The 66,996-nt window shown below is 35.0% G+C and overlaps 2 protein-coding genes across 2 annotated transcripts; one reads left to right on the forward strand and one right to left on the reverse strand.

The window, feature by feature from the left end:
• The first annotated feature begins 36,192 nt into the window (after positions 1-36,192).
• On the forward strand, positions 36,193-36,960 carry LOC120182717 (dirigent protein 9-like). The gene has a single exon (XM_039187605.1). The coding sequence runs from the start codon at positions 36,193-36,195 to the stop codon at positions 36,958-36,960; it is 768 nt and encodes a 255-aa protein (XP_039043536.1).
• Positions 36,961-37,368: 408 nt separating this feature from the next.
• LOC120182699 (glutelin type-B 5-like) lies at positions 37,369-39,286 on the reverse strand. The gene is made up of 3 exons (XM_039187591.1): positions 39,018-39,286; positions 37,784-38,504; positions 37,369-37,686 (listed from the first exon to the last, which is right to left on the reverse strand). The coding sequence occupies exons 1-3, from the start codon at positions 39,211-39,213 to the stop codon at positions 37,533-37,535; spliced, it is 1,071 nt and encodes a 356-aa protein (XP_039043522.1). The 5' UTR covers positions 39,214-39,286; the 3' UTR covers positions 37,369-37,532.
• Between the last annotated feature and the right edge of the window lie 27,710 nt (positions 39,287-66,996).

The following is a 66,996-nucleotide window of genomic DNA, read 5'->3' on the forward strand; positions in this document are numbered from 1 at the left end:
AAATGATAATAATACAAATTAAATTGTAATTAAATAGGGACTAAAACATATTAAAATAAATAGAAATATTAAAAATTAAAATTTACAGCCCTTATTTATAGTATTATAAAAATATAATTACTAATGATTTAATTAACCCTAATTATTAATAGGTGATTAAAATAATGATCATTAAAATTAAAGGTTCCAACTCGAATGATAAAAAGATCTAAGTGCTAATAATATAATTTAGCCTTATTTAATTAATTCGGATTAAAATGATATTTACTAAACTGTAAAGGACTAAATTAGGTATTTACCCTAAATAAATATATATGCAGATAAGGACTAAAATAAAACAAAATGAAATATAAAGACTAAATTTTAAATAATTAGAAATTGATTGTAGTGACTAATTTGTAAATAATACAAACTCGAAGTGACCGCGGACGAGGTTTTCCCGTGAAGGAAATTACGCACATACCCTCGTCAAAACGGTGTCGTTTTGATGAGGGTATATAAACCCTATAACTGGCCCCTAAGGCCAGAAGTTTCTCATTTGCCTCTTTCCTTTCTCTCTCTAAAATGAGAGAACCAGAGTTCTCTCTGGCTTCTCTCTAGTTTCCCTCGCCGTAGGGAAACCGGCAGCCATAGGCCACCGTACTCCGTCGCCGGCCACCGCCGCCGACCACCGTGAACGGTGGCCAGAATTTACAAAATACCCCCAAAGTGTAGATCTAAACGTCCTAATGCCCGATCTAAAGTTATTTTAACCTAAAACCCCATAATATATCGTAAATCTACGATTTTCACTTTTGGCGTTTTGATTTTCCGGCGACGTTTAGGGCTCTCCGATGATAGAGTAAGTTCCTCTCATCTCTTCTCTTTTATTTTTTTACTGGTTTGGTATTGTTGATTGGGATCGTTGGTAGCTTTCTATCTTCCTCGGTTTCTTCCTCTCTATTTGGTTTCTGGTCTCCGTTGCTTGCTGTCCGTGCTCTCTCCTTTTTTTTCTCTCTTCCTCTGTTTTTTTTCTCTGTCTCGCAGGTGTCGTGGCTTTTATAGCCACCTCCAGTGCTTGTCTTGGACCAGTCCAAAGGGGAAAGCTTCGGTGAGTCACCATAGCTATGGTGGTGACTCACCATAGAGTTCAATGTGGGTGGCTTCATGGCACTCCTGGAGGATTCTTTGAGGCAGAGTCGTGGAAGCAAGGCGTCGGCAGCATCTGGATGTGGGGGTGGCGCCGCGTGGATGTTCTGGAAGCTTGGAGGCGGTGGCTGGGATGTTGGACCGTTGGTTGGGACGGCTGGCTGATGATGAAAGAAACCCTAGTAGTGTTTTAGGGTTGTTGTTGGGCTAGCTCGTGTTGGGCTTTTGGAAATTGGCTCCGAGATTTTGGGCTTGTAATAATATATTTAATAATAATATAATATATAATATAATAATAATATTTATAATAATAATAATAATAATTTAAGTAAAATGAAAAATTAGTATTTACAGCTGCCCCTCTTTGCTCATTCTTGGGTTAACAAGAATAGAGCAAAGACGAAAAAAAACAATAATTTTTCATTTGACTTCTTTTGAGTAAGACTGAAATGTTGAAAGCATCATTCCAGAGGTCTTAAAAACATCATGCATTGAAGGGTTTTGAAAACATCAAAAAGCTCCCGAAGGCTTTTTTGGAAACATCATGCACTGCAGGACTTACAGATGACCCGAAGGCTTTGAAAACATCAAAAAGCTCCCGAAGGCTTTTTGGAAACATCATGCACTGCAGGACTTACAGATGACCCGAAGGCTTTGAAAACATCAAAAAGCTCCCGAAGGCTTTTTGGAAACATCATGCACTGCAGGACTTACAGATGACCCGAAGGCTTAAAAACATCAAAAAGCTTCCGAAGGCTTTTTGGAAACATCATGCACTGCAGGACTTACAGATGACCCGAAGGCTTTGAAAACATCAAAAAGCTCCCGAAGGCTTTTTGGAAACATCATGCACTGCAGGACTTACAGATGACCCGAAGGCTTTGAAAACATCAAAAAGCTCCCGAAGGCTTTTTGGAAACATCATGCACTGCAGGACTTACAGATGACCCGAAGGCTTGAAAACATCAAAAATCTCCCGAAGGCTTTTTGGAAACATCATGCACTGCAGGACTTATAGATGACCCGAAGGCTTTGAAAACATCAAAAAGCTCCCGAAGGCTTTTTGGAAACATCATGCACTGCAGGACTTACAGATGACCCGAAGGCTTGAAAACATCAAAAAGCTATCGAAGGCTTTTTGGAAACATCATGCACTGTAGGACTTACATATGTGGGAAATAGTTTATTAAAAAACTAAGGAAATCGTTTTCTTACTTTTCAACAATTTTATTTTTAGAAAAGATTGAATGAGAAACTATGAAAATCGTTTTCTCATTATTTTTGAAAATAACATGTTGATTGGGTAACATGCCCCAATCTCAAGATAAGGCTGTTGGAAATAGTTTACTAAGTAAAAACTAAGAAAATCGTTTTCTTACTTTTCAACAATTTCATTTTAGAAAAGATAAAATGAGACACTATGAAAATCGTTTTCTCATTATGTTTTTTGAAATAACATGTTGATTGGGTAACATGCCCCAATCTCAAGATAATGTTCATTTTTGTGGATTACGTCCATATATTCTTCAGATGTTTGCGTGATTCCTATATTTACGGTTTTGAATACCTTCTTCTTGTAAGGTATTTCTTACCATGAATCTTCTTGTTCTTCCGAAGATCTGTAAAACTTCATGTTTGAATGCACTCAGATGTATCAATGTAATGCATTGTCTATTGTGCAAATGATGTTCTTATGAATGCATGAATGTTGATGCAATCTTCATTTGACTTCAAAGTGGTGAACTTGGTCTTCCGTCACTTCATCATTTATTGCCAGGGTTACCTCTAGATATCAATGTAGAAACTTATGCTATCAAGCTTGCATTTCTGCAGAATCATCTGATCAACTTGTATCGTGGTGCCTTCTTTGCTTCATTTAAGTCTTAGAAGAAATGTTTCACTTGTGGAACTCTTGTCGTAGTCAAAATTATGACCCTGGTGCCCCATTTTGTCTTGGATAAAACCAACTTTATTTGCTTGGACTTGTGTAGAAATCCCATAAAGCTTTCATCTTTGAAAAGAGAATCTATCATCTTTAAAAAGAGAATCTATCATCTTTGAAGAGTGTATATGTAGATATGTGACTCAGCGGGGATTAATTAGGGGAGTAGAGTCTGTTCTGATTTGACTCTTGAAACACATCATAAGGAAGATTTATTCCAATTCCTTTCATGTCTCCACATTTAATTGGTTCTCGAACAAGGCAACTTGAACCATATCATGTCGAGATGCTTAACCACAAACTGTCGTTCAACTAGTTTCTTGTTGTTAAAATTTCAGCTCTCCCTCTGCGGAAAGAAATCTTCATCATATCTAAACTTATAATCTTGAAGTTGAAGAAGACAAACTTCATCTTGAATAAAAAATGAAAACCATATGATCACAACATTGGTTCAACATCAGAATAACTAGTTCGTAAAACATTATGACAACACATTCTTCATCTCATGTGGTTTTAGCTCAAATGTTCGTAAAGCATTTGACAACACATTCATCCTTTTTTGTGGCTTATGCCAAGATTTTTCAATCATTGAATCTCTTTGCATGATATTTAAAGTTTTTGTATGATGTCACAAGACCATTAGAGAACAAAACTCAATGGGGATTCAAGTGTGATGTTGGTATGACCAAAAAGTTGGTCAAATTCACAAGATATGCTGGTGTCGAATTGAATAGAAGACACTAATTACTCTTGATATCATCTCGGGCAAAGGCAAATGTAATACTGATCACTTTTTCTTCTGTAATGAGCATTGTAGAAAGTATAAACACTTCAGCTATAGGATCTATATACAGAAAGATATTCATGGATTTCTTGCTGCTGGGGATGAAATGCACATGATAAACCCCAAAAAATTTAGTTCAGCCTGGCTGGCAATGATAACCTCAGTAACATCGGGAAAGAGCAATATACATGAGCTTCTCTCTTCAATGTCATCAAGTAAACAAAAATGATGTGAAAAACAGCTTCGTAACCTTAACAGTATGGTTGAAACTAACTGACAGGAATCTCAAAGAAATATTTTCAATTATCACCGACACACAAAAGGCTAAATTCAGAGTTTGAGGTCTCGATGAACTGATCCTTGGATCGAATGGTCTACAAAGGGACCATCTTTATTCATGATGTAGTTTAACACACTGTCATGTGATATATGGTTTAAGAAGATTGGGTATTTGAAACCATACTTGATGAGTATATATTTGTTCAACAACAAGATTCTGATGCAACTGTCTGATGAACGAAGCAATTATGTATAGTCAACTCGACTGTCACTGTTTTATCATTTTTATTTTTCATATCTTTCTTTCTCATTGGAAATATTTGTTCAAGTCAATGATGATGTGGGCCTTCAGTATGCCCCATTATTTGCTGATACGATCGTTTAAAAAATGCATCAACAGTCCTAATTTTGATTGAAATGGGCTTTCAGCATGCCCCGACATTTGCTTCTTGTTAATCTGAGCCTTCAAAATGCCCCACATGGATCTGTCTGAAGGAACCTTTAAAATGCCCCAACATTTGCTGATACAGATGTTAAAAGTGTGCTCAACATTACTTCTTGTTGAGATGAGCCTCTAAGAATGCCCAAATATTCATATTGTTGTGAGCCTTCAAAATGCCCCAATATTCTATTTCTGGTTGAAAATGGGCCCTCAAGATATCCCTCTAGATCTGTCTGATTCACTCTCAATGTCTATTTGACTGAAATGTTATGATCCCCACAACGTTCAATTTTGACAATGCACTGTGGTGGATACTTGTGGCTTTATTCGTGCTCCAAATCTGTTTATCTTGAATACTCTCATTATGGTGTCACTAAACAGCAGTGTTGTCAGGTAACTGGAAGAATTTTCTTCATGTTGTCATAAACTTAAGAAGTACTCAATCATTCTGACAGAAATGTCTGAGATATGTGTCTTCTGAATGAGGTGATTATTTTCTGTATCTGGAGGGATTTAGTCAGACAGAGCAATATAAATAGCTTGATAATTCGTTCCAGGCTGACACAGTGGCTTATCATATTTCAGTGAAGACCATCTCTGAATTATGCTTTTCTGTGGGAGAGAAACCAATTTATGCAAATAGTAATCTGATGCTATAGCAAGACTACATATACAGTGATACAGGCTCATCAAAAATCCACACCCATGCAACATGTTGATTCTGATAACAACTCATCTGATTATGAAGCGATCTTTCAGGATGATTTCACAGATATTGATAGTTCTTCTGATATTGAGGAAATCCTGAATTCTTATTTTGATGAGGAGAATAAACTGTTATACTTGACAAAAACAGGATATTCAGAGGTTGAGGCTTCAATAGCCATGAAGAAATGTGGTTCAGATTCATCAATTGCAGAATTGACAGATTTTATATATGTTGATCAACTGGTTAAGACTACTGACACACTTCTTCCGGTAGAAGATAGGAAGCCATTATACAATGATCCCAATTACAAGAAAAGGCAAAACTCGAGCTATGATTTTTGGGAAAGGAATAAGCAGAAGAAGCTTGAAAATAAGCTTCTTAATGAAGACGATCATGCATCTCATCTTTTAATTCCAATGATTGGTTCTGTGGTTCCTACCGAACCAGATCAGATAACTCAAAGAATACTTCTAGAAGATGCTATTGGGCCTCCTTATTTCTACCATGAGCAAATTCATCTTTCAAATCCAATGATTGGTTTTGGGGTTCATACCAAACCAGATCAGATAACTCAAAGAACACTTCCAGAAGATGCTATTGGGTATTCTTATTTCTACTATGAGCAAATTCATCTTTCAAATCCAATGATTGGTTTTGGGGTTCATACCAAACCAGATCAGATAACTTAAAGAACACTTCTAGAAGATGCTATTGGGTCTTCTTATTTCTACTATGAGCAAATTCATCTTTTAAATCCAATGATTGGTTTTGGGGTTCATACCAAACCAGATCAGATAACTCAAAGAACACTTCCAGAAGATACTATTGGGTCTCTTTATTTCTACTACGAGAACATGGCACTTGCTCCAGTTAATGTTTGGATTGGAATATCACAGTACTTATTCGATGTAGAGCCAGAATTTGTAGATTCGAAGCATTTTCATGCTACTATACTGAAAAATGGCTATATTCATAATCTGCCAATTGAGAACATATTTTCTCTTATCTTGTTTTCTCCACGCACTATACATGATTTTTCTATTGACAAAGAAATGATGGCCTTCCTAGGATCCAAGAACAAAGTTGAACTGTTTACAAACATGTACAGGAAGTGCCAAATTGACAGAAAGGATCCGCAAGGTTCTTGAAGCTTGTGATAATGAGCCACCTTCGAGTGTCCAGAAGTATGTTCTTGATGAGTGCTGAAAATGGAATCTGGTATGGGTTGGAAGGAATAAAGTTACTCCATTTGAACTTGATGAGGTGGAAATGCTTCTAGGTTTCCCTAAAAACTATACACGAGGAGGAGGATCTGCTAGAGATATGTTCCCCAGTGATATCAATGTCCTGTTTCTTTTTGCTGGAATCAGTGCTGCAGAGGTCGCCTTCTACTGTCTTGGCATATCTTTGAAAACAGATGTGCAAGAACTGAATGATGATCTGTTGGAGCAATTGATGAGTAGATTTTTCGAATTCGACCTTGTTGTCAGTGGCATCCAATGTAACAACCTTACTGGAAGAAATAAATGTCATCAAGATGGACTCGAGGATTTTTGTTGGTGCATTTTCTTGCAATGACTGCTATAACGACTGTCTTTCTATTGCTCCAAATATGTTCCACTCTTTTCGAATCATGAAACAGTTTAGTTGACAGTAAAACTGGTCATCTTCAACTTTTGGAATCCTGTAACCAATGTTACCCTATATAAAAGGCCTATAAGGATAGATTCTGTTCCAATGTCTTATTCTGTGCCATAAGTCCTCAAATTCAAATTCAGAAATCTTTTGAAGGACATAATGGATATCATCACAAAGAAAATGATTGGCATAGAAGAAGTAGCAATGATGTATCAAGACTTGAGCCAGCATCATAGTATAACCAGAGCGCAGATAGTGACTTGTTCATTCCCATAATACATCTTACTGGGACCTATATCTCTGTGATGTAATCTGCCAGAAACATGGATTAATGGCTGGGGAAAGTAATTTGTCTGGTGATGTTTATCGATCTCGGCATGAGATAAACGATAATCTTTCTTGATGAGCTGATAATAATGTCATAGGGGAGTGTCAAAAGTTCAATTCTCCAGACTTTCTGGCTTTTTGGACCATTTGATTTCAAGAAAGTGAAATGCTTCATCATTCTGGCTTCGTTCATTCTTCTTCTACAACAGAGGTAGAATAAGCAACAATTGCTTCAAGGACCTTTCTCATTTGAGACTGTCCTGTTTGAAAATGTTTTTTCTCCTTTCTTTATTGAAGAATGAAAGAATTTTGTAAAGTGTTGCCTATTATAGGTTCACAATAGAATCAAATCATAAACATGAATTCAAAGAATATCAAAAGAATCAATAATTCTTTAATGTTTGAGAATTATAGCTCTTTGACAAGTATCAAAATTTGGGTTGGTTTCAGGATGGCTTTCCTATTTTCTATGGTTACATCTTATTTAAGATGTCACTCCTCTCTCTCTTTGTGAATTTTGTCATATGCCTCACTTTAAGGACTTGGTATTTTAACCGGATGTGTACAAAATGACGCAACTAGGATTGCCAATCATTATACCTTCCAGAATGCTTTCATTTCAATTCTCTGAAATTCTTCATTTAGACTCATCTAACCAAAGTAGTGCGAAAATATCGGTCTAAAAATGAATTTTCTGAGTGCTTGTGTGAAGTTGACTATAACAGGTGTTTCGTAACTCCCTTATTCCATTTGTTAACACATTTGCCATTTTGGCTAGCTGAATTCAGCTTTATTGTATATAATAATATAATCACCTTTATCAGGCTAATTGAAACTTATCCATAAAGCCGGGGCTATTAACCAATTGCTCTAGAGGGACAGTTTTATTGCATATAATAGTATAATAGACTAGCTGAATATTATCCATAAAGCCAGGGCGATTAACCAATTGCTCTAGAGGGACAATTTTATTGTATAATAATATAACATGGGTGTTCAAATCCAATTTCTTAAGCTTGTTAAGAAAAACCTGTTATAGTCTATGTGTTTTGGTGGAATTCAGAAAATCTCTTTGTTAGAATTCAATTCTCAAGCAACTGACTTAAACTAGATTTACCTATTTGAAAAAATTATGTTCATCATCGAATGTCATCAATAGAAAAATACTCTAGTCAGTTTTGTAATGTAATACACCAATGATGCCCCATGTTGTATGCTCCTATATATAAATACCAAGCCTTTTTGTAATTCCTTCCAATTGGAGAAGGCTATCTCATATTTGTAATAGGATATTGTTTGGGTGTATTTCTTCTGGGGTAAGGTCAAGGGTCCTTGTTTTTCTGGTTTTCAATCTTGATATTTTGTCAAAGATTACAACTCTAATCATGCAGAATTTTTAATCCAGTTAATATTCAAAGAACTGCAAGATTACAAAATTGATTCAATGCTCATAACCTTAATAAGCAACACAAATTTATTTATTGCACAAAAGGCGGAGAAAGGAACAAAAAACAAGTTCAAACAGGATGCTGAAAATAGAAAGGTATTACAGTGGTAGATAACACTTCCACTTGTTTATGTATTATGCCTCATTATTCCTATAATGTTGGGTATATAATAGGATCAGGGTTCTTTTCTTCATTCCCCCCCCCATTTCTTGATCATTTCTTTTGTCAAAACCCCTTTGTCAATAAGCATCTCAATTTCTTTCAACAGTGGCCTACAATTGCCAGTAGAATGCCCCTTTACCCCCAAGTGGAAATTACAAACATTATCTTGATCATAGCTATGAGCAGAAGGGTTTGGTTTTACTTTAGTTGGTCTTGGTGTGATGTATTGACCTTTAACCAAATGAGGATACAAGTCTGAAATGGAAGTTTGGAACACTTCCAAAGTTTTTCTTGATCGCATGACTTTCTTTGGTCGATCCGAACAGTTACTTGCTCTTTTTCTTTTGCAAATGCGAAAACTCTGGATACGACACTCATCAACTTTTGCTTTTTGATCCGTAGGGTTCTTGGATGTGACTTTTGAATTTTCTTCACTGATTACATTCTCAATTAAATCTCCACTTGTCATAAGATTCTTGAATTCCTTCGTCGGATTTGCCTGCATTAACTCGCAGAAAGGAGCGGGAATAGAATCCCGAAACATATGTGATATCTCTTCTTCTAACATGGGAGGTTGAACTTGTGCTTCCACTCCTCTCCATCTTAAGGCATATTCTTGAAATCTTTCATTGGTTTTCTTCTTTACTCTTCGAAGATCCATACGTGTTGGAGATATGCCTTTAACATACCGATATTGTCCCAAAAATGCATCAGCTAGATCTACCCATCTCTTGATCTGTTCTTGGGTCAACTGATTGTACCAGACTACTGTTGGGCCAACAAGACTATCATGGAAAAAGTGAATTAATAGATCATCATAACTCAAATATCCTTCCATTTTTCTGCAAAACATTCTCAAATGGATTACGGGACAACTGGTGCCATCATATTTCTCAAAATCAGGCATTTTGAATTCATGGGGAATAATCAAATCTGGAACCAAGATGAGCTCTCTTGCTTCTAATTCTTTGTGGTGGGCACTAACATCTTTCATGTTTCTAATTGCTTTCTCTGTCCTCTTGACTCTCTCCTCATATTGTGAATAATTAATGAGGCTATTCTTTGGGTTTGAGAGGGATGCCCCAGGGTATGTTATCTTTCTCGACTCTTCAATCTGATAGCACGATTTCTCTTTAGCAGATATCTCTTCTTTATCAGATTCCATTCCCTGAATAATTTGATCTGATCCATATGGTACTGAATCTGACGCTTCTTTCCTTGTATCCCGAGGTAACCCTGTCAATTGTTCTGGCCACTGGTCTTGTAGTCTCTTATAAGATTGCTCCATTATTTTCATGATGATGGTACAGTATGAATGAATAGTCTCGATTTTACTGTTACAGAACCTTTCATGAATTATTTATGTTTTTATAATTAATGTATATACCAATACTTTAACAAATAAAAAATGTAAATGCAAAATGCATAAATGCAAAAATGTAAATTATTTAAAATACCATAATAGGACATCCAGTTATATTAAGACTGCCCCTTTTTTTATATTTAAATATGTTTTAATGCATGATGTAAATGTAAATATAAACGGAAAAAAATGCAAAATACAAATGCATGTATGAAAAGGTGTTACTCAAGAGTGATCATCTTAGAACAGATTTCATTGAACACAAAAGTTTCCATGCATTAAACAAAATTTTTACATGTAGGGGACAACTTTCAGTCCTAACTTCAACAAAACTTTACATATAGGGAATAACTTTCCCATTTTCTTCTCTAAAACCAAGTTAGTTTATCAGCTTAGGGGCCATATTGCTTGTCTGGACTACAGCTTCTTCCATGAAATTCTGGTGTTCTTTCATCTCCTGTGTCAATTCCCGGCGTTGTAGGCAATGTTGCTCATTTTCCCTTGTAATGGAATCTTTATGGTTACAGAGTTCTCATACAAGATCTCCATAATCATCTAAACATTTCTTCAATGTTTTGTTCTTGTCGATAGTGGCTTTTAATTCAGTATCGATCTCAAACTGATGAATCTGATATGATGCTTCCATGTTGGTCATAGCACTATTCAACCTTTGATTGTCGACTTGATATTTTCTCGATTTCATGAAAGTTGTATTGTGTATTTCTTCTGCAACTCGTAAATCATAAGAAAACTTATTGGCTCGTCCTTCATTTATATTGCAATTCTTTTTCAGTTTGGTGACCCCTGTTATCCACTCTTCTGTGGTGTTTCCAATGCCAGCATTTTGAAAGGCTTGGCTGACTTTCTGGAAATCTTCATGTATGGTTTCTATTTTGGTGCTCAATTTATCGTTTTCAATCTTTAAATGACGTATTTGAGCTTCAAACCTCAGCAAATCTTCTTCTCTCTGGGCTCCCCTACTGATACTCTTACCTTTGAAGACTTTTGGTATTAATCTAGCAGGACCTTTGGTTACCAAACTAGGTCGATCATCTACCATAAATTGTAAGGTTCCATGATCCAAAAGACTTTGGACTCGACGTTTGAAGACAAGACAATTCTCGATGGTATGTCCTTGAGCTCCAGCATGATATTCACAATGAACGTTGATGTCATACCAATTTGGATACGGAGGTTGGAATGGTTTTATGTAATATGGAGCTATTTCTCGTGCTTCAAGTAACTTTTCATACAACTCTTTATATGATATAGGTATAGCATCAACATGAGAACCGCCTTTTGTCTTGGATTGAACCTGAGTTTTAGATTCCAGGAGCAGACTAAACTTTGATAATTTCAGGTTACATGATTTCTTCTCATCTCTGGGAGCTTTTACAGTGTTCACCATTTCTTTGGTATCTCCAGACGGTTTGTGAATACAAATGATGATTGTCTGCAACTTCTCAAATTGGTTAGGATCAGAAGTCCCTTGCATATCTGAAATTGCAGGATTATCTTCATTAAGCTTTATCGCTTTCTGTGTAGGAATCTCTTCTCTTTTGGCCAAAACAGATATTCTATCCATCATCTTGGACATCTTCTCTCTTATTTCTCGTATCTCCTTTTTCTCCTTAATGGACACATGATCTCTAGGTGTATAGCTCTCTTCTATCCTTGGAGTTCCCTCGGGATGTCTTTTCTTGGCCGCATCATATTTTGTTTGATCATAAAACTTTTTGTCCATTTATGATTTCTTTCCAATATGATGAACAGTCTTTCAAGTAAACACCTTTTGGTTATGCCATGATCATGCAATGTAAACAAAAGAAATCAATATGAACAGATTAGAGCAATGTAACATGCATGAAAAAAAATAAAATAAATAGAATACTTAGTACCAACTAATGGAAAAAAATCTATCTATCAAGGTATAAATCTTAACCTCATGCTTTCTAGTTCGCATGTATTGTTTGGAAAAAATTAACCTAACCGTAAGATTTCTAGTTCGCATATTTATTCAGAGAGAAAAAAAATAATAAATTAAAAACTAAAACTTATTTCTCCTTTGTGTATACCTATGGAAATGGTTTCAGTATTGTCTTAGATTAGGAGAATTTCTAGGGTTTATTATATGCAGGTTTTTAGTTCTAGGAGTAAAGGTACTCGAACTGTCCCTGTTGATGCCCCCTTGGGCTGTTAACCCTCAATCCTAGTCCATCACAGACTAAAGTGGATCGAGTTCAATTCGAGGGGATACACTTCTCTATGCCTGACACGGAGAATAAATTCTCACGAAGACATAGAGCATATGAACCCCCGAAAGTTACTTGCTAGGTCTAACACGGAGAATAAATTCTCACGAAGACGTCGCTTTCACTCTCACTTAAAAGGGACAAACTCAATTATAGAGCTTTATGTTATGCAAGTGTTGTGTGTGAGGAGAAATGTTAAAACCTCTAATAAACAAATAAAATAATTAATTCTTGAATATAATAAATAAATAAAATAAAAAAAATATATAAAAATAATAAGTAATAAAAAAATTTGAAAGAAAAGAATTAAAAATTATATATATGAATTTTTAATTTCTAATTGATAGAGACAATTTACAATTGATTTTAAAGTTTGACATGGTCCCCAGCGGAGTCGCCAAGCTGTCGTAACCGGTTTTCGTCCGGGCACGAAATTTTAAATACTTGGCGGAAAAAGTGATGTTAATAAATGGTTTTTTTTAAAAATAATTTTAGGAGTCGCCATCGGCCTTTTGGGTCAGGTAGGTCGATTACCTAAAAATTATCTTTTAAAAGAGTTTTTAAGAAAACATCAGTTAAAAGATGAACTGATCTGCGTTTTAACCAAAAAATTCGTTCTTTTTAATAATAAAAAGGGATTCGTGGTTGGTTACGTTTAGGGAAGGATTAGCACCCCTACAACGCCCAAAATTGGTACTTTTTAATTATAAATTGTCTCTATTATTAGAAAATAAAAAATTCAAATATATTTAATTCATAATCCTTTTATTTCAAATTTATAATTTTAAGAAAATATATTAATATATATAAATAAGATATTTATTTATTTAGAAATATCAGAAAAGAGCTTCTAGGTGCTTTAAGACAGCTCTTTTTTTCGATATAAATAAATAACTAAAATAAAAAATTTATTTTAATATAGTAAGATATTTATTTATTTAAAAATATTAGAAAAGAGCTTCTTGTTACTTTAAGACAGCTCTTTTCTTCAATATTAAAAAATAAATAAATATCTAAATCATTTTCTTAATAAAAAAAATTAAACATATATAGTTCATAAATAGGATTTTTATTTCATAGAAAACAAAGAAAATAAATAAATAAATATCATTTATTATATATATTTATATGACTAAAATAATAATAAAATAATAATTAAAGTAATCATTTAAACATATTGGATTTGAAATGATAATAATACAAATTAAATTGTAATTAAATAGGGACTAAAACATATTAAAATAAATAGAAATATTAAAAATTAAAATTTACAGCCCTTATTTATAGTATTATAAAAATATAATTACTAATGATGTAATTAACCCTAATTATTAATAGGTGATTAAAATAATGATCATTAAAATTAAAGGTTCCAACTCGAATGATAAAAAGATCTAAGTGCTAATAATATAATTTAGCCTTATTTAATTAATTCGGATTAAAATGATATTTACTACACTGTAAAAGACTAAATTAGGTATTTACCCTAAATAAATATATATGCAGATAAGGACTAAAATAAAATAAAATGAAATGTAAAGACTAAATTTTAAATAATTAGAAGTTGATTGTAGTGACTAATTTGTAAATAATACAAACTCGAAGTGACCGCGGACGAGGTTTTCCCGTGAAGGAAATTACGCACATACCCTCGTCAAAACGGTGTCGTTTTGATGAGGGTATATAAACCCTATAACTGGCCCCTAAGGGCCGAAGTTTCTCATTTGCCTCTTTCCTTTCTCTCTCTAAAATGAGAGAACCAGAGTTCTCTCTGGCTTCTCTCTAGTTTCCCTCGCCGGAGGGAAACCGGCAGCCATAGGCCACCGTACTCCGCCGTCGGCCACCGCCGGCCACCGTGAACGGTTGCCGAAATTTACAAAATACCCCCAAAGCGTAAATCTAAACGTCCTAATGCCCGATCTAAAGTTATTTTAACCTAAAACCCCATAATATATCATAAATCTACGATTTTCACCTTCGGCGTTTTGATTTTCCGGCGACGTTTAGGGCTCTCCGATGATAGAGTAAGTTCCTCTCTTCTCTTCTCTTTTATTTTTTTACTGGTTTGTTGTTGTTGATTGGGATCGTTGGTAGCTTTCTGTCTTCCTCGGTTTCTTCCTCTCTATTTGGTTTCTGGTCTCCGTTGCTTGCTGTCCGTGCTCTCTCCTTTTTTTTTCTCTCTTCCTCTGTTTTTTTCTCTGTCTCGCAGGTGTGGTGGCTTTTATAGCCACCTCCAGTGCTTGTCTTGGACCAGTCAAAGGGGAAAGCTTCGGTGAGTCACCATAGCTATGGTGGTGACTCACCATAGAGTTCAATGTGGGTGGCTTCGTGGCACTCCTGGAGGATTCTTTGAGGCAGAGTCGTGGAAGCAAGGCGTCGGCAGCATCTGGATGTGGGGGTGGCGCCGCGTGGATGTTCTGGAAGCTTGGAGGCGGCGGCTGGGATGTTGGACCGTTGGTTGGGACGGCTGGCTGATGATGAAAGAAACCCTAGTGGTGTTTTAGGGTTGTTGTTGGGCTAGCTCGTGTTGGGCTTTTGGAAATTGGTTCCGGGATTTTGGGCTTGTAATAATATATTTAATAATAATATAATATATATAATATAATAATAATATTTATAATAATAATAATAATAATTTAAGTAAAATGAAAAATTAGTATTTACACCTACATTCTGTTTTTTTTCATTACTTTCCTTCTTGCTTTCAGTTTTCCATAACTGTGTTCATCACAGTTTTAACATTCCGTGTTTGATGCAGAACATAACAATATTAAGATCTCATCCAGAAACTTGAATTACTGAAGAATGTTTTGAAGGAAGTTCCAATTCACTTTATCATATGCTTTTAATCATCTCAATTCTCTCTAGGTTTTATAAAAATAATGTGCTTTAGGTTTCGTCCAAGTCCGATCATGGTTACCGTAGTTTAGATGAAAATTCTATTGATGTTGATTATCTAGTTTCCCAATATTGCAATGATGTTCCCCTGTTTATCCAACCTCTTCCCAATCAAGTTCTTCCGGGAATAACTCCTCGAGGTGTTCTAACACAAGGTAAGGTTGTTTTAAGTTCTAACATTATCGCTTTAGTGGCATTGTTAGATTGAGGAGAAGAGAGGTAATGTTCTGAAATGGGTATCCCGTAGAAGGAAGAGGTGTAAAAGTAACAAAGATTTAAGTTGGTTAATGTAACGATGCTCAAAAGTCCTAAGATGTGAAAGAAGAGAGAGATTGGTCCGATGGAACAAGAAGGAATACCAATCGCACCACCCTTTTTTGTGCTAGCTCCAATGAAAGAAGATTGGAGAAATTATTAAGAATCCTGAGCAAACTAGGCTCAAGAACCACCTGTGAAAGAAAGGAGTCATTTTTACCCCAAATGAAAAGAAATAGGAAAAGAAACGATCATCGTCTTAGTTCTCAAGCTCTGGCCAGGTCAATGGGAGTTCCCAAAGGCGATGACTTGACTAGGCAACCCTTCCCTAAAAGAAAAAGTCCTATAAATTACAACAAAAACTTTGTAATTTCCCAAAATGGAGAAATGGCTAGGTGAACAAAAAGGAAAGAAGGTATTCTAGATTTTCTTATTCGGGGTAAGGATCAAGGCTCAAGAAAAGGACAATTTGCCTTTTCTTTCTTGGGTGGGAATGAAAGATATAATTCGATCCCCAAGGACGTAACGACGGTACAAAAGACAATATTCCATCAGCTCAATACGTGAGGTGGACTTTGCTAAAATTGGCCAATCTGCGCGCCGGTCAAAAGGAAAAGAAAGATGCCTGGTAACATCATTTTTGGTAAGATGTGAGAACCAAGATCGTCCTTTGCAATTGTTGATTTATCGGTTTGACACAGGGGCAAGAAAATGTCCTATTAGTAGTATTTGGTGGCATAGGGATGTCCTTTCTAATGTCTAACTGAAGAAGCAAAATTGGTGAGTCCAAGGTACAGTGGAGGTATGTTTGTTGACTTGCAAATTTTGAAAGGTCCCATCCAAAAGATCCAGAATCCCATTTACCTTCATATTAAAACTAAAGTTTGAGAATTAAGGTGGTTTCATTATATTTCTAAACTATTTAAAGAAATTCTTGTGATAAGAGAAATCTCTATAGTCATCTTGCATCATTTGCTAATACAATTGGTACATGTTTGAATGTTTACCACAATCCTTTTGTCCTTTGGTCATCACTCTATAGGTCTTGGTTAAAACCCATCCTCTCGCTCAGATTACTCTCCCATGCTACCTCTTTATTAGTTCAAACCTCATAGAAAGTTATTCACCTTCTTTTGAAACCACATTGGTGTTTTCCTCCTGGCAATTGTTTGTTTCTCCTTCACCCTAATGGTCATCGTGATCTTTCTTTCTTCTTAAATGTTTCCTTCAATTCACAATGTCTGAAGAAGTTCTTCGCCTAATGGGTTAACTCTCCTTCACCGATGAGGAAGCCACCGTTTTAGAGACTCCTCATGTTATTCGCCATGAAGACTTGTGTCAACACACCTTTTCGTCCTACTAGGATTCGAACTCCTAAAAATATGATAGAGTTCTACTATTATTTAAACTCCTAAAGATAGGATCCACAAGCATTATAAATAGTCATTGTAACTCACTATTGTAACACATTCGGAGGAGGATATACGAAATACCAAGCAAAAAATTACAAGCAACTCGTAGTCATTTTTCGAAGCATTTATATTTTGAAAGGTAAAGTTCATACCTTCACATGTTATTTTTCCTTACCCTTGCTGTGTTTTGATTTCGAAAGAAAACTGAGAGAAGTGTTTTTGGCCGATGAACGGGGGCGTTTTCGAGATCTATTTTTGTAGATCTAGTTCCCGAGACTTGTGTTTTTGAAAAACTATTCGGATTTTTATAAACGGGTCGTGTGGATCCGCGTGTTTTTTCGTTTTTTCCTTCGATTGGCTTTTAATTTTGACCCCTAATTCATTTTTTATTTTAATTTAACCCTTATTATTTATATGTATATATGTATATATTTAATTATATTTTATTTATTTATTTATTATAATTTTGTTTTCATTTTTCTTTACGTTATATTATATTATTTTTCTATTATTATATATATATATTATATTATTATTATTATTATCTATGTTTACTTATTTACTATATTTTTTTACTATATTTTCCTAACGTTATATATATATATTCTTACTTTATTTTATTTTATATTTCTATGATTACTATTTTTTTAGTTAATATTATATGTATATTTATTTTTAATTTATTTATTATTATTATTACTATTTAGTATTTTATTATATTATGCATACATTTTTATATTTTTATATATATATTTTTATTATTTTATTTATACTATTTATTTATTTTCATTATATTTTTAGTTTCTTTGTTCTTAATATTATTTTTCTTTTTTAAAAAAACACTTTATCTTTTTTATTCTTTTTGTATATATATTTTATCTTCATTTATTTTATTTTATTCTATTTCATTTTTTTTCATCCAATTATTTTATGTTTATTATTATTGGTTTCATTTATTTCCTTGGTTTACTCTTTAGTTTTGTTACTTTCTTTTATTATTATTATTTTCTTTTAAAATCTTATTTTTTAAGGGTATTTCCATAAACTCATTAAGGGTAAGTAATTCGGATCAAATTTTACCTTTTAATTTAACTTGCAATTTTCTTAATCAAAGACAACTGGAAATTACGTAGTACCGAAAGGACGGTTCAAGGGTGCTAATCCTTTCTTGACCGTAACCGACTCCCGAACCAGACACATCTTTGGAAAGACGCAGATCAGATAAGAAATAGGGTATCTGATCAACCCATTTGTTTTAAATAAATGATCGGTGGTGACTCCAATCCACATTTTTCAAGTCGAAGCCCAATTTCGAGGCCCAACCGAAAGACGATTGCGACAACTTGGAGATCATAGATAGATGAATAATTGCTAAAAATATCACCTCCAATCGAGCAGATGGAGAGGTGGTTATCGAAGTTTTTAGGTCGATTTGGGGTCCAATGAAACTCATCAGAGCTACTTGCTTATGCCAAAACATGTTTCTATTTAAGATCGCCACTTTGGAAAATAACCAAACTGTTATTCGAAGGTCTCTATGGAGATTTAACGGTGACCTTATAGCAATTTGTGATTATGACCGAACTCTTATTGTGGAAGAATATGATTTTCAATACTACCAATATGGATTATGATCTATGATCTCCCCCTCGGTCTAATGGATCAAGTCTCTAGCATCAAGATAGGAAACACCGTAGGTTATGCAGTGATTCTGGACCTTCGTAATGGTGAAGGGAGAATGGGCACGTATTTGCATATCCGAGTCGAAATAGATATCACACGACTATTAAGGAGATGTTTGAAATTTGGCATACTCTTGGATAGAAAGACGAGACTTTGTCTTCTAAAGTATGAGAGGTTAACAAAATTTTATCATTGATGCAAGATTATTGGCCACATGGTCATTGAATGCATGGCCTACACATCCATCCACCAAGAATCCCTTCAATATGGTGATTGGTTGAGAGTCTACAAGCCCCATGATCAAGCTAGCAGCAATAACTTAAGCTGTGGAGGGTTGTTCTTTGTGGAGAATGAGCTGACCCCAATGACTAATGAGCAAGGCTCCTCCTTGGGGAGGGCTCTTTAGACACCCTGGACCTTGTCTTTACAAGCATACAAAGACCCAAGTGCTTCATCCTAATAAGTGGTTGAGAATGTCGTAAAGAATGAAAAGAGGGTCATGAAAGAGGAGGAAGAATTATCGAACCAAATCATCCCAGAGACCAAACTTGGAGTTAGTGTACAAGTTGATCAACCCCAACGGAATGTTTTGCTAGATCTAGTGTCCACGAACATCGACAAAGGAAAGAGTGGAGAAAAGCACGGTGGGAAAAATGAACAAGAAAGCACATGGTTGATATGATATAATGGCAACTATGAGCTCAATAGCCGATAATTTCGAGTAGGAAGACAGTCTGAAGCCTCTAGCGAGAGGGGTGACAACAATGTATCAAAAGTGGACGCTGTGGAGCAACCCTGCTGATCACAATGAGTATCATTTGCTTGAACTGTCAAGGGCTTGGGAACCCATCGACATTTCATGAACTTAGGAGACTAGTCTCTACAAAGGACCAAAACTTGTTTTTATTTCTGCATCAATTCTCGATAAGCATAAAACGAAGCATATTAGGATTAGGCTAGGCATGAAAGGTTGCTTTATGGTAAAAAATTCTGAATCTTGTAATTTCCTACTTTTTTTTTGGAATGATAATATAAAAGTGTCCCTTTTTCTCGAATGCGGATATTGATGTTGAAGTTTTTTTGGAACTCTTGCCACTTTCGTTTCACTGGGTGACAGTTGTGTTAAGGGAATGAAAAAAGACAATTGAGATCTTATTAACCACCTTGCCGAGACTTCCCACCTTCCGTGGGTGATGGGGGAGATTTTAATGAAATCCTTCATCAAGATGAAAAACTGGCAGGACGTAGGAGACCAAGAATGGATAATGATGATTTCAAATGTGATCTCCAGAGAGCCGAATTTTGGGATGCCAAACCCAAATCAGTTTGGTTCACATGAAACTCAGGTAAAATCGGGAGGAATCATATTAGGGAAAAATTGATCGTTTTGTGGAAACTCAAAGATTGCTTTAGACCTTCAGTGAATGTAGAGTGAAAACCAAAACATCATGTTCTTCTGATCATGCGGAGATTGTCATTGAGCCTTTTAATATATCTTCTCTAAACCCTCAAGGTAAACAAGGAGACTATTTTAAGTTCGACCCGTGTTGGAAGAATGAGGAAATGTGCGAGAAGGTTTTGGGGGAAGCTTGGAAAGACATGATGGGATCAACTACAGACAATAAAGACGAGGCATATTGGATGCAGATATTGAGAGTTGTTTGGCTTAAGGAAGGAGATAGAAACACATCTTTATTCAATGCTCAGGTTATTGGTAGACGAAAAAAAACATAATCGAGGGGTTCAAGGATAATGAAGGTCGTTGGGTGGAGCACTTGGATGATGTTTTTTAACATTGCCACTGAGTACTTCACCTCTCTTTTCAGCTCTTCAAGGGTGGATCTGCCTAGCTCAATCCTCAACATCGTGGAGAGATGTGTTATAACAGAGGATAACACCAACATTTACCGGAAGTTCACTGTAGTGGAAGTTCTTCTTGCCTTCTCTCTAATGAAACCAAACAAAGCCCCAAGTATTGATGATATCTCTGGTTCCTTTTTTGATCCTTTTAGGATATTGTAGGATCTGATCTTATTTCACTTTGTCTAGATCTATTGAATGGTTTGTTTGATTTTGAAATTGTTAATAAAACTATCAAAGTCATTATCCATAATATAAACAACCCTAGAACAACGAGAAACTTTAAACCCATAAATCTATGCATGATTGTCTATAAAATTGTGTCAAAAGTGATAGTTAATCGACTTAAGCCATTAATGCCTTAATGTATAACGGTAAACCAATGTGTGTTTGTCTCGGGAAAAAGAATCTTTTATTTTTTTTGTTGTTGCTCATGAGTATATTCATTACCTTAAATGCTCAAAAAATAAACCTAACAAAGGGGCAACCCTTAAATTAGACATGGAGAAAGCTTGTGATAGGGTTGAATGAAATTTTATTTTTTTTTATAATTGAACGAATGAGCTTTAATTATTCTTTTAATACAATTATTAAGAAATGCATATGTAATGTGACGTTCCAAATCAAGATTAATGACCATCTTTCAAAATCCTTCACCCTAGAGAGGGGCTAAGACAAGGAGACCCCCTCTCCCCGTATCTGCTTCTCTTTTGTGCACAAGGTTTGTTGGCCTTGCACAATGATGCACGCCAAAAAGGGTTGATTAAAGGCATCCATGCTAGCATCATAGGTCTAAGAATCACACATCTTCTCTACGCTGACGATAGCATCCTCTTTTTTCAAGAACTTGGCGGAGGAAGCCATAAGGGTGAAAAACTTGCTCAACATATATAAAGAGGCCTCGGGATAGAAGATTAGCTACGACAAGTTCAAAATTTACTTTAGTGATAATACGAGCCAGGAACACTGGGACAATATTCTCATGATCTTTGAAGTTGCTGAAAAGTAAGAACCGAGATCTTATCTAAGGTTTCCGCTTTTGGTTGGTAAAGGGAAGATTAACACTTTCTGTTTTGTTCAAAACAAAACTGCCAAATGAATACAAGGTTGACCAATAATCTTCTTTCCTTCGGAGGCCGAGATATTTTTCTTAAGTCAGTTGCGCAATCTCTTCCCACTTATGCCATGTCCTGCTATTTACTTCTGGAAGGCATCATTGAGGATATCACTTCCCTAATAAGACCATTCTAGTGGTAGGGAAAACAGGACAAAAAAGGTTGTACAATGGTCTCTTAGGATAAGATCTGCAGAGCTAAGAGAGAAGGGGAAATAGGCTTTAGGGACCTCAAACTCTTCAATTTAGCATTGTTAGGCACTCAAGTGTGGATGACTCTACAATACTCATATTCTTTGGCAGGAAAAATGTTGAACGCAAAGTATTTCTCTTATCAAGACTTCCTTGATGCCAAACTGGGGGATCGAGTGTCTCATGCATGGGCTAGAATTTTCAAAGAAAAAGAGGCTCTTAAATAAGGTTTCTTTTGGAGGGTTGGATACGATGCTCACACAAGAATGTTTTCTGACACTTGGGAGGATTATTCCCTAGTTCGCTGGACAAGCTCCTACTTTGACAATGTTGACAACCTTGTCAAATGCTCGGACTTCATGCTTCTAGGGGTGCCAAGATGGGATGAAGGAAAGATAAAGAGGGTCTTTTCAACTAAAGATGTGACTAAAGTTTTGGGGACCCTTATTGCTTCTTCCAGATATGACAAGTTAATATGGAGGCATCATACATCGAGCTACTTATCGGCTAAATCGGGACACAATTGGCTTCTTCTTAGGAAATGGATCTATAGGGATAATGAAAGAATCTAGAAGAACCTCACGAAACTCCCCGTTCTACCAAAAATAAAGATCTTTGGGTGGAGGATTTGTCACGACGTCATCCCAATAGGAGAAAAACTTAAAAAGCCTGCCTCATTGAGGGAGCTTGCCCCTTCTTTGGGGATGTGATGGAAACACGAACTCACACCCTTAAGGATTGCCCAAAAACAAAGATCATTTTCCATCTCTCAAGCCTCAAGACAACAATCATCAAGTGGCATGGAGTCTCTTGTAAAGCATGGTTGGATTGGTCTGTATCTCAATTGGATCACATAGGGATGACAACATTGATTTTGCTACTATGGAACTTATGAAACTGGTTGAACAAGTTTCTTTATGATAGAGAGCTTTAGGAAGACAGAGATGTGGTCATCACAGCCTGGAACCTCTATTCTGACTTTTTTAAGGTTCAACAGTGTTAGGTGCACCATCAGACGCCCACTTTCCATTCTCAGACGTGAATTAGACCACCAAATTCTATTATGAAGGTCAATGTGGATGAGGCTTGTAACATTTTAGCAATGTTGCGGCCTTTGAAATTGTTGCAAGAGACAATAATGAAATGGGTGTTGGTGGGATATGTAAGCATATTCCTAACTCGTTCACCACAGAGTCGGCTGAAGTCGAAGCATTCACGTAAGAGATTAAGTTTGCAATTGAGAATAGTCAACAACGAGATCATCAAATGCGACACGATCTCAATTGTTAATAGGATCACTAATTAAAATGAGGATGTCCCCATAATCAGATTGTTGCTCAATGAAGCACGAGAGATCCTTATTTCTAATCATGAGCTAAAAGTGTTTTACGTTAATCGTGAGGCAAAGCGGGTGGCCCACACTCTTACCCAATAGGCTTTGTCAAATCTCAATATGATTTGGTTTTATTATGACGTGTCTGGTTGTATTAGAACTGATGTAATTCACGATGACATTTGAATCTAATGAATTCTTTTACTCAAAATGGAAAAAAAGATATTTTTTTCATAATATCATACCATTTCCTTTCTTTGAAGTTTATAAGAGTGTGCACTGCTTCTTTAACCACTAGGATGTTATCCGTAGTGCTCCTCCCTGGTAGGAAACTATTTTGATAAGGTCCTATCAATTTTTGAAAAATGAGTCTGAACCATTGCAAAAGAGATTATGTTATGATTTTATTAGAGGTATTGAAAAGACTTATAGGCTGATAGAAATTTAGCTTCTCAACCACTTCGATTTTACGGATAAGCACTAGGTAAATAATGATTGTTCAAAATTACATTTATTTTATTGATAATTATTCCTCGTCGTCGATTTGATATTACTGATTTGGTTTTGTTTTGCTTATTTTTGTCTAGGAACCCATTGTTTAGAAACAATAGTAAAAAGGGCGAAATTTGTAATTTTTATATTTTTAGAATCATGGCTGGAGACATGAGCATTACCTAGGGCACGACATGGTTTGACGTGACAGTTTCTAGAAGATCTAAACAATAACAATTTCGAGAAGGAAGTCCAACTAATATCTTCTAGAAGGTAGACGAGTAGAGTTATCTTATGGAATTTAAGTTTGAATTTAAAAAACACTTTGGGAGTTATATTTTGGGTTAATTTTAGGATATTTTATTATTGAATATTTCTTTAATATTTAGGTTATTTTAAGACTATAATACCCCATAGGGTGAAGCTTGAGAATGTACTACTTTTACTTTTGATTTATAAAATTCTCTCATGTTTTTATTAAAATTTCTTTTTATTTTCATTTAGCCTATGGCTTAGAGATGACTCAATTCATATTGCGAGAATTGAAAATCACTTAATATATTTTGATATCATTCTTAATTTTCTGTAAATTTGGATTGAGAATCGACATTTCCTTTAAAAATCTCAACACTTTCATTTCAAAAAGTCGACGTAGGTCTAGATGTTGTTCTGATTTACAATTGAGAGGAAGAATTGACTGGTAGAAAAATTGACTTCCTATGAAAAAACTTGGCGGCGGTCCGTTAAGTAAAATTGAGACCGTATTCAATTCTCATTGAGACAACATAATTCGAGTTGGGCTTTTCCAGCACTTAAATTTGTTTTGGTGCTATCGAAAATTTTCGTGGTTAGTCCAATCAAGGATTGAAATGGAATATTGATTTACCAGAAAGAAAAGTAAGTTACAAGGGGCCTTATAGACTATAGCTGAAATGAATCCTAAAGTAAAATCCCTATCGATGATAGAAATGAAATGAGGAAATGCGAAGCCTGATGCTATTTTTATCCATTTTATTTTCTTTAAAATTTACTTATTTTTAGTTTCTTTCAATTCTTGAACTTTTCCTTTTCAATTTTAAACCCTATTTTTTATTTTCAAGATCAAAGCAAATCAACATCAGAAGCTCCATAGTCCTTATAAATCGATCATTCTTCTTTTTACTATACTTTATTTTATTTATTTATTTATTTTTTGAGAATAATTATTTTTTATTTGACAATTACGACGCTTATCAATAGACTTTAATAATTTGAGGGTCAACTTCCCTAGTGCTCATGACTATTTTTATTAGGTTCAGAACAATATCTTTAACCGTGTCCTAATTATTTTTATAAAATATTGGTTACATAATGTTAGGCTCTGGAGCTTTTAAGACCTTCATAGAGAAGGTTGTGTTTAAACTTCATCTTTATAAACATCTTTGATTAGAGCCGCCCTCTCTTCGTTGTTTACTATTAGTTTGAATTTATCATACGAGTTTTCAAGCTTACCCACACCATTTTTTCTGAAAATATTATTGAAAAACTCCATTGTGTGTTTGGATAGTGTCTGCTTATTCGAATACCAACTGTTATTAATGAACATTCTAGAAATTTTATTACGTTGTGTTCTAATCTTCTCGTAATATGAAAGAATTTTGTGTTTTCTCCCTTTTCAAGACTCAATCCAACCTAGACTTTGAAGCCACAAAATCTCTTCTCGGTTCAAAATCTTTTGATAATCTTCATTTAGGCGTTTCTCAAGACCCTACAAGTGTTTCGATCTGATATAGTTTAGGGATCTTTGAATACATTTCAAATAATTTGTTGTAGAATACGAATACGGATAGAGCAAAATCGTAACTGATAATTTGAGAAAATAAAAATGAAGATAAAGAAGACAAAAATTTTACGTGGAAAACCCCTAAATAATATAGGGTAAAAATCGCGGGCAAAAATAGAATAATTTCATTATGAGAAAATATGAATTACAACTTCTCTCGATATAACAAGGAGAAAACAATAACAATTCTCTTTATATAAAAAGGAGAAAACAACTCTCAAGAAAACTCTCTAAATTCTCTAGTATTGGGGGAAAGCTTGAATGATTTGGGATGGTTTTGAAGCTAAATGGGTTAGGGTATTTATAGTAGAAGCTTAAGGACAAATCTTATAAATATCCTAAAGTACATGGACTAAATTTGGTAATTTTCCCTTACCAATTTTCAACAAAATCATGCTGCTAACTTTCAACTATTATTGTTGCCAACTTATTGCACTGAAAGTTTGGCCAAGTTGGCCACTTGACTTTTCAACAATCTCCCACTTGAAAATTTGATTAGAACAATCATATCTTCACACCATTCTTTCTACCTTGTACCTTCATGTTGCTTACGTTTCTGACAGGCCATAAGAGGATCAACACCAAGTAAATTTATCAGTATTGATCGCCTTCGTCATGAAAACTACTATGTTGTCTTTGGTATGGATTTTATGCATATCTACTGTCTCTTCTTCCACATTTTCACGAATGAAGAGGTACTGAACTCGTATGTGTTTTGTTCTTGAATGAAATGTTGGATTCTTTGCTAGATGTAAAGCATTTTGACTATCACAAAATAGAGAGACATACTTTTGATTGTGACCAAGCTTCTCCAATATCATCTTCAACCAGATTACTTCTTCACTGGCTTGTGTAGATGCTATATATTCTGCCTCTGTTGTGGACGTAGCCACAACTGTCTGTAATTTTGAAACTCAACTTACAGCTCCACCAGTAACTTTGAACACATATCATGTAGTAGATTTACTTTTATCCAAATCCCCTGCATAGTCAGAATTAACATACCCATTGATAAGTAAGTTTGATCCTCCGTAACATAGTGCAACATTTGAGGACCCTTTGATGTATCTCAAGATCCTCTTTACTGTATTCCAATGCTCTTTTCCTGGATTCGCCATATACCGACTAACCACTCCCACTGCTTGTGCAATGTCTGGTCTTGTGCATATCATAACAAACATTAAACTTCCCACTACCGATGCATACGGTATTCGAGACATCTCCATCATCTTTTCTTCAATACTAGGACTCATACTGGAGGATAATTTGAAGTTAATAGAAAGAGGGGTAGAAATTGGCTTACAATCTTGCATGTTGAATCGTGGCAAGATCTTCTTCAAGTAATTCTTTTATGAAAGCCAAATCTTCCTATTACTTCTATCTCGGTGAATTTGCATCCCCAGAATCTTGTTTGTTGATCCCAAGTCCTTCATTTCAAATTCCCTAGCCAATTGTGCCTTCAATTCTTCAATATGATCTTTGTTGGGTCCTGCTACCAACATGTCATCCACATACAATAGCAATATAACAAAATCATTATCACCAAACCTCTTGAAATAAGCACAAGGGTCTGCATTAAGTTTGTTGTATCCAAGGCACATAATGAAGGAATCAAATCTCTTATACCAACACCTCGACGCCTGCTTTAGACCGTACAAAGACTTGTTCAACCTGCAAACCAAATTCTTCTTTTCTTTTTCTTCAAAACCTTCAGGCTGGAGCATATAAATCTCTTCTTCAAGATCTCCATTAAGAAAAACTGTTTTAACATCTAGCTGCTCTAGATGTAATTTCAATATAGCACACATTGCTAAGACTACTTGAACTGTTGTTAGTCGAACCATAGGAGAAAATATTTCATTGAAATAAATACATTTTTTTAGCATATCCTTTGACCTCCAGTCTTGCACGATACCTCTCCACTTGATCGTTATTATTTCGCTTGATTTTGAAGACCCATTTGTTGCCAATTGGATTCATTCCTTGTGATAGTGGCACAAAGTCCCATGTATTATTTTTATTAAGGGCTTTAATTTCTTCTTGCATTGCCATCATCCATAGTGAAGCATCTGAGCTTTTTATTGCCTCCTGGAATGTTGATGGCTCACCATTCTCTGTTAAAAGACAGTATGCAATATTTCCTTCTATAATATAATATGGGTGCCAATTGGGACATCTTTTCACACGATTTTATTGACGAGTTGTTGGAGCTTCAGAACTCTCTGGTTCTTGTTCATCATGTGTTGGTTCTGCTTCAGAAGAATCTCCTTATTCAAACTCATTTTCCACATGTATCTGTGTATTCTCTAACTTTTCAGCACTATCATCGTCTTTTTTTCTTTGTAGTTTATCTTCTACAAAGATAACATCCCTACTGATGATCACTTTGTGGGCAGTGGGATCCCACAAGCGATACCCATTTACTCTATCAGCATACCCCAAGAATTTCATTTCCTGGATTTTGGATCCAACTTTGAAATTTCATGGGAGTTGTACATCACGATAAAATACTTCCAAATACATAGAGGTTTGAATAATCAGATGGTTTACCAGTCCACATCTCCATTGGTGTCTTCATATCTATTGCAGTTTATGGAGCTTGATTCACCAAATAACAGGCAGTATTGACTGCTTCTGCCCAAAATGATTTTTCTAGGTCTGCAGCCCTCAATATTGCTCTTGTTCTTTCTAACAAGGTTCTGTTCATCTGCTCTGCCACTCCATTTTGTTGAGGAGTGTTCGCCACTTTGAACTGTCTTTTAATGCCTTCTTTCCTACAAAAGTCATCAAATTCTTTACTTGTGTATTCTCCTCCATTATCTGTTCAGAAACACTTGATCTTATTTCCAGAATCAAGTTCCACCCGCGCTTTGAAGTTTTTGAAAGTTGAAAACACGTCTAACCGTTTTTTAATAGGGTACACCCAACATTACTTGGAGTAGTCATCAATAAATGAGAAAGTATTTTTCTCCGCCTAGGGATGTAACTGGTGCTTATAAACCAATTCTAGAACACTTTTGCCTCTAGAATTTGACGTGTTGAATTTTAACCAATGTTGCTTACTTGTTATACAATGCTCACACAGAGTAAGTGATACCTTTGTTAAGCCTAGAAGTAGCTTTTGCTCCATAAGGACTTTCATTCCTTGTTCTGACATGTGTCCAAGTTTCTGATGTCATAGCATTGCATAATCTGAACTACATGAGGCAATATAGGCTTCTTCTTTTAGGAAAGTTTCTCCTTTCAGCATGTACAAGTTTGATGTTATCTTTTCACCTTTCATCACCACAAGCGCTCCATGGAATACCTTCATGATTCCTTCCTATGTTTCAATTTTGCTTGCATTATTATCCAACAGTCCATAGGATAATAAAATTTTTTTAGGCCTTTCACGTGCCGCACATCTCAAACAACTTTAATTGTTCCATCATACATCTTCAATTTGATGGTTCCAATGCCAACGATCTCTAAGGCATGATCATTGTAACTATACACAGATCCTCCTGAGACAGGTTCATAATGATGAAACCATTCTCTTCTTGAGATAATGTGATATGTTGCTCCTGAATCAATGAGCCATATATCTACAAATATATTTCTACCTTTCACGGTGGTTGACGCTTCACAACATAGAGTATCTCCATCATTTGAAGTGTTTTGGTATGGCCTTATGGATTGGAGTTTTTACCTAGACTCCAACAATCCTTCTTCAAGTGACCCTTCTTTCCACAATTGTATCACTTTAAATTTTGTTTTCTTCTCGACTTTGATATACCATGTTTGTGACTGTTGCTTTAGCCGCATTCTGTTGATCTCCATTTTATCGTTGTCAATACTTCTGCTTGTTGCAGATTTACTTGTCTGTCTTCCTTGCTCTTGCGCCGATTTTCTTCTTGTAGAACAGCAGCTACAACGTCATCAAAGACTAGACTGGTGACATTACTGTTTGTCAAGTTGATGATGAGTTGATCATACGAATCAGGTAGACTTTGAAGTAGAAGTTCAACACGTTCTTTTTCTCCTATTGTACAACTTAAGGATGTAAGCTGAGAAAATAAAGTGTTTAGTGTGTTTAAGTGCTCTGTCACTGAAGTAGATTATGACATCCGAAGAATATACAATTTCCTTTCAAGCAAAATTTTATTGTGCAATGATTTTATCCCGTACAATTTGGTGAGATGATCCCATATCTCCTTAGTTGTCTTCTTCTCTTCAATGCTTGACAATACTTCATCTGCTAATGCTAGATGAAAGTTTGACATAACATTCCCGTCTATCTCATTCCATTTGTTGTCATCTATGAAATCTACCGGTCTTTCACTAATAGCCGCTAGATAACCGTCTTTCCTCAGGATGACATTCATCTTCAATTTCTACAATGAGAAATTTCTCCCATTAAACTTTTTAATATCAAATTTTGTTACCATAGCTTCTATTACAGATAGCTCCCACTATTTTACTATCGTGAATAGTTTTCTGTAACCTTCAAAGAATGGGTAATAACTTCTTACTTTCTTATGTTGGAGGATCCACCTTTTAGTGGCAACCACAAAGACAATAAGTAGATATTACACACTCAAATCTAGCTCTGATACCAATTGTTGCGGAATACGACTATCAGATAGAGTAAAATCGCAACTGATAATTTAAAAAAATAAAAATGAAGATAAAGAAGACATAAATTTTACGTGGAAAACCCCTAAATAATATATGGTAAAAACTATGAGAAAAGATAGAAGAATTTCACTATGAGAAAATATGAATTATAACTTCTCTCGATCTAACAAGGAGAAAACAATAACAATTCTCTCTTGATAAAAATGAGAAAACAACTCTCAAGAAAACTCTCTAAATTATCTAGTATTTGGAGAAAGCTAGAATGATTTGAGATGGTTTTGAAGCTAAATGGGTTAGAGTATTAATAGTTGTAGCTTAAGGACTAATCTTATAAATATCCTAAAGTACAGGAACTAAATTTGGTAATGTTTTCTGCAAATTTTCAACAAAATCATGCTGCCAACTTTCAACTATTATTGCTGCCAACTTATTGCACTAAAAGTTTGGCCAAGTTGGCCAACACAATTACGAAGGGTTCGCTTCTGTTTAACAATATTATCGAAAGCAGTATCTTTCCAATTTTTATCTCTTTTTCCCATTTCTTCGATTGCTTCAACAATAAAGTTCTTCTTACTCCCCCACGTTTTTCTAAAAACAGAATTAAAATTTGGGTGTGTAAGCCAGAGAGCTTCAAAATGAAAGGGTCTTCTATCTTTATCTATTTCCAAAGTAATTTCAACCATTATCATATGGTGATTGGAATAATGTATAAGGAAGACTGAGACATGGAGGTTGGGGAAAAGATCCAAGGTCTCAGTATTGTGAAAAGCCTTATTCAAACGCTCTTGAAGGATCACCTAACCATGTTGGTTTCTGAACCAAGTGAATTTATTACATGCCTGATTAGTGCTTGAGATTGACTCCTTTTAATTGCAAAATTATTTGTTTTACGAACATATCACTACTAAATTGGGTTGTGTTTGTTTATTTTCTGTGCAGAGGTAAACTTACTAGAATTAGCAGCAAAAAGATGTATTATGCACCTTTTTTTTTAATTTTTCTGGCCACAACTGGAGACATGGGCACGACGTTGGGCATGACACAAGTTTGAAGTGACAGTTTCCTAAAGGTCCGAGTCAACGTATGGAATATTCTGGAAACAACTCAACACGATTTGTGGAGGCTTTCTAGGAATTTTGGATTTAATTTTCATACCTTAAGGAATTATCTTTTAATTTGCTTTAATTTTCTTGTAACCTAAGGATTTAGAAGCCTATAAATATCCTCCTTTAGTTAAGGCTTTAGTTAAGGCTTAGGGGCATCGTCTTCTTCTTTAGCTTTGTTTTTGCTACTTTGCTTTCATTTTAATAAAATTTTTCTTTTTTTCCATTTTTTCTTTCTTTTACTTTGTGCTTTTTAATTATTTTTCAAAACATGCTAAGTATGATCAATCATATCATGTTTGGCTAATTTCTTTTAAGCCGAGAGCTAGTACTAATCAATTTCATGCGTGAGCATTGAACATCGCTTAAGTCCCTCTGGGATACATTCTCGTTTTTCTGGAATGTTTGGCAATCGACCTTACTTACAATTTTTAAATGCTTTCAAATCAAAAAGTTGACGTTGGTCAGAATGTTGTTTAAATATATCGTTGGGAGGAAGGATTGGCCTGTGACAATTCAACTTCTTGTGAACATGCTAAGCGGCGATCCGCAAAGGGAAAACGAGATCGGCATCGATTCTCGACGAGACAACATCCGAGTTGGGCCTTTCCAGTTCTTTTAAATCTAATTGTTTTAACAACAATAGTTGTGGTTAATTCACTTAAGAATCATCTTTCGAAGATAGACTTGGGAAGATCGGTTACATGAGAGAAATACAAGTTACAATGGGTTGGGCCTTGTAGATTGTAACTGACATGAATCCTCAAGCAAAAATCCATTTTAATGATCGGAGGAATTGAGACAAGCTAGCTCGAGGCGAATTTCCTATTTGTGATTTCTACACTTGTTTCCATATTATTTCCCCCTTTATTTCACTCATTTACTTGTCTTCTTTTATTTACTTCATTATTCCTCATCAACGCCTACTTCCCCTCTTTTTTATTTTTACTTGTTCCTTGAACTAAAGTCAATCCTTATTCGTGCAGAATTCTAAATTTTCCCTGTGGATTTACTCTCTTCCTTATACTACTTATTTATTTTATTTTTAACGAGTAAAACTACGCTTGTCACTGCCCAACTCGCATCCATTAAGCTGCATCTATCCCAACGTTCCCTGAACTTAATAATTCGATCATTATAGTCTGAATTGCTTCTTTCCCATTCCTCGTTCAAAACGATATTATTGAAATCTCCGATAACGATCCACAGTTTATCCACATTGTCTGAGTATATACCTATGTCAATCCAAAACTCATGTTTTTGTTAATACTTAGTTAAACATAGACAAAGTAATCCAATTTTTCTCCCCATCTTTCAACTCATAGAGGATGACTTGATCGGTGTTGTATCTAATTCTGACACTTAACTTTTTTGAATTACAAAGTAAGATGATTCCTCCTAGCCTGCCCTAAGCGGGGACTTCGAACTGATTTTTGAATCGAAGTTTCTTCTGTAATAATTTCCCAGTCCCAACAGATGTTCTAGTTTTCAACATGCTGATAAAATCTAGTTTTTCCTCGTAGGCAATTTTTTTACAATTTCTAATGAAATCACTGTTTCCCACACCTGTACAATTCCAAGAGATCAACTTCGTAATTTATTTGGTTTACACGATAATTTTCCCGGCAGTCAGGCGTACTACTATTTTGTAATACTTGAATACCATTATTGTTACTCCCATTGTGAGGGTCTGAATTTGTTGAGCAGCCAGTTTCTATTGTAATCTCGTGTATTCAAGTATCCACGCACATTTCCTCCATATGTTGGGTTTCTTGATCCTATTCTTCATACTATTATCTTATCTTTCGATTTCCATGTGATTTGTATCCAGTTTCACAAGTTTAATAGAATCTTTCATTCTCGACATTTTGGAGATTCTGTTTTTCTGTATGTGTCTTATGAGAGTTTGAGGTCATCAAAAGGTCCTCGAACTGTTCCCTTGCTTATTTTGTTTTCGAGGAGCTGATATTTTCTTTTTGCCTTTGTCTTTTGTCTGAGAATTTCTGAATTCCTGTCTATTTTCTTCATTTTCCATCGGATTGTTGCTCGGGGTTGAAACTTTCTCTATAACCTAGAGATTTTCCTTGGCGACTTATGTTTTGTTTGTTTCATTGTTGTTTCTTCTGTTAAAGCCTTGAAACGATTTCCGTTCCGATGTTCCTGATTATGACTATTTTGGAATTTGTTATTTGTTTTTGTACCTTTTTGTGGTCTTTGAACCAGCATCCAGGATCCAAATTTCCTTTCATTGTTGGTTTCTTTGTCATTGGTTCTATTTTTTTGTTGTTCTTTTCGCTCTTCTTTATCTTGGCTTTCTTGTAGCTCTGGAGTTGGTTGTGTCTCTTGTTCCATTTATTTTTTGCAAATTGTCAAAATGTTTAATGGGGGACTGATTAGATTTAATTCCTACCATCCCATAGTGGAAGCCTTCACATTCTATGATGAAAGTAATCTTACCAATTTTGGTTTTTGATAACATAGGTTTATTCAAATCCATTTTCACACAGATTCTAGCGAATTTATTTCTTGTTGACCAAGCCGTATGATAGTCCACTTCCAGAAGTGTACCCACCAATTTTTCGATGTTTACCAGTATACCTTCATCAAAATATTCGATGTGAAGACCTGGGAAATGAATCCAGACGGCTGTAGAAGGTATGTTAGCCTTTTCCACGAAGAAGTTCTACCTCCACCTGTGAACTGTTAGGTAATGACCCATGATTTTTCAGGGACCTTTTGTTAGAACTTTGACTCTATTCGTCGTACTCTAAAATTTCACAGCATAGAATTTGTTACCCAAATCAATACTATCGAATTCACTTTCTCATATAGTGTCTCTTCATGATCTTGACCATGTTCTCTCCTCCGCTGGTTCCTCTTCGCCTAAAGTGCGATCCTCTCGTTGATTTTCCCCTGTAATTTTAGTTGTTTCTCCCGCCTGAATCACCTCAATGATCGACGGGTTATCTCTTTGTATGTGTCCCTTAGACGTAGAAAGTTAAGAAAGCTCCAATATTAAATCCCTAATTGTCTCGGATGATTATAAACAGTATAAATTACACACTTATTCACTTAACTTTACTCGTTCTCCTATTTTAATAACAGTACTTTTAATTTTTTTAAACCTTAGACATTAAATTCTTTTTATCACTATGCCATTATATAATTAACGACATTACGACATAACAATTTGTACAAAACAATGTAGTTTTGAATCTTAAAAAAACACAAATTTAAATCAAAACGACGTGATTTTAGTCTAAATAAAAATAAAAATTCTTTTTTTTTTATTATTTTCCCTTTTCTTCCACCTCCTCCCCTCGTCTCTCCCCCAAACCTGAAACACGCCATTTATCTCATTTCTCTCCTCCCATTTTCTTTCTTCAACATAGATCACCCCAAATCCGTCGTCTTTATAACAACTACAGACCATCGAAAAATGTCCATTCATCTTTGAACTGAAATAAGTAAAGGACATCCTAATAGTGAGTGAAATCCCATCTTCCCCCACCTAATTTTGCAGGCATTTGCCTTGAAACTAAAGACGACATTTTTGAATAAACATCGAAATTAGTGAACAAAAGAGAGAACTCCCAATTGCTTAAACCTTCTATTCCAATCCAAGCATCAAAATGTAAATTGGGTGTTACCCAGTCTTCAAGACAAAGATATGGCCATTAAAACCCCATTAAAGAACCAATTATCTTTAAAAAATCGAGAAAATCTAACAAAACAGAAGTGGGTTAGTTGTCAATAATCTTTTTTTTTCCTTCTATTTTTGGCTGAAGAGTAAAGTGGTTTGATAACTTGGATCGGTTAAATTTGTAACGTCCCTTGCTTTTCTTAGACTCCACTTTCAAAGTTGTTTGATTTGCAGCGCCTTATAAATGAGGAGGCTCTCTGTTTAGTGGCTGAGCTTGTTTTATTTTTGATGATTGAGACGATGATGGTTCTAAAAGGGGTGATTAAGATGGTGGTCGGAGGAAGAGGATATGAGGGTGAGGTGGGAGAGGGATGGTGGGGTAATTAAGATTTTTTATTTTATTTAAATATTACACGTCATGTTTTAATATATATATATATATATAATCATTATATAAACCCAACATTCAAAAGATAAAACTTTTGAGATAATGTTTTTGAATATATTAATTCATGAGATAATACACTTCGTAGATTAATTGTTTCGTAGGTCGTCATGTCATCCGGGCAATTTACTAGGTCGTCATTTCTTCTCGGCGAACTACAAGAGATTTTACATGTGTCATGTACGTCCTAACACGTTGAGGCTAAGTAACAAATATTACCTACATCAGTAATTAGGCTTTCATGCGATTATTTAAATTTTCCTAAGTAACAACGATTACCTACATCGATAATTAAGCTTTTTAACTAGGTTAAAATGGAATCGCCATGTATGTCGGGCGACCTTATAGGTCGTCATGTGATCCCGGCGACCAAACTGGAATTTCGGATAAAAGTTTAATTACCGATATAGGTAATGCAGTAGCTCACCACAGCTCGCAGGGACAGCATGGCGACCTCCTTGGTCGCCAGGAGCGTCTGGCGACTTATGTTCGAACTGTAGATTTCACCATATCTCAGTAATTAATTGTTGGAACGCTTTATCTCGTGAAATTTTTTTTCCAACAATATTATCTCGTTAATTTAGCCCATTCAAAACACCAGTTAAGGAAAGTTGACTCACCTTTTATAAACCCAGTCCTAAGACATTTTAACAACTCCATTTGCTTAAACTTCCTACAAATGAGAAAAAACACATGTTCTGAACCACTCCGAACGCGATTTTCCCTGCTCCACCATTGTTTTAACTCATTCATCCACCATCAACAACTATATATATATATATAAAGCCTACAAAAATCATGTTTCCTTAAGAAAAAAAGGCTTCAATTCTTGTCATTGACCAAATTATAATGACCAAAGAGCTACGAATTAAGGGAACATTGTACCTCTTGCTCTTAGCCATCACCATGAAGTATTATTCCAATGGAGCAAGAGTCGTCACTGAAGATGACACACTCCCACCTCTTCCACCGTCTGAAACAATGGCAATCAACCCGGTTCGGACACCCGTAGCTCACACGGCGCCGTTAGAAGATCCCGTGCAGGCTGCAACCCCTAGCACAAGTGATCAACCCACACTGTCATTCTTTATGCATGACATATTCGGTGGCTCAGCTCCATCAGTAAGGGTGGTGAACGGGATAGTTGCCAATACCCCACAAGTCAAAGGAATCCCTTTCTCCAAGAAACGCAGTGGAATCATAGATGGCAAAGCACTCCCTGTTGTTACTCAAGGAGCAACTTCACAGAACCTCTTATTCGGAACCATAACCGTGATCGATGATGAACTGACCCAAGGGAATGAATTCGGGTCTTCCATAATCGGTAAAGCACAGGGATTTTATCTGGCAAGCTCAACGGATGGTAGCAGTCATACAATGGCCTTCACTGCTATGTTCCATGATGAAGATGATAACGATAAAGACGACGCCGTCAGTTTCTTTGGGGTGCACCATACAGCTGCGGTCAAGTCTCCGATAGCTATAGTCGGTGGAACAGGAAAATATGGAAATGCACAAGGGTTTGCTGTCGTTGAGACCCTTAACCACACGAACCAGTACACCACTGATGGCATCGACAAGCTTTTGAAGTTTAGTGTGTTCATAACTCAACAGTAATGAACCTTTTTTCCTCAAGGATTTAGTCATCAATTTAATCATCATAAGTAGAAAATAAATATAGCAAAATTAGGTGATATTACGATAACCACTTATTAAATTTCTATGTTATGTTTTATATCTCAGAATTTCGTGTCTTTTTATTTTATTCTAATTTATGTTAATTTTATATTTTAATTACTTCGAGCAATTTACTCTTTCTAATCGGATTGTATCTACGTATTCTTTCTAATTTTTTTGGATTGCTAACTCAACTATGGAGTACTCGACTTTTAAGTGCGGCTAACATCTTTTGCCCATCTGTATGAAGAAAGGGATTCGTTCACACCATCAGCTTTTACACATTTTTATTCTCAATTTGAATGATTACCCCATCTAATTAAATGTTAAAAAGAAACGAAAAATAAATTTTGCGAAGAAAGAAAGTAATATTATGAGAACCTTTAATTCGTTCATATTACATCACTAACATAAACCGAAAGAAAAATAGTTTATTCGCTAAACATCCTAAAAACAATTTTTTTTTTATTTTAAAAAACTAAAACTAGCGACAGCTTAAGAGATTTGATTCTTCATTTCGGCGGTGGAAAGAAAATGGCATCATTGGTTCTCTTGGACCGGAAAAGCTTCTCCGTCTCAGCCGGAACCTTGAAAGCTGCCTGCAAAACTTCAGGGGATATAGCCTTCCATGCCCCAATGCTTCCAGCCAAGTGAGTGAATACAGGGCTGCAAACGTGAATCAAAACAAGTTATGTCTAGCTATTGGCAAATCTGTTATATACAAGTTTAATTAATGGATTTAAACTCTCAACGAGTAGCATACTTGGGAGTGGTGATGATCGAGAACCACGACAAACCCTCCGGATCTGCAATCTTTGAAACAACAAAGAACCTCGGCACAATCAACAGGTTACCCGGTTTCACAATGGTTTCCAAGACCCTTTTTCCATCGACACCAACAACTTGGATACGGCCGCTGCCCTTGACAATATAGGTTACCTGCAAAGCTGAATCACAAGAGAACCCCGGGGAGCACATTGCATTGCCTTCCAATCTAACCAGATCAGCACCAAGCCCCACCTGACCAACCAAAGGAAGATTTTTTGTATTCAAGAGCACGACATTTCCAGCGTTCTTGATATCAGTATCCAAAGGAGCTTCCTCGCAGTTCAAAGCCATTCCTTTTCGGTGATCAGGCTTCGGTTCAGGCATCTTAACGCTGGCATCAAGCTTGACAATGCCTCTACCTTGTTGGTTGCCGATGAGAGCCTTAGCAGTATTATCATCCACATCCCATGCTCTTTTGACAAAATCGGTTGTGAAGCCAGTGAAGATACCATTAGCGCCAGTCAAAAAGAAATCTGTAAATTGGCCGGCCTTGTGACCTTTAGAGGTATCTCCCATAAAGAGAACCTCCAATTCAGAATCGTCCTTGTTGTACCACCAGCTAATGACACCGAAAGGGAGAGCAATGGCATCACCCTTCTTGATTGCTATTACTTTCTCCTCAGATTCAGGGAGAATAATTCCAGCAACACCGGTTCCTATATCAAGAGATCATACATAGAGAAAGAAGATTACAATTCAAACTTATTGCAAAATGATAGTTAAATCAAAACTTAACAAAACTAAGCTATACAATTAAGGTAAAGAAACCACATGCAGTGATTGATCAACAATAATTCAACTTTGGCACCTTAAAAGCAAAGAATTGATTTGGATGCAGATCGGATGCTTTCCTTTTACAGTATAAGAGACCAATTAGAGAATAAAAGATGGTTCTTTCTCTGATTGATAAAAGCAACACAAATAAAATCAAAAAGAATAAAACTCTTACAGATTAAAGAAAAATATATATCTTGATAAATAAAAAACCCCAAAACAGTAAATCTCAAACATGAAGATCATATGAAATTTGCAGCGACGAATCAAGTCCCAACACAACACAGAAAGAGTTTGATCATATCCCAACTCCGATCATGTATCAGATGACAAGAAAAGCAATAAAAAAGATGCCTCCGTAGTGCATGAACAAAACCCAAAAAGAGAACAAATACCTTGTAGAACATAAGCAACTTTCGATGAATCTGAATACCGAGGAAGGGCAAATCCGTTCTTTTCAAGGGCCAACTTGGCGGCACCGATGTTGCCTTCACGCAACATTGGGAGTTCATTGGGGCACCAAGCAGAGTAGCTTCCACCATCCCCGCCGTACACTATCTTAGCCAACTTAGGAGAAAGATCTAGTTCCATCTTCTTCTTTCACAAAAGAAACAAATCCCAAAATCCCTTAACGCAGAAAAAAATTGACTCAGAGAGAATCACTGAAGTGGTGAATTTTTCAAGTGTGATGGAAGGATATTTATAACCATGAGAACTGAGGCGTAAATATCCGTATCTAGTCTAATTCTAGAGTTTAACATAATTTAAACTTATAAAACAAATCATTGACTTCTCAATTATTTTAATTGGGAATTTATTAATAATTATGTATCCTAACTAATTTAAATTTTTAATAAACAAATAATAATTGTTTAGTATATTAAAAAATATGAATATGATTACTTTTATAACAGAAAAAATTATTTAGGAATAAAATATTGGAAGATAATAAACTATCTTTATAATTATTTATTAGTTAATTTTGTAGGATCGTCATTAGCTAATGTTATAAAACAATTTGTTGAAGAAAATACGAATTTGTTATCAATCAAATCAGAAAATATTTTTATCAAATTTGCTTCAAAATAAAATATTAAAAATCATATTTTGAATATCAATTTAGTTAGAGAAAAAGTTAAATAAGTTAATTTTAACAATTTAATAAATAAAAGATAAGTATTAAATGTATTAGGTTCGTAAAAATTATAATAAGAACTTAAAATTATTTGATCTACAAATTGTACATGTTAAAATAAAATTAAAATAATATAAATTTATTCCTTATTTCTTTCGTATAAAAATTTATTTGAAATATATTTTTTAGCTATTCTTTATGCACAGCCGCACAGATAAAGTTAGAATTAATATACGATAGAAAAAGTCAGTTACTACCGTTAAAGAAATAAAAAAATATAAACGGTTTTTATAAAAAAAAATTGCATGAAAAATTGAAAAGAAACATAAATAATTAATTGTCATAAAGAATTAATAAAAAATTAAAAGAATTATAAAAATGTTAAAAAATACATGAATGAATGGATGATAAAAAAGTTGGGAAATGATTTAAAATTTATTCTTAAGTTAAACTACTTATAAAATCTTATTAATTTATTTTCAAACGTTTTTTTTGTTAATTGTGTCTGGATTTATATCTTTTAGTTAAATACTTATTAGTCGCTAAATTATTAAATTAAATTTATTATGATTATTGAATAAATTTCTTATTAAGGTCATTAAACTTTTAAATTGGTGTTAATTAAGTCATCACTTATTAATTGTCCAGAAGTGTTGATGTAAGTAAATTAGTATAACAACACTTTTGATCTTCCCATAGTTACATACTCAGTTAATTTAACTCTATTTTTAGATAATCTAATTAATTTAATACTTAAATTCACAAATTTTATTATTTTAATCAAAAAAATTCTTGTAACATAAAAAAAGAGTAAACTATACAATTAGTTCCCGTTGTTTTCGGTCTGACTAACTTTGGCCACTAGTTTAAAAATGTATGTTTGGTCCCTTAAATTATCAATATATTCAATATGTTAACTCTGTAACATCCCAAATTAAGGGTTAGTGACTAAATTATAAAGTTTTAGAATTTGGCAATCAAAGTAGAATAGTTCAATAGTTCAATGATTTATTTAGGAATATTTTCAGAAAGTTGTTAGTAATTATCCAATGAATAAAAGGGCAAAATGGTCAATTGACAAGGAAATATATTTTTCTCCCCTTTAATAGGAGATAAACACGTAGAGGGGGAGTGTGAAATGGAAAACTCTCTTCTCTTCTTCATCTTCTTCTTCTCCACCGTGAAGCACCCCAAGCAAAGGTGAGTTTTCTGATTTCTTGATTATTTGTTGATTTTAAGTATTGGTTTTGATCATTAGATGATATCTAAGCTTAAGGAAAGCTTAAGTTATCTTAAAATCAAAAGATCAAGGAGTTAGAAAAGATTAAAGATTTTGAGTTCTTTAATGAAATCTTGGAATAGAGTTCATAATTAGAAATGAAAGTTAAATTTGACTTGTCATAAGTGAAATTAAGAAGTATGAAGTGTTAGAATTGAATTTAGAACATGTGGAAAATTTGGTATGATTCTTAATTTTAAGAATCATAATGAGATATGGAAGATAAAGATGGTTTATATGGATATAAGTTGGTTTAAGTAATGATAGTTGAGTTTAATGGTATGATAGGGGCTTAAAATAGAAGAATTGAGTGAACAGTTGATGATTTTCGGGTTTAAACAGTAAAATTCTGAGTTTTACAGCATATGCAGAGGGTACAGATACCCCCTGAGGGGTATCGATTCCCCCCTAAAGAAAAAAAATGGAATTTTGGTTCATTAAACTAGTTTAAGTTATTAACATCAAGTTTAAAGTTTAGGCTTCTGATAATTGTTTTGAAAATTATATTTATGTAGATTTTGAGCCTAAACAAGTTCCGAAACAATAATAGAATTAGGATCAAGTCAAAGAAAGCAAGGCTAAGGTGAGTGCAATTTAATTTGTACTTAGGTTATTGAACAAACATTGGCTTGCAATGAGCCAACGACGGAGTTACTGTGGTAAGAAGTGGCTCCTAAATTATTATTCGATTTGTGATTGATATGACACTTATGTGGCATGAGTATATGTGATATATATATTATTGCATATGTTACATTAATGGTGTGAATACATGTTAGTGTGATAAGCTATGTGAACTGGTATAAATAGTGTATGTGAATACATGTTATATGATATGAGATTAAGTGATGAAACATAGATGATATATATATATATATATATATGATATAAGAATAAGACATGAATTAAATGATATATATGTTTATGTGAATCCATGCAAAGTGATACAAGCTATGTGACACATGAATATGAATTCATATGAAAAGTGACATGAATTACATGAAAGTAAACTACGTGATTATATGAACATGTGATATGTGATCATAAGAGCAATGATATGAGTACATGAATATATGAAGCAAAAGAAAAATGCCCATGTTCTATGATACGAGAACTATAGGTATAGTTGGCATGCCAAGAGTCGAGGGTCTACGCGGTCCTTCGGGACATATACAGTGGTCCTTCGGGACATATACATAGGTTATTTGGGACAAATTTCATATACCACTCAGTGGGACTTATACGAGCTGTGGTGATAGCATTAGTGCACAACCTCAATGTACTCACATACCTTCAGTTCTCAATAGTGTACATGGGATAATAAAGAAATTTAATAAGTATACTGAATATGATATGTATATGTGATTTGTTATATGGAATAGATCACAGGATTTATGTAATGGGTATTGCTTGGTTAATGCATGATATGTTATATATAAGGGTGTTAAATCATAAGAATTAATGATATATGTGTTCCATGATCTGTATAGAAATGTTTAGTATATGTTTATATGATAAAAAGAATTAGTGACATCTGTACATGATTTAAAATGAGATAATAACAAATACACTATATATGATATGTTTATTCCTTGGTATAGTGATATATGTGTTATATGATGAATATATGGCAAGTAAAAGGGATTAATGATAGTATTTGCAGATGTATACCTTTTGTTTATATGAAATGGTATATGGTTATATTATATGTTTTATATGCCTCACTAAATCATCGACTTAGCGTGTGATTGTTTCATACGTAGGTTTGGAAAGCGAAAAGAGAAGTAAAGAGTAACAAGACAAGTCAGTTCTCCTTCCGAAGATCAGATCAGAAATGTAGATCGAATTACATGTATTTTGTTAGAAAGAATTTAGTTGGCATGTAATAAAAAGGATTTGTATTAGATACGCTCTGATCGAGTTTTGGAATGTTTTAAACGTATATATGTAAATGGTAAATGTATAATGATGAACGTTTTAAATTTTACGAGTTTTATACATGTTTTGTCGAGGTACTGTAGCAGGGGAATCGGTACCCCTCTAACAATCTAGAAAAATTTTAACATTCGCTATTGTTCATGATAATGTTCATTATTGTTCACGATATTGTTCATACCTTATTTTACTGTTCATAAATACATTTTTGACTTAAATTTTTATATTGAAACACAATTTAATAGAATATTTTGGTATTTTCTTAAATTGAGTTCAAATATTTTGATATTTTGTAAGAATATCATTTTTAAAAGTTAATGTGACATGTCAGACTCGTATTCGGGTCAGGTACGGGTTGGGGTGTTACAAACTCCCTTTTAATGGAAGTGTTACGTGACAATTAAAAAATTAAAAAAAAATCACCTCTTCCTCTTCCTCCTCCACTCTCAATGTTTTGCTCTTCACCGCCGCCGTAACCTTTCCTTGACCGACTATAATAAGTGAAGCACTTAGCATGGCAAATCAGGTTCTTGTTATAACAGGGGCTTTCAAATGTACAAACAATTGTGGGTTTAATAACACAACCGCCGCCGTAACCTTTCCTTGACCGAGTATAATAAGTGAAGCACTTAGCATGGCAAATCAACTTCTTGTTATAACAGGGGCTTTCATATTTACAAACAATTGTGGGTTTAATAACACAACCTTTAGAGTATACTTCCTTAGGACCTCTGAAACTAGCTCCATAGCCACTGCCTACGATCTCATTTACCCATTCATTTTCAAACAACGATATTTCGAACTTAGGTGTTGTACGGAAAACTTGTCGTTTTCTTCAGTGCTTATCACCGTGTTTGTTATGGTTTTGGTTTTCGGTTTATTGTTGTCTTGATTTTACTTTTTCAATTTATATGATAAGGTATTAAATGAATCAGACCTAATTGCTGCAGATAGTGAAACTGTAATTAGTAGAACAAACAAGATGAAGATGCTTATGAGATTCATCTTATGGGAGTACTTTCGCTTTGATCTATCACTCTCTTTTTCTTTCATAGCATGTAGATGAGATAAAAGAGTGTTATGATGAAGTTTCAACTCCCTTTCTCTTTCATAACTATTTTAATCAATCAATTTTAGAAGAATACCTCTGATATATTTAACATTAAGAGACCAAAACGTAAACACATGGAGTTTATTTATTCTTGTGCCCCCTTTTGCCCTTACGACGACCATGGATTGCATTAGCATGTTGAGAACACTTCTTTTTCTTCTTGTTACAGAAAATAATATTTTTGACTTGTTGAAGACAATGATATATATAGAACGAAGAGAAGCATTAGATGTTGTCTGCGATTTGTGACTACTAAATATGGTCGCGAAATATGTGCAAGTATACACAATCGAACAAGTAATACAATGATGAGTGAGTATCGTATCCACAAGGATTGGAGGAAATTTATAAGTTTAATCACATCAAAGAACTACTTTATCTAAGTATAGTTAGTATGATGGTATGTACCGATGAGAATGTTGAGGCAAAAGGAAATGTACGCTGCTGGAGATGAAATGATAGTGTGATGTGGAAGCAAATGGAGATGTCATGGAAAATGGATGAAAATGTCGTGACAAATTAAATTGTGTTTAGTGTAATCAAATGAAAATGTAAAGGTAAAACAAAATGTAAACACTGGACTTGAATAAAATGACTTGACAATCCTCGTATAGCAAGCTACTATGGGAATGAAAGATAGGAGTCACTTAAGGAAACTTAAGTCTATTTTCTCAAGATGGTATTACTTCTATGTCTTACTTGCCCGACAGAGTTTACAAAAGGTTCGCTATTCTATCTCTAGTCAAAAGACTCGACATGTTGAGAAAGTCATGGCAATACCTCTCGCCTTTAGCAGGTGCAGGATCCTATTGGTTCATATCAACATAATATGTCATAGCAATACCACTCAGCGTCAGCACTAGCATCTAACTTCTCGACTGAGCACTACTCCTTTTAGTCGATTGAAATCCTAGCCTTATGTCTAAGGGTGGATTAGGTTTAGTTACTATATAGAGCCCATTGCTTATGTGGATCCTCCTTAGTTTCTCTCGAACACTAAAGATATGTTACTTAGTCATTCTCTCGAACACTAAGCATTCTCCTAAGGAATGGCTACTCTCATAGCTCCTACAACCTTTAGGCATTAACCATCATAAGCAATACAAATAACAACATACAAAAACAACCATCCATTAAAATAAAACTTAGGTTTCCATAATGAACTCCCACCAAATAAGGCTAGTTCTTGGTGGGGTTCGAATATTGCATGACATGATAATAAAGGGTGGAGGAAAAGCCTTTGACGCGTGTTGCCGAAGCTCCCCTCGTCCACCACGAATCGCCTTAGCTTACTAGCTCCCCTCGGATGTCTAGCTCGCCACTCCCTCTAGCTTGTTAATGGAGGAATCCCACTACAAAAGTGAATGACGGAAAAAGGAGGAACCTTTTTCTTCCAACCGTCTCTTCACTTTTTTCTTCAAAAATCAAGTCTCATGATATGGTGGCTTCATCTCCTATTTATAGTGGGGAATAAACATAGGGATTTGTGTTAAATTCCTAGGATGCCCCCAAGTTGGTTTCCTTCACGTGAGGGATGCTGCAGAGGTGGAAATGGTCCTCTCCTGGACAGCTGGCAGTGGTTCATCTTGGGAGACTTGTAGCTGGACGTATGTGCCGATAGGATCAGCCGTCCCAGGTGGCAGATGTTCCCTCCTAGGTGTCTGGCAGTTGAAGGCACGTGAATACAAGGACAACTAGCTCTTAAAAATATATTCTTTTGTCTTTTTAGCTTCCAAAATATCGTCCGAGTTGGCATTTGTTCGAAGATAAGCATTAGATGTTGTCAATTTTGTGACTGGTTCAAGTAAAACCCCACTCTTGCGTTTTTTCACTTATAAGAAGAAGAGGAGGAGGAAAAAGAAGAAATGTATAAGCACATCTGCAATCTGATTTCACCTTGAAACATCAACCGAAGATGCAACATCATAGAGAATTGAAACTAAAATTTTTAAAACAATTTTTTTCGCAATTCAAAGTTAAAAGTACTTTGAGCACATTAAGATTGCATAGTATTCCAAAAGCTAAGAAAATAAGAGATGAAACACAAATGAGAAGTGGAGCAGTAAGAATGAATACATCTTTGTGAATCCAAACTATCTTTGATGTATTTAGCGACCACTCTAAATATTAATGAATTTATTTCATTTTTTACTATTTTATTAGTTTAGATTTTCTCAAAATATTTTAAAGCTCATAAAATTAAACATATAAAATATCAACTTTTAGACTAATGAATTTTAAGATTTGAGGAGTTTGTATTTGTTTGTCCAAAAATATAAATGGTGAAAAGCATTATTTCAAGAAAACGAAATAAAAAATCTCAAAACTAGTCACCAGACAGTCCCAAAGCATGTCGAAGCATTATAAGGTCTAAGCTTTAGATGATTTTTTGTCAGTTTTGATTGGATTTTGTCAAATAAATTATCCTTAATCTTAAAATAAATAAATGAATAAGAATAGTAAAGAGAAGAAGGTTTGATCCGCATGGGCTAAGGAATTGCTGATGTTGACAGGTTTTAATTTTGACTTGGTGAGAAAATAAAGAAAAATAGGGGAAATTAAGTTGAGAGAGCAAAGTAAAAATAAATGCTAAGAGTAAAAAAAATTAAATCTAGAAAATGACGAAATTAAATTTGAGAGAATAAAATAGTGTCAATCCTCACTTTACCTCAATGAAAAAGATTTTACTTTGGGATTCATGCCGGTTACAGTCTACAAGGCACAACCCTTGTATCTTACCTTTCTCTCCAATAAACCGATATGCCCAAGACAATCTTTGAAATTTAGTTCTTGTTTGGACTAACCATGGCAATCGGTGTTAGCACCAAATCAATTTAAAGTGCTGGAAAAGCTCGACTTAGATTATGTTGTCTCAATGAGAATCGAGTTTAATCTCAATTTCCCTTAACAGACCGTCGTTAAGTGTGTTCATAGGAAGTCAAGTGTGCTACAAGCCGAACTTTCCTCCCAACTTTAAATCAGAACAACATCCAGACCAACGAGATCTTTTTGAAATGAAAGTGTTAAGATTTTGAAGGAAAGACTCATTTACAATCCAAGTTTGCAGAAAATTGAGAATGTAATAGGAAGATATTAAGTGCTTTTCAATTCTTACAAAACAAATTGAGTCATCGCTAAGCCTTTGGCTAAATGAGAAAATTAGCTAAGCATGATAAAAATCATACTTAACATGTTTTTAAAGAAAACAAAGTAAAAACGTAAAACAAGAATAAAGATGAAAAGAAAAACTTTATAAAAATAAAACAAAAAAACATTTAAATTCAAATTAAATCTTAATTCCTAAGCAATTGTCTTCTGCCCGTCTTTCTAGATGATTCTGACTCGATCGCCTTCTAGAAGTTACTACTGACTAGACTACTAGAATCTACCACATCGGACATTATCATGCCCCAAGTCAATCTCATGTGTCTAGTCTTGATACCAGAAAATAAAAAAAAACTGCATAACTTGCTTTTTATACACGGTTTATTGAAAATTAGAGTCCTACACAGAATTGAATAAAAACATCTCAAATCAACAATATCAAAGAGACAACAAGGAGTAATTAATGAAAAAGTAGTTACAAAATAAATCACTTATCAAATTCCCTCTCACTTATTCAATGTTTGTCCTCAATCAGACCTTAATTAAATATTAAAATCTCAAATTATCATTCTTCATCTCACAAACATCCAAGAAAACCAAACGAGTCAAGATCATAACAATTATTAAAATCAAAGTAACAATTAAGTGAAGACATATCTAGGAACAAGTTTAAGCGAAACCATGACATCCTAATAATCCATCAATTTCAATTTAATAAAACTTAATACCTCATAAGTGTTTCGAGTAAAAGGAAAAACGCTCAAGCTATAACCAATCAAGACATTACCATAAGCTTGTAAGTAAATAAAGTATTCTCTACTAAAATGAACATGATGTATTAATCAAAAGGTATTTAAAAAGTTTGTAACATGGCTTAGGTTAAGGTAGGGGAAAAATACCAAAATTGGGTTTAAATATCAAGACAAGAGATAAAATATTTAAGTTCAAGCCACAAAATAAACAAAGTAAACAAATGCAAAGAAGTGTAACAAAAACAAAACAACTAACCTTTTATTTCTTTCATTTTTTTGAATCTTTATCTTTTTTTTTTATTTTTATGTTCGAACCATTTTTTTTCATTTTTTTGAACGTTTCTTCTTATTTTTGTGTGTGGAACTAATCAATCTCTGTCTTGACAAGGGTAACAAAAGAGGGTAAAAAAATAAAAGGTTCTGAATTTTTTAATGTGGTAAAATTAAAAAAAGGGTAAAAGCACAAAATTGGTTTATTAATGGATATAATTATATGGGAAGGCAATTTGAGTAGAGAAGTGGGTGAATCTTAAGTGCCCCTATCGTATTAAAGCATCAAGTTCAAAGCATGCAATCTTGATATGAATTTAATCACAAGTTCTAGAACATCAACATTTGTCTGGCACACTCAATCAACAAAACGTGCAAGAACAAAAAGATTGCTCGTTTAAGCTTAAATCTCACAAAAAATTGTAATGTGTATCGAGTTGAGAAACATGTCAACAAACGACCTCATGGGATATCAAGCAAAAGATTTAAAGAAAAACACTAGTCATGTCATTTAACTATCATACACCCTAATTCCAATAAAAGAGGGATCAGAAACTCATTAGACAATCAAAGCAATAAAGCAAGAATCAGAATAGACAAAACAACAACAACAACAACAAAACCCAATTCCCATATGTATGGGGTAAGGGGGAGGTAGGGTAGTAGGCTACCCCCAACGCCAGGTTGAGAGTAGCTTCCGTGGAAGACCTCCGGCAGTCAGAAAATTAAAAATTTAGAAAAAATGCAATGCATGTATAAATAAATACATAAATACATAGCTAATCAGTATTCATATGCAGTCATTAAAATCATATGTGCGTCTGTAACTGGAATTTATCCCTGCATAATAATCCCTGCGAAAGAATCTCTGCATATAGACAGAAACATAAGATCCGGCTAATTTAAAAGAGGAAACATGAAGAGAATGATACACAGAAGTCAACGTTAGCAATCCCAGTTCTAATCCTTCATAAATACCAATAACAGAAACGTATTAAAAGTATAAGTCATGGAAAATACTACAAAGACATTAAAAGCGCATGAAAACAAATAGACATTAAAACAAGCGAGAGAAAATCGATGCAAGCTCTACTCCTTCACTTAAAGCATATTGTCCCAATATGAAAATTTAAAGCGCATGAAAACAAATAGAGATACTCCCCGTGTCTAATGACGGTTGCGGCCACGACGAGAGGTGTCCGGGCGAAGATAAGACAAAATCTCGAAAAGGTTGGTCTCGATGGAGTTAAGATTACCATGCACTTCATGAATTTGGGCGTGCACTTCTGGTTGTGGATCCTCTACCGGTTCCGATAATGGTACAATCCTTCGAAAGAAGACACACTCACTACAAGGTGTCATAGTATCGAGAGGAACAATATAAGGTGCATCGAGAATACCAGCGAGTAGTCCCATCGTCTCCAAACATCGCACATCTAAACCATCCATAGAAAAAACATAAGTTAATTGTTCATCATCAAAAGTCAATGGAAAAATGATGTAGGGGGATCCGAGATAGATGATGCTGAGCTGTCAGATTGCACCTTGATGGCGCTGAGATACCATGAATTGGCAGATCAGCGCAAAGGCGGGAATTGATTGTGACATGTTCCTCATTGGGGTCGTTTTGAGTATGTTTCAGTCTTTTTGCCATAACTTTGGCTACAGGTGTCAGAATCGTGCATAAGACCCCAATCCGGATAGCTCTTTTCGACGCGCACGCTCTCCACATCGAGCCATGCTCCATGTGGCCTTTTTTTCAACCTCAAATTCTGTCGTTTTCCCCTCCGAATCACTAGATTTAGATATTTTTTACTATTTATGGTAATATTTCGATTGTCAATTAGGAAGTCAATTTAAATCCGATTTAGGTCGGATTTTTTGGAGATTGCTTATTTTATTTCGAATTTCAATTTAGAGTGATTTTCGGGATTTTTCTATTTTTGGCAAAATTCGAAAAAAGACGATTTTTGGCTATAACAGTCCGACTTGTGGACTGATTTTGGCATTGTTTGAATTTATAATATTTTATTAAACCCTATAGACTTTTTTTTTTCTCTGGTTTTTTTGGGCGAATTTTCTCTTGTGAATCATCTGTTGGAGCGCTTGCAGGATAATCACTATTCTGTCTGACGTCAAAAAAGATGAGAGGCATGATGAGTGATGTAAGACCCAATAATAAGTAAGCGATCAGAGCACACAACATGCTCAAAAGCGCGAGCAAACCAAAACCCAAGTTTACCTTAGTACCGGTAAGCATACACCACAAAAAGAATAGTTCAACCTTACTTAAATTGGACGTAGTATCATTATGTCCTGAGTTGTTGAATGTAAGAAACCAATGAATGTATCGAATTGTCAGTTCATGGATGTGACTCCCTTTTGTCGTCAGGGCATTGTAGGTTTGCCCGGCCAAGCCAGTAAGAGCCTTGTAAGCAATGTCGCCATCAAAATCCTACAGTATCTCAAGTAAAGATGTCAAATAACTTTGGTCCATGACATCTGTCATGAACCCCGTAGAAAAATTAAAATAAAAAATAGACATCCAAAAATATTGTCCCAACAAGGAAAAAAATAACATTTAGTGAGTTAACACTAACAACACGATGCTTAAAAAATGTAAATGTGGCATAGAATTCAAAAACTAACTCATAAAACATGCCACACTTAAATCTCATAGTACAAAGTCCAATCAATAGCATCGAAATAACGCATAATAGAATCTATCAAATTCAAAGTATCTAAAGTGCGAGTAGGAACAGGTCTGAAACTTACAATGCCAAATGTTACGAAACTGCATGTATTCATCGTCGTCGAACTGCAAGAAGCCTTGGAATTCTTCTTTGGTTGGGACAGCGTAGGTGCAACCTTTGCAGTGTCGGAGCTCTCAACATGATCGGGTACACCATCGGATGTCATAGCATTCTTGCTGGAACTTGCTGTAAATGAGGGAAAAGCGAGCTACCCGGGATAATGACATGACGAGCAGTGGCGGGTATTCCTCTGTAGGGAAACTAGTGTCAAAATATTATGTAAAACCATAAATAGGATGGTACATTAGAATAGGTAATACAAAGATAGGTTCGGAATGTACCACATCATGTTATTCTGGCACTGCGGAATGCATCGAGTAAGATGGAGCAGTATATAGCATAGATTGGGAGGAGGTGACCGTCGACATGGAATAGAAAGATGGGGAGGAGGCCGACGATGGATGGTTCTACCATGGTCGTGAAGGACCGGCATAACCTTTCTACCGAGAAGAACGATCGGACAACATAGCAACAATGGCGTGGGTCTAACGTGAATAGGCTCGGTTTTGACCGAGGGAGGCGGTAGTTATTGTCGATGTTTACCACGGCAATAAGGAGATGATAGAGGCACGAAATTGGTGTCATTGGGTACCTATACGAACTTTGAAGTGGCAAACCGACAGCGACCACTGAGGACAACCGGTGGTTGAGACTTCCCGGCCCCTTGGTTGCACGTACTCACCATCGTTGCTTTGGGATATTAGAGAGATAAAAGAGTGATCGGAACATAGATACCAATGGTGTGATGAACTGATGAATGACGAGGTAGCGATGAGTTGATGGTTGTCATTTTCAGGGAATCAAGGAAGAGAAGATGTGATGGTTTGAAGAACAAAACGGAAAATGGTTATATTTTATTAGGGTTACATGGGATATAAAAGAAATAGGGAATAGTTTGAATTGGGGAAGGAGTTGATTATGATGCGTGTGGGTTCTAAAAATTGAAAATCATAAATTCATTGAATGAAGTTGGAGACTGGTCAAGGGTGGTACAGATGATGTCGATAATTGGGGGAAGGTGGAATGTGGGCAGCAAATGGGGAATTAGGTTGTGCGAACATGCGTCGACCACCAAGGGGAACGCTAATATGTGTCGCTCGGCTGGGATGCTCCCTCTTCACGTAAAACACTATTGGTTATGATTGTTCGATCCGAATACCGAATCTGCTCCAAATCTGTTTGAATAAGAATATTCGGGGTACTTGCAAATTCAAAGATAAAAAAAAATAAGTAAAAAATTCAAAAGAAGAACTAAAATAAATAAAAGTAACAAGAAAATTTGAATATATTAAAATAAATAAAAGTAACAAGAAAAATTGAATAAATTAAAATAAACAAAAGTAACAAGAAAATCGAATAAATTAAAATAAAATCGGTTGCCTCCCATTAAAGTGCTTTATTTAACGTCATTTAGCTCGACGACCTGATTCAAACTACAAGTTCTTTCAAAATGATTTCCTCGATCAAACAAGTTTGATTGTTCTCGTAGTAAGGCTTCAATCTTTGACCATTTATTTTAAAACAAGCTCTCGAATCGTCATGAATTTCAACTACGCCATGAGAGAATACTTGAGTTACGGTAAAAGGTCTTGACCTCTTCGTCAGCAATTTACCTGAAAAGATTTTCAATTTAGACTAAAGAAGCATAACTTTTTGCCCAACGGTAAAAGATTTAAATGAAATGTGATGATCATGAAAATATTTAGTTTTATATTGATATATTCGGGCACTATCGTAAGCATTGCGACGAATTTCTTCGAGCACCTGAATGTGAAGTTTTTTTGCTTTGTCGAATACATCCATCTCCATATTACACTCATTTATAGCCCAATAAGCTTTATGCTCCAATTTAACAGGCAAGTGACACAGTTTACCAAAAACTAAGTTATGCGGTACGATATGCCCATAAGGCATTGTTTAGTTTGAAACTCTAATCTTTTCTATTCGACTTCATAATCTTGTTAAGAATCAACTTTATTTCTCTATTAGAAACCTATGCTTGTCTATTAGTTTGATGGTGGTAGGTCGTGAAGATCCGTTGAGTAACACTGTATTTCTTCATGAGTGCCTTTATAATCCAATTAATAAAATGCGTTCCTTGCTCACTGATTATTTCTTTTGTCGTGCCAAACCTGGAAAAAATGAAATTCTTTAGAATTTCAGCAATAGTTCTGGCATCATTAGTACGAGTAGCTTTAGATTCTCCCATATTGAGATATAATCAATGGTGAGAATTATATAACAGTTCCCAAAAGACAAAACAAAAGGACCCATATAGTAAATGCCTCACACATCAAATATTTCACAAACGTGAACCGGATTAAGAGACATCTCATTTCGACAGCTTAAATTATTGGTGCGCTGACATTTTTCACAAGATTTACAAAACACAAATGCATCACAAAAAATATTAGGCCAGTCAAATCCACACTCAAGAATTTTATGTGCGGTCTGTTTCGGTCAAAAGTGAACCCCGCAAGAATAAAAGTGGCAAAAACTAAGGATGGAATTCACCTCATTTTCGACAACACACCGTCGAATTACCTGATTCGAGCAATGTTTCCAAAGATATGGGTCATCCAAAATGTAAAATCAAGACTCTCACTTAATTCGTGTTACCTCGGATCAATTTAGATTAGATTGAAGTACTCCCATGGCTAAATAATTAACCATATCAACATACTATATAACCACTAACTGCGCCAAAAATATATGTTCCTCGGGGAATTTTTCTTGAACTGATGCATCATGTTGAGAGATGAGGATACGACTCAAATGGTTTGTGATTAGATTTTCACATTCCTTTCTTATCTTTGATCTGAAGATTAAACTCTTGTAAGAGTAAAATCTATCGGATCTAGAGCGGTTTTGTCTTCTTCTTACTAAACAAATATTTTAGTGTTAAATGATCAGAATAAACAACAATATTAGTACCGAGAAGATAAGAATGAAATTTATCAAAGGCAAAAATAATAGCAAAAAACTCATTTTCGATAGTCAAGTAATTCATTGAGCTATATCTAGTGTCCTAGACGTATAAACTATCATGTGAGGTTTTTTTGCCGATTTTCTTCCTAAACACAACTCCTACGATTGGATCACTCACGTCGTACATAATTTCAAAGGGATAATCCCAATTGGGTGGCTGCACTATAGGTACCGAAATGAGATCTTATTTGGGAACGTCGAAATCTTCTTTGCATTCATCATCAAAGTCAAAAACTTTTTCCTTTTGTAGCAAATTGCAAAACGGTTGCCTATCTTGGAAAAATCTTTAATAAATCTGCGATGAAAACCTACATGACCAGGAAAAGAGTGAACTTCCCACAGAGTTGTGAGGTATGGGAGTCAGTGAATAAAATCAGTTTTTGCCTTATTGACTGTAATTTCATTATAAGAGACAATATGACCAAGAATTAAACCTTTATCAACCATTAAGTGACATTTTTCATAATTAAACAGAAGCTTATATTCAAGAATGGCTTCAACACATTTGTTAAATTTAAGATGCACTCATAAAAGGAAATATCGTATACCATAAAATCGTCCATGAAGACTTCAATTCTCTTATCTAATTAGTTGGAAAATATACTAAGCATACATCTCGGGAACGTAGTAGGGGCATTACAAAGCCCAAACAACATACAATGATAAGTGAAGGTACCAAAGGGACAAGTAAAAGTAATTTTTTTTGGTCTTCTGACGCTACTAGGATCTAGAAGAAACCTGAAAACTCATCAAGACAACAGTAATGAGTTTTACCAGTTAATCGTTTTATCATTTGATCAATAAAAGGAAGTGGAAAATGACCTATTTAAGTTAGTTGATTCAACTTCCTGTAACTGATGCAAATTTTCCATTAATTTTGAACTTGTTTAGAGACTAGCTCACTTCAGAATATTTAATTATTTTGACTCCAGCTTTCTTAGGAACCACATGGGCTAGACTTACTCAATTACTTTCGGATATCAGGTAGATGACGTTGACGTCTAAGAGATTTTGAATTTCTTTTTTCACCACCTCCATCATTGAAGGATTAAGATCCCTCTGGCCTTTTTGGGATGCTTCTACGTCTTCTTCAACCTTTATCTTATGCATACACGTTGATGGACTAAGCCTTTTAATGTCGGTTATAGTTTATCTGCTTGTCTCCTTGTAAGCGTGCAAAACCATCACTAAGTCCTCTTCCTCTTCCTTTAAAAATTTATTCAAGATGATAACCAACAAGGTAGATTTATATCCCAAAAATGTGTATTTGAGATGGTTCAGTAACTACTTTAACTCGATTTTCGGTGCCTGCAAAATGGAAGGTAAAGTTTAGACTTACATGAAGTTAAACTTAAATTAGATTGAATAGAAAAAATATTTTCTAACTCCCTGACTTTTTCATCGTAGTTCCCTAATGATGGGTGTTTTATTTTGTTAATGTTTCGTTGCTAATTAATTAGTGTTATCTCTTTGATATTGCGAAATTGGGTTGTTTACATTCAATTCTATGCAGGACTCTATTTTTTAGAAAAAAACAATTAAAAGGCAAGTTTTGCAAAAAAAATTATTTTTTGGAATCAAGGTTGGACACATGGGCATGACTCAGAGCATAACGATGTCGACACAGAAAAATCTACAGTTCAGTCAGTGATAACTTTTAGAAGACAATCCAGCCAGCAGAATCAAGGAATAAAGGTCGAACGGAAAAAGATTATTGGATTTGAGAGTCGTAATTGAATTCAAACATTTGATATTTATTATTTAATTAATTAGGATTCTAGTTTGTTATTACTTAGGGTTTTAAGATTGCTATCAATTAGAACTTAAGTATTTCAATGTTCTTGGGATTTTATTTTCTTTAAGTATTTTATTTTCTTTAGGTTTTCTCAAGCTATAAAAACTCATCAGGGTGAAGCTTGATGTATGTATTTTTTTTCTTGCCTTTAATTAGCTTTGGGATTTTTATAAAGATTATTCTTATTCTTCATCTTCTTTATTTTATTTTTCTTTTCCACATGCTAAGTATGATTTATATCATGCTTAGCTAAACTTCTATTTAGTCGATAGCTGAGCGATGACTCAATCCGTTTCATGAGAATTGAAAAGTAGCTTAATATCTTCATATTTCTTTCTTGAATTTTGAAAATATAGCATTGGCAATCAGCCTTTCCTTTAAGCATCTCGAAACCTTCAATCTAAAGAATGCACATTGGCTTGATCGACATTGTAATCTACCGTTGAAAAGAAGAGTCGGCTTGTAGAAAATTCAATTCCTTAAGAACAAACTTAGTGGCGATCCACTAAAGGAAATCAAGTTCGAATTTGATTCTCATCGAGACACAATAATCTGAGTACAAACCTTTCTAGTACTAAATCACAACATTGGCGTTAACGTCAATAGTCGACATTAATCCAAACAAGGGCTAAATTCTAAGGATTGGCTTTGGAAATTAGTTCACAAGAGAGAAGAGCAAGTTACAAGGGTTAAGCCTTGTATACTGTAACCAGAAAGTACTCGAAGTAAAATTTATTTCAATGATAGAGATGAATTGAGGCAAAGCGAAGCTAGATGCTATCTCTCATCATAATTGTTTTCAATCTTTTGTTATTGTTGCATTATTTATTTATTTTTAATTTTATTTAATTTATTTTGTTAAATCACCTTCTTTATTTTTCTTACAAATTTCTTGCTTAAAGATCAATTCAACTCGATATTGGAAATTTCTAAATCCCTGCAGATCGACCCTTTTCTTCTCTATACTACGTTCTTAGATTATTTATTTGAGAAAAAGGCCTATTTATTTGACAATGGTAATGCTTCACCTAATTCCCTACACAAATTATCAACAAAGTTAGTTTACATATACTCATCAACGAAAGATTCAATAACATCTATAAAACTAATATTTACAACAGTGTTTAGACACTTCATCGTCTTGTATATGTCAAATTTAGCAACCTCGTCGTCAAATTTCATAGTAAGAATTTCACTTCTCACGTCAATTTTGTTATGTGTTGTACTTAGAAAGGGATGGCTAAGAAGGATTTCAAAAAAAGTATTGGTGTGGTCATTCTCTATGTCAATAACATAAAAATATGCTTGAAAAATTAGTTCATTTACCTTAACTAGTACGTTCTTAAGGAGCCCCTCAGGATAAATGATGGATTTATCGGTGAGTTTTAATGTCACTCTTATTTCCTTCAAAGGCTCAACAGAAAGTAAGTTGTAAACAAAAAGTGACATAACATTAATGGAAGCACCAGAATCACACATAGCATGTGATAGTGTCAACTGTTTAACGATAAACTCGAACGATGACATGGCAGTTGATACAACTGTGGTAGAGGTTGCCTCGGTTGATAGGCTTGATTTGATCTCAATTTTTTTCTAAAACTAAAATTTGGATGATCTCTCCACCTTGGATTGTAGGTATTTATGTTAGGATTACAAGATCTCTAAGGAGGTCTCAGAAAATTACCCACTGCATTTATTTGTGAGGTAGTATCTTCTTGTAACATCGGACAATAATCCGTAGGATGGTCCGACATTGTGCATATTCCACAAAGTCTAGTTGAACCTATTTTTCCTACAAAGAGAGATTGAACTATATCAGCCAACTTATTAATTTTATTTTCTAAGGAAATTGTACTTATCTCGTACCCAACGAATGGGTTCAATGGAATAGACAAACTTATTAATTAGATTTTTGGTTGCATTCAGAGTCATGTTCACAAGGGCCCCTCCACTAGTTGTATCAATCATCTTCACCTCCAAAGGGAGCAATCCTTCATAAAAGTACCGAAGGCATGTCTGTCCTGAAGGTCCATATTATAGGAAGCTAGTGCAGAGTTTCTTAAATTGTTCCCCATACTCGTATAACGACTCTCCATTCTTCTATCGAACCATTAAGATACTTATTCTTAGTTCACTGTCTTCGCTGTTGGGAAGAACCTGTCAAGAAAAAGACGAGTCATGTCAGCCCAAGTATTAACAGAATTATGAGGTAAATAGAAAAATCAATCCTTAGCCAAATCGGCTAAGGAGAAAAGGAAAGTGTGAAGTTCAATTTGATCCTCGGATACTTCCTACGGTTTTATGCTGGAACAAACCATGTGGAATTTAGTAATACGTTTGAGAGGATTTTCACTCGACATTCGATGGAAAGTAGGTAGAAGATGGATTAAACCTACGGTGTTTCGCCATGAGGGAAGGCAATGCATAATGGCTGTTGTCGGAACCGTCGTTTGGTTGGGCCCGAAATTGGGCTCCGACTTAGATTAAATGAATTGGAGACACCACCGACCACTTTAAAATGAATTTAGGTGGGTCAGACACCATCTTACCTGATCTACGTTGTACCAGAAACTTGTCGGGTTCAGGAGTCGATTACGGTCAAGGAAGGATTAGCACACTTGAACCTCCCTTTCGGTACCAATTAATTTATCGATTGTCTATACTTGAGAAAATTAAAATTAAAATTTAAAACATTCTATTCGAATTACTCAACTTTGATCGATTGAGATGATTACTGAAAAAAGGTCAAAATGATGTTAAATTGGAAAAATAAATAAATAAGTAAATAATGAAATATCAAATAGAAGGAGTAAAAAGGTTAGAAAAAGTAAATCGAAGAAAAAGAGTAAATAAAAAAAGGAATATTAAATAAATTAAGAGAAAAACATAACAATAAAAATAAAAAATGGGAATAAAGAAATAAAAATAAAATATCAAAAAATGTTAAACAATCCACAAAAAATGTTAAATTTTACAGTAAATAAAATAAAAATGATGTAAAAAATAATATTAATTTAAAAGAAATTAGAGTATTAAATTGAGGCCAAAAAACCAAACTGCAAAAAAAACAAAATTAGAGGGTTAATTCACAAAGTATAAACAATGACTAAATTGAATAAATTGAGAATCCAAAGGTAAAATTACAAATGGTGACCGGATTGTAATGCGATTCAAACTTCAAGGGATCGCGGAGCGAATTCAAAAATCCTCTAATTGCACAGAGGCCCCTGGTATTTAAATAGATCAATTACCATTTTTCTCTCATTTCTCACCATTTCTCAACTAGTCATCTCTCTCAACCAGCTCCCCGGCCGAACCCCTGCCACCGATCACCGCCGCCTCAAAGCTCACTTAAATAAACCCTCTCTCCCTTGTGAACATCGATCTGAGGCCAAAAAACTCAAACTCCACCTCTACCGCCGTAGATTTTAAGAAAAACCTTTCGGTTTTTTATACCTTTTTCGACGGCTCTTCGTCTCCCGATGGTCCTCTTGGTTGCCTTCTTTTTTTTGTTATGGTTTTTTGCTTTGTGTTTCTGTGTGGATGTTGTGTATTTCGATTGTTTTGTGTGTTTGTCGTGGCTCTCGATGATACTTGGTTGTTCGTTTGTTGGCCCTTTGGGTTCAATCTGATTGTTCTCGGTTTACTTGTGGGTATTTTCTGTTGGTTGTGCCTGTGGGTTATGTTTGGTGTGGCCATGTGTTTTTCTGGCAGTGTTCTTGGTTTACTGTTGATGGTCGGTGTACCCTCCCTTTGCTCGAAGTTGGCAGTGTATTTATATAGCCCCGATGAGGGCAGTTTCATGCCATTTTGGGGGTCGATCTCGGATATCACAGGGTCGTTCTTATTCGTGGTTGACCGGTCATCCCGGGATGGGTCAGTCCCGGGATTTCGGCTGGTCGTTTCTCCAATGACCCTTTGACTCCCGTGTGGTGCGGTAACTGAGCATCTTTTAGGGTTCCCAAACTCTAAACTCCAACGGGCTGGATCAAGCCCAAAGTTGGACCAGATTTGGACTACTGGACAGTTGACCCATTTAGACCTGAAAAAAATAAAATAAAATAAGTAATAATAAAAAAATAATAGTAATAATAATAATAATAATAATAAATATAAAAACTATATAATATACATTTTTAAAATTGTTTATTTTAAAAACTATATATTATATATAAATTCAATTTTTTTAGAAAACTATATAATTTTCAAAAATGTTTTAAAAAATATATATTATATATATTTTCAAAATGTTTTTCAAAAACTATATATTATATTTATTTTCAAAAACGTTTTAAAAACTATATAATATATAAATGTTTTCAAAATGTTTTAAAAACTATATAATATATATATGTTTTCAAAAATGTTTTAAAAACTATATATCTTATATATTTTCAAAAAAATTTCAAAATTATATAATATATAAACAAAATAAAAAATATATGGACGAAAATGAGTGTCTACAACTACCCCTCTTTGTCCTTTTTCGTAGAACGAAAAATAGGACAAAGATAAAAAGACACAAATTTTCGTTCGGTGGAGTTGAAGAATAACTCCCTATCGAATTGGGTTGTGGATGGCTCCTCTGTCGCGAAGTCGAGTCCATCTTGAAATGATATGGAATTTAAGCCGTGGTATGGAATTTGAATTGGAACGTGTCTTCTCAATGCCAAATTATTGTCAACATCGGTCTTCTTCTCGGTTTAAAGACCTTGGTTTAAAAATCAGACTAGAAAGTAATTCTTTAATTCCACCATGTGGTTGACAAACCCTCGAGCTGAATGAAACCGAACTCGAAAGGTCTTCGCTGACAGATAGCTCTTCTCGACCTAAGCTATGCTACCGGAAAAACTACTTATTTTCACTAAGGCACTGTTAACCCAGGTCTTCTTCTCGTCTTGAAAACCTCGATTACAGCCGAACAGTAATGTGATTGAGGTGTCATCGAGCTGAATGGAACCGAACTCGACAATTTTATTGACAGATAGCCCTTCTTACCTTGAGCTATGTTGTAAATGATATGCCTTGGAGCTGAGCGTAGTCGAACTCGAAGGTCTTTTGTTGGCAAATTGCCCTTCTTGCCTTGAGCTATGTTGTAAATGATGTGCCTTTGAGCTGAGCGTAGTCGAACTCGAAGGTCTTTGTGATTCTAGAGAAACATTTTCAAATGTTTTTTTATGTTTCAAGAGAAACGATTTCAAAGGTTTTCAGTTTCAAGAGAAACTATCTCAAGAGAGACAAAACTTTGTTTCAAGGGAACTGTCTCAAGAGAGTCAAAATTTGTTTTAAGGGAAACTGTCTCAAGAGAGACAAAAATTTGTTTCAAGGGAAACTGTCTCAAGAGAGATAAAATTTGTTTCAAGAGAACCTGTCTCAAGAGAGCTGACCCCTTGTTTCGAGAAAAACAATCTCAAAGGCGATCGATAATATGTTTTTTCCTGAAGATGAATGTTGCTTGTGAGCACGATTCCCTTCGTCGTGAAGTTGAAACCGTGGATGGCCCATTCGTTGTGAAGTTGCCTTGAATTGGATATCCTTCGTTGTGAAGTTGAAATCCAATGTAAGTTGCGCTGTTCCGAGGCCAATATCCTTCGCTGTGAAGTTAAAATTGACTCTGAAACTAGAAAGTTTATTGACAGACACTCCTTCTTTGAGTTGGATATCCTTCTTCGTGAAGTTGAAATCCAATCTAGAGATGGATGCTGCTTGTGTGCACGATTCCCTTCGTCATGAAGTTGAAACCGCGGGTAGCCCTTTTGTCGTGAAGTTGAGCCTGGAATTGGATATCCTTCGTCGTGAAGTTGAAATCCAAGTAAGTTGTATTATTTCGAGTCCAATATCCTCCGCCATAAAGTTGAAATTGGTTCTAAAACTGGCAAGCCCCTTCGTCGTGAAGTTGAGCCTTAAATAGCACGATATCCTCCGTCGTAGAGTTGAAATCGTGAATGTGTGGGTACGATATCCTCCGTCGTGGAGTTGAAATCGTGGATGGCCCCTTCGTCGTGAAGTTGAGCCTTGACTTGAATATCCTTCGTCGTGAAGTGGAAATCCAAGTATTGTATGTTTCAAGTCCAATATCCTTCGCTGTGAAGTTGAAATTGGCTCTGAATGAAACTATGAAGTTGTTTGTTGACAGCCAGTCGCCCTTTCGCTGTGAAGTTGAGCTTATGTTATTTCAAGTCCAATATCCTTCGCTGTGAAGTTGAAATTGACTCTGAATGAAACTGTAATGTTGTTTGTTGACAATCAGTCGCCCCTTCACTGTGAAGTTGAGCTTGTGTTGTCTCGAGTCCAATATCCTTCGTTGTGAAGTTGGAATTGACTCTGAATGAAACTGAAAAGTTGTTTGTTGATAGTCAGTCGCCCCTTCGCTGTGAAGTTGAGCATGTGTTCTATCGAGTCCAATATCCTTCGCTGTGAAGTTGAAATTGACTCTGAATGAAACTGAAAAGTTGTTTGTTGATAGTCAGTCGCCCCTTCGCTGTGAAGTTTAGCTACCATCATCAATTTCCGAATGCGCTTTTGAATCGAGTATCTTTCATCTTGAAGTTGAAATTTGACTCTAAAATATGTAAAATATTATTTGTGCTAAAAATGATAAATGTGATGTTTTTAAGTATGTCTAAGATGCATGCAACATGAATGAGTTATGTTTTAGCTCTTGGATTGGAGTCCCGTGTTTTGTCTGCCAATCTAGTCCTTGGAATTGATCGTGCCCCATTTGCTTCACGAGCTTTGGCTTTATAGACTTTTTCATGTATGAGACTGTTCTGTTTGAAAATGTTTTTCCTTTTTCTTGTTTTAGGAGGGAAAATGATTAAAAAATGATGTACAATATTGTTAGCAATTGAATCAAATTATAAACATGAGTTCAAAGAATATCAAAGGAATCAATAGCTCTTTTAATGCTTTCAGAGTTACATCTCTTTGACAAATGTTCAAATGGATAGGTTGACTTTAGGTTGGGCTCCTTTCTAAGGGTTCGATAACCCAAAATGTCATTTTTTTTTAAATATGAGCAACATGCTTTTTTGGTTTGGCATTTAAATTGGGTGCAGACAAAATGACGCAACTAGCATGATCAATTACTAGACCTTTTATTCGGTCCTCTGAAATCTTCCATTTGTTCAAGTTTTATAAGAACCTCTACCAAAGGTAGTGTAGAAATATCGATCTAAAAATGAAATTCTTGAGTGCTCGTGTGAATTTGACTATAACAGGTGTTCCTTAACTCCCTTAGTCCATCATTACCGAAAATTTCTTGCTTAGATAAATTTGATTTAACTTGCCGTTATCTGGCTAGCTAAATCCATAAAGTCGGGGCGTTTAACCAGTTGCTTTAAAGGGACAACTTAATATTATAATCATTTTTATCAAGTTAACTGAAGGGTTCATCTCATCACAGAGTCTTCGGCCTGACAAAAGCAGTGGAGCAAACACCGAATTGCCAAGTGTCCGAGCAATGTCATGGTTTGAATGCAATCTATTCATAAAACCAGGGCTTTCGAGTTTCCTATGTAACCAATTGCCTTAGTTGAATAACTCAGCTTTACGGATTTAATTTCTTAAGATTGTCAAGAAGAACCTGTTATAGTCTAGGTGTTTTTGAAAGTCAAGGAATCTCATCTTTAGAGTTCAATTTCCAAACAACTGACTTAAATTAGATTTACCTACTTGACTATTCCATCTGTGAAGATCATTATCATCACTGAACGTCTTAAAAAACCATAGTAATGTCATATGCAAAAGGATGCCCTATGTTATCCGCATCATATGAAAGGAAAATGTTATACTGGTTAATTGCAAGAGCAAGGCACGGTGTTTGAGGGTATATTCTGGGTAAGGTCAAAGTCCTTGCTTTAAATCATGTTACTTTGTCAAAGATCTGTAACTTTGAACCATTTACAGAGTTTCTTAATTCAGTTGATATTCAAAGAATTGCAAGTTTACAAATGTGATTCATTGCTCGTCATCATTAAAGTAACATAAATTTATTCAAATGTTCTTACAAAACTTGAGAAAAAAATGAAAAAACAAATTCAAACAAAATGTCTCAAACGATGAAATGATCTTCCTCACTTGGATGCCCCCAAGTTGTTGAAGTCGATCCAGTTCTTATTATATACTTTCTGTACGATTCTTTTGAATGTGGAGTAGTTCTTGATAGTGCGCCCTGGGACACCGCTAGGATATTCGAAATGATCGTTCTCATCATACTACCTGGGATACAGGGGCTTCATGGATTTCTCTAGATATGGTGACACCACATGTGTGTCAACAACTATTGGTAAAGCTCCTTATATGTCATAGGATTGAAATGTTCTAATTTTTTATTAGACATGTTAATGTAATAAAAAAGAGAAAAGTAATGCGAAATATGCAGGAATGCATGATGCATGCAATGTTCGAGGAATTGATCCAAAAAATGTGTTTGTTATTAGAAATAATCCTTATTGGGGACAAAAGTGTTTTATCTTTTAAGAGACAAAAATATTCTGACAGCTTCTGATATGTTGACTAGTTTTCTACCTTCGTTTGTCACCGGTTGAATAACCTGTCGAACCGCTCCGGCTTCTCTGGATGAACCGTGCAAATGATGAGTTTTTTCCCCTAAAAAAATCTCGAAGGACTACACCTCCGGCTTCCACTCTCTGCTGAGTTTGTTCCCTAATGGCAATACCATTGGAGCCCTCCATCGATAGAAACTATCTGAAGCTTGCTTCTTGAATTTGTCAGCAATGGCATTCAACTCAGCTAGGGTTTCGTCATCTTGTTCTCGTAGTTTTCGAAAGGAGCATCCGGGTCAATAACCTTTTCCTCGTCTTGCCCTGCAACCTTTACCAGTCAGTTATTCAAAGATAGACTTTCATTGTGCTTGATGTAGACCTGGTTCATTCTGAGTCGTTTATAATGCAGCAGAGTGATATACTCTTTAATTGTGGGCACCACGTCTTCTGGATTGAATGTGACACATAGTCGCCTTGTAGACTGTCCTCTGTATTTTCATCTCTTGTATTACAACCCCTTTGTCCATTAATGTAGATTATTCATGTTTAACAAACACATTTTTGGTGGATCAACACCTCTTTTAAATAATGCAAGTGATGAAAATAAAATAAAATGAAACAAAAATGAAAAGAGTTAGTGAGGTGAAAATAATAAAAAATAATCATGAAAATAAAAATCCTACCCCACATGCTTACTATTCCTACCCGGACATGATCTCTATCCCGCATGCTAATTTCAAACAAATACTAACTGCATATTTGTCTGGTTCGCATGCTTTGAACAGAAAGTAAAGCAAGATACAAAGTAGCCTAGGGTTTGAAATGAGGCTCTGGGGTGGGCTCTAATTCCCTGTATTCTCTCGGTTTAGGTTCTAAAGAAGGTACTCGAGTTCTCCTTGCTGGTGCCCCCTTGGTCTTGCCAGACCCTTAGTCCTAAACCCATCACAGGCTTGTGTGGATTAAGTTAAACTCGAGAGGACACATTCCTTTATGCCCATACGGAGAATAAATTCACACGAAGGCATAAGGTATATGAATCCCGAAGGTTACTTGCTAGGCCCTTACAGTGAATAAATTCACACGAAGGCGTCACTTTCGCCCCCACTTAAAAGGGTTCGGAGCTGGGGTATAGAGCTAGAGATGACAATTTTGAAAAATCTGAAATCATTAAAAAAACGTCAGTACAACTATTTATTTGAAAAATAATCAAAGGTAAATAATTGGAATCGAATAAATAAATTAAATTTTAAATTTACCGTTTTCGCATAGAAAGACAACCAAAAATTAATTTCATCCTGACTCACTTACCTGTCCCTAGTGGAGTCGCCAAGTTGTCGGAACCGACCACTTTAAAACGAATTTAGGTGGGTCGAATACCATCTTACCTGATCTACGTTGTACCAGAAACATGTCGAGTTCGAGAGTTGATTATGGTCAAGGAATGATTAGCACCCTTGAACCGCCCTTTCGGTACTAATTAATTTATCTGTTGTCTATAATTACGAAATTTTAAATTTAAATTGAAAACATTCTATTCGAATTACTTACCTTTGATCGATTGAGATGATTACTGAAAAAAGGTCAAAAGGATGTTAAATTGGAAAAATAAATAAGTAAATAAAGAAATATCAAATTGAGAGAGTAAAAAGGTTAGAAAAAAAGTAAATAGAAGAAAAAGAATAAATAAAAAAGGAATATTAAATAAATTAAGAGAAAAACATAACAATAAAAAAAATGGGAATAAAGAAATAAAAATAAAATAATCAAAATATGTTAAACAATCCACAAAAAAAGTGTTAAATTTTACAGTAAATAACAATGTTATTAAAACCGGATCGGACCGATCGGTACCGGACCGGCCGGTTAAACCGTGAACCGGTGGCCTGTCTGGTCCGGTTAACTCCCAAAATCGGATGAGCACAGAACCGGAAGAACCGGCTGAGAACCAGCAAAACCGGGGTGAACCGGCTGAAAATCGGCAAAACCAGTGTGAACCGTCGGTTGTCTTTTTTTCTTCAAAAAAAATTAAACCAAACGACGTCATTTGTTAAACGAGCCGAGTCGAACTCGAGTACTGCTGATCTCGACTCGAACTCGAGTACTGCTGATCTCGACTCGAACTCGAGTACTGCTGAGCTCGACTCGAACTCGAGTACTGCTGAGCTCGACTCGAACTCGAAAACTTTAAAAGTAAGCTCAACTCGACTCAAAAACTCATGAGCTAAAAATTATCAAGTTCAAATCGAACTCGAAATATAATATTGAAACTTGAACTCGAAAAGGCTCGAACTCAAAAAAAATTTAGAAGCTCGATTGAAGCCTAAAATTCGAGCTCAATTGAAGCGAAAGAATAGTTCGCTCTGTGCTCACCAAAAGGCTTCATGATTTTGAATGTCAAAATACCTCTAGTATTTATAGAAGTCAATTGGGATGCTCTTGTATGTTTCTTAGCCATGTCGGATTGTTCTGTTCTCATATTTTTACTCTTTAGACTTTTGGGATGCTCTTCTATATTTCTTAGCCATGTGGGATTGTTTATAAAAAAAATTAAACCAAACGACATCGTTTGTTATGATTTTTTTCAGCCCCAAATTTATTTTTTGATTATAGTTATATAATTATATTTATTATTTAATATGTTTTACCTTAAATATTATGTTGTAGTTGATTTGAATCATTTTGTT

This window comes from Hibiscus syriacus, unplaced genomic scaffold (genome assembly GCF_006381635.1).
Source record: "Hibiscus syriacus cultivar Baekdansim isolate YM2019G1 unplaced genomic scaffold, ASM638163v2 tig00112737_pilon, whole genome shotgun sequence".
NCBI classification, from domain to species: Eukaryota; Viridiplantae; Streptophyta; class Magnoliopsida; order Malvales; family Malvaceae; genus Hibiscus; species Hibiscus syriacus.

Bases quoted from the DNA above. Each gene is read 5' to 3' on its own strand.
- LOC120182717 (XM_039187605.1), top strand. From the start codon at position 36,193: ATGACCAAAGAGCTACGAATTAAGGGAACATTGTACCTCTTGCTCTTA.
- LOC120182699 (XM_039187591.1), bottom strand. From the start codon at position 39,213: ATGGAACTAGATCTTTCTCCTAAGTTGGCTAAGATAGTGTACGGCGGG. The intron at 38,505-39,017 runs GTATTTGTTCTC...CTCTTGATATAG, and splicing joins AGTTGCTTATGTTCTACAAG to GAACCGGTGTTGCTGGAATT. The intron at 37,687-37,783 runs GTATGCTACTCG...TCACGTTTGCAG, and splicing joins TCGATCATCACCACTCCCAA to CCCTGTATTCACTCACTTGG.